Source organism: Hordeum vulgare, chromosome 3H, assembly GCF_904849725.1.
Source record: "Hordeum vulgare subsp. vulgare chromosome 3H, MorexV3_pseudomolecules_assembly, whole genome shotgun sequence".
NCBI classification, from domain to species: Eukaryota; Viridiplantae; Streptophyta; class Magnoliopsida; order Poales; family Poaceae; genus Hordeum; species Hordeum vulgare.
This window is the reverse complement of record NC_058520.1, coordinates 499,746,236-499,818,324: the sequence shown is the minus strand read 5'-3', so window position 1 is coordinate 499,818,324 and position 72,089 is coordinate 499,746,236. Positions and strand designations below refer to the sequence as shown.

General features: G+C 47.8%; 3 protein-coding genes and 1 pseudogene across 3 annotated transcripts; 3 read left to right on the top strand and 1 right to left on the bottom strand.

Annotated features, from left to right (window-relative positions):
• Positions 1 to 24,244: 24,244 nt before the first annotated feature.
• Positions 24,245 to 39,065, top strand: LOC123444494 (annotated as a pseudogene).
• A 973-nt stretch (positions 39,066 to 40,038) lies between these two features.
• Positions 40,039 to 41,183, top strand: LOC123444493. The gene has a single exon (XM_045121221.1). It carries the CDS (start codon positions 40,610 to 40,612, stop codon positions 41,048 to 41,050), a length of 441 nt encoding a protein of 146 aa, XP_044977156.1. The 5' UTR covers positions 40,039 to 40,609; the 3' UTR covers positions 41,051 to 41,183.
• A 136-nt stretch (positions 41,184 to 41,319) lies between these two features.
• Positions 41,320 to 42,581, top strand: LOC123440291 (putative nuclease HARBI1). The gene is made up of 2 exons (XM_045116869.1): positions 41,320 to 41,934; positions 42,016 to 42,581. The coding sequence occupies exons 1-2, from the start codon at positions 41,475 to 41,477 to the stop codon at positions 42,438 to 42,440; spliced, it is 885 nt and encodes a 294-aa protein (XP_044972804.1). The 5' UTR covers positions 41,320 to 41,474; the 3' UTR covers positions 42,441 to 42,581.
• Positions 42,582 to 44,419: 1,838 nt separating this feature from the next.
• Positions 44,420 to 48,319, bottom strand: LOC123444492 (probable indole-3-acetic acid-amido synthetase GH3.2). The gene is made up of 3 exons (XM_045121220.1): positions 47,836 to 48,319; positions 47,532 to 47,633; positions 44,420 to 46,192 (listed from the first exon to the last, which is right to left on the bottom strand). The coding sequence occupies exons 1-3, from the start codon at positions 48,177 to 48,179 to the stop codon at positions 44,806 to 44,808; spliced, it is 1,833 nt and encodes a 610-aa protein (XP_044977155.1). The 5' UTR covers positions 48,180 to 48,319; the 3' UTR covers positions 44,420 to 44,805.
• Between the last annotated feature and the right edge of the window lie 23,770 nt (positions 48,320 to 72,089).

Below are 72,089 nucleotides of genomic sequence, written 5' to 3'. Positions count from 1 at the left end.
AATAATAACTATTTATCATTGCCTCTAGGGCATATTTCCAACAGTCCCACACTTGCACTAGAGTCAATAATCTAGTCCTCACATCGCCATGCGATTTACATTGTAATAATTCAAACACCCATACAGTTCTGGTGTTGATCATGTTTTGCCCGTGGTAGAGGTTTAGTCAGCTGGTCTGGTACATTCAGATCCGTGTGCACTTTGCAAATATCCATGCCCTCTCCTTCGACGTAGTCGCGGATGAGGTTGAAGCGTCGTTTGATGTGTCTGGTCTTCTTGTGAAACCTTGGTTCCTTTGCTAAGGCAATAGCACCAGTGTTGTCACATAACAGAGTTATTTGATTTAGTGCACTTGGCACAACCCCAAGATCTGTCATGAACTGCTTCATCCAGACAGCCTCCTTTGCTGCCTTCGAGGCAGCCATGTACTCCACTTCACATGTAGAATCTGCTATGACGCTTTGCTTGGAACTGTACCAGCTTACCGCACCCCCATTAAGAATAAATACGTATCCGGTTTGCGACTTAGAGTCATCCGGATCGGTGTTAAAACTTGCGTCGACGTAACCTTTTACGACGAGCTCTTTGTCACCTCCATAAATTAGAAACATTTCCTTAGTCCTTTTCAAGTACTTCAGAATATTCTTGACCGCCGTCCAGTGATCCACTCGTGGGTTACTCTAAAACCTGCCTGCCATACTTATGGCCAAGCCGACGTCTGGTCTAGTGCACAACATTGCATACATGATAGAACCTACGGCTGAAGCGTAGGGGACGGAACTCATTTGTTCTCTATCTTCCACAGTTGCTGGGCACTGAGTCTTACTCAATTTTATACCTTGTAATACTGGCAAGAACCCTTTCTTGGACTGATCCATTTTGAACTTCTTCAAAACTTTATCAAGGTATGTGCTTTGTGAAAGTCCTATAAGGCGTCTCGATTTATCCCTATAGATCTTAATGCCTAGAACGTAAGCAACTTCTCCTAGGTCCTTCATAGAGAAACTTTTATTCAAGTAATCCTTTATGCTCTCCAAAAACTCCACGTTGTTTCGAATCAGCAATATGTCATCCACATATAATATTAGAAATGCCACATAGCTCCCACTCACTTTCTTGTAAATACAAGATTCTCCAACCACTTGTATAAACCCAAATGCTTTGATCACCTCATCAAAGCGCTTATTCCAACTCCGAGATGCTTGCACCAGTCCATAAATGGATCGCTGGAGCTTGCATACTTTGTTAGAATTTTTTGGATCGACAAAACCTTCGGGTTGCATCATATACAACTCTTCCTTAAGAAAACCGTTAAGGAATGCCGTTTTGACATCCATCTGCCAGATTTCATAATTGAAAAATGCAGCTATTGCTAACATGATTCGGACGCACTTAAGCATCGCTACCGGTGAGAATGTCTCATCATAGTCAACTCCTTGAACTTGTGAAAACCCCTTTGCCACAAGTCGAGCTTTATAAATGGTCACATTACCGTGTGCGTCTGTCTTCTTCTTAAAGATCCATTTGTTATGAATAGCCTTGCGGCCTTCAGGTAGTACTTCCAAAGTCCACACTTTGTTCTCGTGCATGGATCCTATCTCGGACTTCATGGCCTCCAGCCATATGTTGGAATCCGGGCCCACCATTGCTTCTTCATAATTCGTAGGTTCATTGTTGTCTAACAACATAATTGATAAGACAGGATTACCGTACCACTGAGGAGCAGTACGTGATCTTGTGGACCTGCGAGTTCCGAAAGGAACTTGATCCGAAGTTACATGATCATCATCATCAACTTCCTCCTCAACCAGCGTCGCAACGACAGGGGTTTCCCCTTGCCCTGCGCCACCATCTAGAGGGATTAGAGGTTCGACAAACTCATCAAGTTCTATCTTCCTCCCACTCAATTCTTTCGAGAGAAACTCCTTCTCAAGAAAAGCTTTGTTTTTAGCAACAAACACTTTGCCCTCGAATTTGAGATAGAAGGTATACCCAACTGTCTCTTTTGGGTAACCTATGAAGACGCACTTTTCCGCTTTGGGTTCCAGCTTTTCAAGTTGAAGCTTTTTGACATAAGCATCACATCCCCAAACTTTAAGAAACGACAACTTTGGTCGTATGGTGTCGTCTCAACGGATTTTGATGGTGCCCTTTTTAAAGTGAATGCAGCTGTCTCTAATACATAACCCCAAAACAATAACGGCAAATCGATAAGAGACATCATAGATCGCACCATCTGTCATAAAGTACGATTACGACGCTCGGACACACCATTACGCTGTGGTGTTCGAGGCGGTGTGCTACCTCTTGAGCTTGCCTTGGTTTTTCCCTTGAAGAGGAAAGGGTGATGCAGCACAGTAGCAGTAAGTATTTCCCTCAGTTTGAGAACCAAGGTATCAATCCAGTAGGAGTGTCAAGGAAAGTCTCCAAAGTACGTGTGCAAAAACAGCAAACTTGCACCCAACGCTACAAAGGAGTTGTCAATCCCTTCACGGTTAACTGCAAGGTGAGATTTGAACGCGGAAAGTGCAACAAAGTAAAAGTGTAAAGCTGAAAATATGATGTGATGTAGACCCGGGGGCCATAGTGTTCACTAGAGGCTTCTCTCATGATAGCAAATATTACGGTGGGTGAATGCTGCCTCTTGAGCTTGCGTTGGTTTTTACCTTGAAGAGGAAAGGGTGATGCAACACTGTAGCAGTAAGTATTTCCCTCAGTTTTGAGAACCAAGGTATCAATCTAGTAGGAGAATCAAGCCCAAGTGTCCAGAGTACCTACGCAAACACAAACAAGCTTGCACCCAACGCTATAAAGGGGTTGTCAATCCCTTCAAGATTGATTGCAAAGTGAGATCTGAAGGCGGAAAGTGCAACAAAGTAAAAGTGTAAGGCTGAAAATATGATGTGAAGTAGACCCCGGGGCCATAGTGTTCACTAGAGGCTTCTCTCAAAATAGCAAATATTACGGTGGGTGAAGATATTACTGTCGAGCAATTGATAGAACCGCGCAAAGTCATGACGATATCTAAGCCAATGATCATACATATAGGCATCACGTCTGAGACAAGTAGACCAATACTTTCTGCATCTACTACTATTACTCCACACATTGACCGCTATCCAGCATGCATCTAGTGTATTGAGTTCATGACGAACAGAGTAACGCCTTAACCAAGATGACATGATGTAGAGGGATAAACTCAAACCAATGATGTAAACCCCATCTTTTTACCCTTGATGGCAACAACACGATGTGTGCCTCGCTACCCCTTCTATCACCGGGTGAGCTCACCGCAGGGTATAAACCCAAAACCAAGCACTTCTCCCATTGCAAGAATCATAGATTAAGTTGGCCAAACAAAACCCACAACTCGAAGAGAATTACAAGGATATGAAATCATGCATATAAGAGATCAGAAGAAACTCAAATAAGATTCATAGATAATCTGATCATAAATCCACAATTCATCGGATCTTGACAAACACACCGCAAAAGAAGATTACATCGGATAGATCTCCATGAAGATCATGGAGAACTTTGTATTGAAGATCCAAGAGAGAGAAGAAGCCATCTAGCTACTAGATATGGACCCGAAGGTCTATGGTGAACTACTCACGCATCATCGGAGAGGCCATGTTGTTGATGAAGAAGCCCTCCGTATCTGAATCCCCACTCTGGCAGGGCACCAGAACGTGCCCCACATGGGATCTTGCGGAGACAGAAGCTTGCGGCGATGGGAAAGTATTTTCGTGGATCTCTCCGTAGTTTTGGATTTTTCGGGAATTTATAGGCGGAATAGGTAGGGTAGACGAGCCACAGGGGGCCCACAAGCCTGCTAGGCACGGGGCCCCCTGGCCGTGCCTAGGGGGCTTGTGGCCTTCCCTGGTGGCCTCTACCTTGGTTCTCACTTCCCTGCGTATCTTCTGTTCCGGAAAAAAATCTTTTCGGAAGTTTCATTCCGTTTGGACACCGTTTAAAATTCTCCTCTGAAAAGGGTCAAAAACACGGAAAAAACAGGAACTGGCACTTGGCACCGAGTTAATAAGTTAGTCCCAAAAAGATATAAAAGGCATACAAAACATCCAAAGTTTGACAAGATAATAGCATGGAACCATAAAAAATTATAGATATGTTGGAGACGTATCAAGCATCCCCAAGCTTAACTCCTATTCGTCCTCGAGTAGGGAAGTGATAAAGACTGAATTTTTGATGTGGAATGCTACCTAGCATAGTTTTCATTTGTAACTTCTTTCATGTGACATGAATGTTCAGATCCGTAAGATTCAAAACAATAGTTTGCTATTGACATGAAAACAATAATACTTCAAGCAAACTAGCAAGGTAATCATGAACTTTCGAAATAACAAGGCCAAAGAAAGTTATCCCTACAAAATCATATAGTCTGGCTATGCTCCATCATCCCCACACAACTAATTTAAATCATGCACAACCCCGGTATTGGCCAAGTAATTGTTTTCGCACTCTTACTTTCTCAAACCTTTTTCAACTCTCACGCAATACATGAGCGTGAGCCATGGATATAGCACTATGGTGGAATAGAGTGTGGTGGAGGTTGTGAGACAGAAAGGAGGAGATGGTCACATTGACTCGGCGTATCAAAGGACTATGGAGATGCCCGTTAATAGATATCAATGTGAATGAGTAGCGATTGCCATACAAAGGATGCACTAGAGCTATAAGTATGTGAAAGCTCAAAAGGAGAACTGGTGGGTGTGAATCCAACTTGCTTGCTCACAAAGACCTAGGGAAATTTTGAGGAAGCCCATCATCGGAATATACAAGTCAAGTTATATAATGAAGATTCCCAGTAGTATATGGTGGAAAGAGATAGTAGCATTGTCCCTTCTCTCTTTTTCTCTTTTATTTTATTTTTTTGTTTGGACTCTTTGGCCTCTTTCCATATCTCTCTCTCTCTCTTTTTTATTTCCTCACATGGGACAATTCTCTAATAATGATGATCATCACACTTTTATTTACTCACAACTCAAAGCTTAGAACGATGATGACTCTATAGGAAATGCCTCCGGCAGTGTACCGGGATGTGCAACGATCTAGCTTGGCGTATGACGTTGAAACATCTCGCTAGCTATCTTACGATCATGCAATGGCAATATGAGAGTGACGACACAAGTCATGAGACGGAACGGTGGGAGTTGCATGGCAATATATCTCGGAATGGCTATGAAAATGCCATGTAGGTAGGTATGGTGGATGTTTTGAGGAAGGCATATGGTGGGTTTGTGCACCGGCGAACATTGCGCGGTACTAGAGAGGCTAGCAATGGTGGAAGGTGAAAGTGCATCTATACCATGGACTCACATTAGTCATGAAGAACTCACATACTTGTTGCGAAAGTTTTTATTAGTAATCGAAACAAAGTGCTAAACGCATACTCCTAGGGGAAGGGTTGGTAGGTGTAATCCATCGCGCGATCCCGACCGCAACACAAAGGATGACAATCAATAGATCAATTATGCTCCGACTTCCTAACATAGTGGTTCACCATACGTGCATGTTACGGGAATCACTAACTTCAACACAAGTATCTCTAGATTCACAACACCCTACTAACATAACTCTCAATATTACCGAATCCACGTCTCAAAACTAATTGAGAGGAATCAAACTTCTCTTTCTAATCAATGCACATGAAGATTTAAGTTTTATTATATCCTCTTTGGATACTTCTATCCCATAGACAACAACGCTAGAAGTTGACACGTTGACAGAGGCTGGGCTTGCGTTGGTTCTTCCCTTGAAGAGGAAAGGGTGATGCAGCACAGGAGCAGTAAGTATTTCCCTCAGTTTGAGAACCAAGGTATCGATCCAGAAGGAGGGTCTCGTCAAGTCCAGAGTACCTGCGCAAACACAAACAAGCTTGCACCCAACGCTTCAAAGGGGTTGTCAATCCCTTCAAGATTGTTTGCAAAGTGAGATCTGAAGGCGAAAAGTGCAACGAAGTAAAAAGTGTAAGGCTGAAAATATGGTGTGGAGTAGACCCTGGGGGCCATAGTTTTCACTAGAGGCTTCTCTCAAAATAGCAAGTATTACGGTGGGTGAACAAATTACTGTCGAGCAATTGATAGCACCGCGCAAAGTCATGACGATATCTAAGGCAATGATCATGCATATAAGCATCATGTCCGAGACAAGTAGACCGATACTTTCTGCATCTACTACTATTACTCCACACATCGACTGCTATCCAGCATGCATCTAGTGTATTGAGTTCATGACGAACAGAGTAACGCTTTAAGCAAGATGACATGATGTAGATGGATAATCTCAAACCAATGATGAAAACCCCGTCTTTTTACCCTTGATGGCAACAACAGGATGCGTGCCCCGCTACCCCTTCTGTCACTGGGTGAGGTCACCACACGGTATGAACCCAAAACCAAGCACTTCGCCCATTGCAAGAATCATAGATCTAGTTGGCCAGACAAAACCCACAACTCGAAGAGAATTACATGGATATGAAATCATGCATAAGAGAGATCAGAAGAAATTCAAATAAGATTCATAGATAATCTGATCATAAATCCACAATTCATCGGATCTCGACAAACACACCATTAAAGAAGATTACATCGGATAGATCTCCATGAAGATCATGGAGAACTTTGTATTGAAGATCCAAGAGAGAGAAGAAGCCATCTAGTTACTAGCTATGGACCCGTAGGTCTATGGTGAACTACTCACGCATCATTGGAGAGGTCATGGTGTTGATGGACAAGCCCTCCGTGTCCGAATCCCCCCTCCGGCAGGGCACCAGGACGTGCCCCAGATGGGATCCTGCGGAGATAGAAGCTTGCGGCGGCGGAAAAGCGATTGCGATGGTCTCCTGATTTTTTCTGGAATTTATGGGAATATATAGGCGAAAGACCTAGGTGAGGGGACGTTCAGGGTGGCCACAAGCCTGGATGGCGCGCCCCCTGGCCGCGGGGTGGGGGCTTGTGGGGCCCCTGGGGCTCCCCTGACTTGGCTCCCAAGTTCCCCGATCTTCTTTCGTTCCAAAAAAATATTTTCGGGGATTTTCTTCTGTTTGGACTCCGTTTCAAAATCTCCTCTGAAAGGGTTCAAAAACATGGAAAAAACAGGAACTCGCACTTGGCACTGAGTTAATAAGTTAGTCACAAAAAATATATAAAAGGCATGGAAAACATCCAAAGTTTGACAAGATAATAGCATGAAACCATCAATAATTATAGATACGTTGGAGACGTATCAAGCATCCCCAAGCTTAACTCCTGCTCGTCCTCGAGTAGGGAAGTGATAAAGAATGAATTTTTGATGTGGAATTCTACCTAGCATAGTTGTCCGTTGCAACTTCTTTCACGTGACATGAATGTTCAGATCCGTAAGATTCAAAACAATAGTTTGCTATTGACATGAAAATAGTAATACTTCAAGCAAACTAGCAAAGTAATCATGAAGTTTCAAAATAACAAGGCCAAAGAAAGTTATCCCTACAAAATCATATAGTCTGGCTATGCTCCATTATCCTCACACAACTAATGTAAATCATGCACAACCCCGGAATTCGCCAAGTAATTGTTTTCGCACTCTTACTTTCTCAAACTTTTTATAACTATCACACAATACATGAGCGCGAGCCATGGATATATCACTATAGGTGGAATAGAGTGTGGTGGTGGTTGTGAGACAAAAAGGAGGATGTGGTCACATTGACTCGGCGTATCGATAGGCTATGGAGATGCCAATTAATAGATATCAATGTGAATGAGTAGGGATTGCCATACAAGAGATGCACTAGAGCTATAAGTATGTGAAAGCTCAAGAGGAAAACTAGTGGGTGTGCATCCAACTTGCTTGCTCACGAAGACCTAGGGCAATTTTGAGGAAGCCCATCATTGGAATATACAAGCCAAGTTATATAATGAAGATTCCCACTAGCATATGGTAGTGACAAACCAAGAAGCTCTCAATCATGAAGAACATGGTGCTAACATGAAGCACAAGTGTGGAAAAAGATAGTAGCATTGTCCCTTCTCTCTTTTGCTCCTTTTTTCATTTGGGCTCTTAGGCCTCTTTTTTTCTTTTTTCTTTTTTTTGTTTTTTTGTTTTTGGCTCTTTGGCCTTTTTTTATTTCCTCACATGGGACAATGCTCTAATAATGATGATCATCACACTTTTATTTACTCACAGCTCAAAGATCACAATGATGATGACTCCATAGGAAATGCCTCTGGCAGTGTACCGGGATGTGCAACGATCTAGCATGGCGTATGACGTTGAAACATCTCGCTAGCTATCTTACGATCATGCAATGGCAGTATGGGAGTGACGGCACAAGTCATGAGACGGAACGGTTGGAGTTGCATGACAACATATCTCGGAATGGCTATGAAAATGCCATAGTAGGTAGGTATGGTGGCTGTTTTGAGGAAGGAATTTGGTGGGTTTGTGCACCGGCGAGAATTGCGCGGCACTAGAGAGGCTAGCAATGGTGGAAGGTGAAAGTGCATCTATACCATGGGCTCACATTAGTCATGAAGAACTCACATACTTATTGCAAAAGTTTTTATTAGTAATCGAAACAAAGTGCTAAACGCATACTCCGAGGGGAAGGGTTGGTAGGTGTAAACCATCGCGCGATCCCGACCTCAACAGAAAGGATGACAATCAATAGATCAATTATGCTCCGGCTTCCTAACATAGTGGTTCACCATACGTGCATGCTACGGAATCACTAACTTCAACACAAGTATCTCTGGATTCACAACACCCTACTAACATAACTCTCAATATTACCGAATCCACGTCTCAAAACTAATTGAGAGGAATCGAAACTTCTCTTTCTACTCAATGCACATGAAGATGGAGGTTTTTGCATCCTATTTGGGTACCTAGCACATTTGAGACTACTTTCATAGCATAAGCCAACCACCAAATCACGCACCGCCGTGCTCTAAAGATATAAGTGAACCACAAGAGCAAAAGTATCTAGCTCAAAAGATATAAGTGAAGGACTAGAGCAAAAGTATCTAGCTCAAAATATATAAGTGAAGCACTAGAGCAAAAGTAGTATCTAGCTCAAAAGATATAAGTGAAGCACTATGAGCATTCTAGCAAAATCACGATGAGTGCATGTCTCTCTCTCAAAAAGGTGTGCAGAAAGGATGATTGTGACACAACAAAAAGAAAAGAATCCTAAGATACAAGACGCTCCAAGCAAAACACATATAATGTGGTGAATAAAAATATAGCTCCAAGTAATGTTACTGATGGATTGAAGAGAAAAGAGGGGATGCCTTCCCGGGGCATCCCCAAGCTTAGGCTTTTTGGTGTCCTTGAATTTGGCTTGGGATGCATTGGGCATCCCCAAGCTTGAGCTCTTTACACTCCTTATATCTTTGTCCATAAGAACATCACCCAAAACTTGAAAACTTCACAACACAAAACTTATACAGAAACTTGTGATAACATTAGTACAAGAAAACAAACCACCACTTCTTTTGGTACTGTAGAAAACTTGAATTCCATCTATATTGATGATGGGCTACTGTATTCTCACTTTTCCATGGCTAGTAACCCCCGATACTAACCATAGTTTCATCAAAACAAGCAACCAACTCAACAAAAATAGAATCTGTCAAAAACAGATCAGTCTGTAGCAATCTGTATACTTAGTATAATTCTGGTACATCAAAAACTCTGAAAAATTACGACGGCCTGGGGAAAACTCAAATCAATCAGTAGCAAAAAGAATCGACTCAAAATCTCTTTCTGAATAAAAATGAAAAATCATCTCGTGAGCAAAAAGTTTCTATCTTTTTCCAGCAGGATGAAACAACCATTACCAAGACTAGTCATAAAGGTTTTGCTTGGCTCAAACACAAAAAGAAACACAAAAAACACAATCACAACAGAATTACGAAAGTGTGGACGCAACAAAACAGAAAGAAAAAGATAAATTCATTGGGTTGCCTCCCAACAAGCGTTATTGTTTAATGCCCTTAGCTAGGCATAGAAGTGATAGAATCACGTATCTTCGTCTTTGGTGCTCAAACCGTAAGTGGCCCTCATCATGGATTCGTAAGGCAATCTTATTTTCTTTCTAGGAAAGTGTTCCATGCCCTTCCTTAAAGGAAATTGAAATCTAATATTCCCTTCCTTCATATCGATGATAGCACCGATAGTCCTTAGGAAAGGTCTACCGAGAATAATAGGGCAAGTAGGATTGCAATCAATGTCAAGCACAATGAAATCCACGGGTACATATTTCCTAGTTGCAATAATAAGAACATCATTGATCCTTCCCATGGGTTTCTTGATAGTAGAATCAGCAAGATGCAAATTAAGAGAACACTCTTCAATCTCATTAAAACCCAGAACATCACATAAAGACTTTGGAATCGCAGAAACACTAGCACCCAAATCACACAAAGCATTGCACTCATAGTTTTTTATTTTTATTTTGATGGTAGGTTCCCACTCATCATGAAGCTTTCTAGGGATAGAGACTTCCAATTCAAGTTTCTCTTCAAGAGCTTTTATCATAGCTTCGACGATATGATCGGTAAAGGCTTTGTTTTGGCTATAAGCGTGTGGAGAGTTTAACATGGATTGCATCAAAGAAATGCATTCAATCAAGTAGCAACTATCATAATTGAATTCCTTGAAATCCACGGTAGTAATTTCATTACTACTCAAAATTTTAACGTCCTCTACTCCACTTTTAATGCTTTTAGCATCAAGATAGATGGACTCCGAATCTTTGGGGCACTTTTCAACCAAAGTGGATTCATATCCAGCCCCATAATCATTAGGTTTGACACAAGAAAACAAAGATTCAATGGGAGCCACACCAAGCACTTTAAGATCTTCGTGATTCTCATCACGAGAACACGCCTTTTTAAGCCATTCATGTCTAACACGAATTTGGGCGGTTCTTTCTTGGCTCTCAATCATGGAAACACGCATAGCTTTAAAAGTTTCATCCATGTTGATTTTGGGAGGAGCACATCTAACTTACAAAGCATCAACATCACAAGAAATCCTATCCACGCTCTTAGCCAAATCGTCAATTTTGAGTAGTTTTTCCTCTATGGACGCATTGAAAATCTTTTGAGAGTTGATGAACTCTTTGATATTACTCTCTAGATCAAAGGGTAATATATTGTAATTTCCATGAGTATTGTTGTAGGAGTTGCCAAAGTTATTGGAGGAGTTACTAGGAAAAGGCCTAGGAACATAGTTTCCTCTAAAGGCATTGTTGTTGCCAAAGTTATTCCTACCAACAAAATTAACGTCCAAGCTAGCGTTGCTACTCTCAATCAAAGAATACAAGGGCATATCATTAGGATCTAAAGGAGCACTTCTACTAGCAACCAAATTCATTAACTCGTCCATCTTAGCATTCAACGAGTTAATTTCTTCTATAGCGTGTACCTTCTTACTAGTAGGTGACCTTTCAGTGTGCCACTGAGAGTAGTTTGTCATGATGTTGTCTAAGAGCTTTGTGGCTTCTCCTAACATGATTTCCATGAACGTTCCACCTGAGGCAGAGTCCAAGATATTTCTAGAAGCGAAATTCAAGCCAGCGTAAAAGTTTTGAATAATTATCCAAAGACTCAAGCTATGAGCGGGACAATTTATATTCATTAATTTCATTCTCTCCCAAGCTTGTGCAACATGTTCCTGATCAAGTTGCTTGAAATTCATGATATCGTTATGGAGAGAGATGATCTTAGCCGGCGGAAAATACTTGGATATATAAGCATCTTTGCACTTATCCCAAGAATCGATACTATTTTTGGGCAAAGAAGAAAACCAAGTTTTTGCGCGATCTCGCAACGAGAAAGGAAAAAGCTTCAATTTAATCACGTCATTATCCACATCTTTTTTATTTTGCATATCACAAATCTCAAAGAAGGTATTGAGATGGGATGCGACATCTTCACTAGGAAGGCCAGCGAATTGCTCTTTCATAACAAGATTGAAGACGAAAGAGGGGGTGCCTTCCCGGGGCATCCCCAAGCTTAGGCTTTTTTGTGTCCTTGAATTTGGCTTGGGGTGCCTTGGGCATCCCCAAGATTGAGCTCTTTCCACTCTTTATCCCTTTGTCCATGAGAACATCACCCAAAACTTGAAAACTTCATAACACAAAACTTAAACAGAAACTCGTGATAACATTAGCACAAGAAAACAAACTACCAGCTCTTGAGGTACCGTAGCAATCTTGATTTCTATTTATATTGGTGTTAGATTACTGTATTCTCACTTTTCCATGGCTAGTACCCCCTATACGATCCATAGTTTCATCAAAACAAGCAACCAACACAACAAAAACAAAATCTGTCAAAAACAGACCAGTCCGTAGCAATCTCTATACTTCGTATACTTCGGGTACCTCAAAAATTCTGAAAAATTCCGGTAGACTCGGAAAAAGGCATATCAACCAGCAGCGAAAAGAATCAACCCAAAAGATCTTTCTGAATAAACATGAAAAATAATTTCGTGAGCGAAAAGTTTCTGTCTTTTTCCAGGAGGATCAAACAACCATCACCAAAACTAGTCTTAAAGGTTTTGCTTGGCTCAAACACAAAAAGAAACACAAAAAACACAATCATAACAGAATTATGATGGTGTGGACGCAACAAAACAGAAATAAAAAGATAAATTCATTGGATGTTGCCTCCCAACAAGCGCTATTGTTTAACGCCCTTAGCTACACATAAGGCGATAGAATCACGTATCGTCGTCTTTGGTGCTCAAACCATAAGTAGCCCTCGTCATGGATTCATAAGGCAATCTTATTTTCTTTCTAGGAAAATGCTCCATGCCCTTCTTTAAAGGAAATTGAAACCTAATATTCCCTTCCTTCATATCGATGATAGCGCCAATAGTCCTTAGGAAAGGTCTACCAAGAATGATAGGGCATGTAGGATTGCAATCAATATCAAGCACAATGAAATCCACGGGTACATAGTTCCTATTTGCAATAATAAGAACATCATTGATCTTTCCCATGGGTTTCTTGACAGTAGAATCTGCAATATGCAAATTAAGAGAACACTCCTCAATCTCATTAAAGCCTAGAACATCACATAAAGACTTTGGAATCGCGGAAATACTAGCACCCAAATCACACAAAGCATTGCATTCATAGTTTTTGATTTTGATTTTGATAGTAGGTTCCCACTCATCATGAAGCTTTCTAGGAATAGAAACTTCCAACTCAAGTTTCTCTTCAAGATATTTTATCATAGCATTGACGATATGATCGGTAAAGGCCTTGTTTTGGCTATAAGTGTGTGGAGAGTTTAGCATGGATTGCATCAAGGAAATGCATTCAATTAAAGAGCAACTGTCATAATTGAATTCCTTGAAATCCAAAGTAGTAGTTTCATTACTACTCAAAGTTTTAATATCTTCTACTCCACTTTCAATGCTTTTAGCATCAAGATAGATGGACTCCGAATCATTGGGGCTTTTTTCAACCAAAGTGGATTCATATCCAGCCCCATCGTCATTAGATTTGTTACAAGAAAACAAAGATTCAATGGGAGTCACACCAAGCACTTTAAGATCTTCGTGATTCTTATGACGAGAACACACCTTTTTAAGCCATTCATGTCTAGCACGAATTTGGGCGGTTCTTTCTTTGCTCTCATTCATGGAAACACACATAGCTTTCAAAGTTTCATCCATATTGATCTTGGGAGGAGCACATCTAACTTTCAAAGCATCAATATCAATAGACATTCTATCAACGCTCCTAGCCAAATCATCAATTTTGAGTAGTTTTTCCTCTATGGACGCATTGAAATTCTTTTGCGAGTTGATAAACTCTTTGATATTACTCTCTAGATCAGAGGGTAATTTATTGTAATTTCCATGAGTATTGTTGTAGGATTTGCCAAAGTTATTAGAGGGGTTACTAGGAAAAGGCCTAGGAACATAGTTTCCTCTAAAAGCATTGTTGTTGCCAAAATTATCCGTACCAACAAAATTAACGTCCAAGCTCGCATTGCTACTCTCAATCAAGGAAGACAAGGGCATATCATTAGGATCTAAAGGAGCACTTCTACTAGTAACCAAATTCATTAACTCATCCATGTTAGCACTTAACGAGTTAATTTCTTCTATAGCATGTACCTTCTTACTAGTAGGTGACCTTTCAGTGTGCTACTGAGAGTAGTTTGTCATGATATTGTCTAGGTGTTTTGTGGCTTCTCCTAATGTGATTTCCATGAACGTTCCACCTGAGGCGGAGTCCAATATATTTCTAGAAGCGAAATTGAAACCAACGTAGAAGATTTGTATAATCATCCAAAGACTCAAGCCATGAGCGGGACAATTTCTAATCATCAATTTCATCCTCTCCCAAGATTGTGCAACATGTTCATGATCAAGTTGCTTAAAATTCATGATATCATTACGGAGGGAGATAATCTTAGATGGCGGAAAATACTTGGATATATAAGCATCTTTGCACTTGTTCCAAGAATCAATACTATTTTTTGGCAAAGATGAAAACCAAGTTTTTGCGTGATCTCGCAACGAGAACGGAAAAAGATTCAATTTAATCACATCATTATCCACATCTTTCTTCTTTTGCATATCGCAAAGCTCAATGAAGGTATTAACATGGGATGCAACATCTTCACTAGGAAGGCCGGAGAATTGCTCTTTCATAACAAGATTCAGCAAAGCAGCATTGATTTCGTATGATTCCACACTAGTGGCGGGAGCAATCGGAGTACTAATAAAATCATTATTATTAGTATTCGAGAAGTCACAAAGTTTGGTGTTTTCAGTCATGGTGACTTCAGCAAGCAAACAAGCACACAAGCGAACAAAGAGCAAGCGAGAGAAAAGGGCGAACGAAAAAGGAAAATATTTTTGTAAATTTTTGTTTTTCAGCAGTGGGGGAGAGGAAAACGAGAGGCCAAAAAGTAAATGCAAGAGATGAGTTTGCGACACTTATTTGGATGAGCTTCACCTAGAATAATACCTGGTGCCAGAAATTGAGACGTTGACGGGAGACTATTCTTGACTTGATCCTCCCCGTCAACGGCGCCAGAAATCCTTCTTCTGCCTCTTGAGCTTGCGTTGGTTTTTCCCTTGAAGAAGAAAGGGTGATGCAGCACAGTAGCAGTAAGTATTTCCCTCGGTTTGGAGAACCAAGGTATCAATCCAGTAGGAGAATCAAGCCAAGTGTCCAGAGTACCTGCGCAAACACAAACAAGCTTGCACCCAACGCTATAAAGGGGTCGTCAATCCCTTCAAGATTGATTGCAAAGTGAGATGTGAAGGCGGGAAGTGCAACAAAGTAAAAGTGTAAGGCTGAAAATATGATGTGAAGTAGACCCCGGGGCCATAGTGTTCACTAGAGGCTTCTCTCAAAATAGCAAATATTACGGTGGGTGAACAAATTACTGTCGAGCAATTGATAGAACCGCGCGAAGTCATGACGATATCTAAGGCAATGATCATACATATGGGCATCACGTCCGAGACAAGTAGACCGATACTTTTTGCATCTACTACTATTACTCCACACATCGACCGCTATCCAGCATGCATCTAGTGTATTGAGTTCATGACGAACAGAGTAACGCCTTAACCAAGATGACATGATGTAGAGGGATAAACTCAAACCAATGATGTAAACCCCATCTTTTTACCCTTTATGGCAACAACATGATGTGTGCCTCGCTACCCCTTCTGTCACTCCGTGAGGTCACCGCACGGTATGAACCCAAAACCAAGCACTTCTCCCATTGCAAGAATCATAGATTAAGTTGGCCAAACAAAACCCACAACTCGAAGATAATTACAAGGATATGAAATCATGCATAAAAGAGATCAGAAGAAACTCAAATAAGATTCATAGATAATCTGATCATAAATCCACAATTCATCGGATCTCGACAAACACACCGCAAAAGAAGATTACATCGTATAGATCTCCATGAAGATCATGGAGAACTTTGTATTGAAGATCCAAGAGAGAGAAGAAGCTATCTATCTACTAGATATGGACCCCAAGGTCTATGGTGAACTACTCACGCATCATCGGAGAGGCCATGGTGTTGATGAAGAAGCCCTCCGTATCTGAATCCCCCCTCCGGCAGGGCACGAGAACGTGCCCCAGATGGGATCTTGCGGAGACAGAAGCTTGCGGCGGCGGAAAAGTATTTTCGTGGATCTCTCGCACAATTTTGGATTTTTTGGGAATTTATAGGTGGAAGAGGTAGGGCAGACGATCCACAGGGGGCCCACAAGCCTGCTAGGTGTGGGCCCCCCTGGCCGTGCCTAGGGGGCTTGTGGCCTCCCCTGGTGGCCTCTGCCTTGCTTCTCACGTCCCCTGCGTATCTTCTGTTCCGGAAAAAATCTTTTTGGAAGTTTTATTCTGTTTGGACACCGTTTAAAATTCTCCTCTGAAAAGGATCAAAAACACGAAAAAAAACACGAACTGGCACTTGGCACTAAGTTAATAAGTTAGTCCCAAAAAGATATAAAAGGCATACAAAACATCCAAAGTTTGACAAGGTAATAGCATGGAACCATCAAAAATTATAGATACGTTGGAGACGTATCAGTGAACCAATTACTACCGAGCAATTGATAGAACCGTGCAAAGTCATGATGATATCTAAGGCAATGATCATACATATAGGCATCACGTCCGAGACAAGTAGACCGATACTGTCTGCGTCTACTACTATTACTCCACACATCGATCGCTATCCAGCATGCATCTAGTGTATTAAGTTCATAACAAACAGAGTAACGCCTTAAGCAAGATGACATGATGTAGAGGGATAAATTCATGCAATAGATATAAACCCCATCTTTTTACCCTTGATGGCAACAACACAATGCGTGCCTCGCTACCCCTTCTGTCACTGGGTGAGGACACCGCACGGTATGAACCCAAAACCAAGCACTTCTCTCATTGCAAGAATTATAGATCAAGTTGGCCAAACGAAACCCACAACTCAAAGAGAATTACAAGGATACGAAATCATGCATATAAGAGATCATAGGAAACTCAAATAACATTCATAGATAATCTGATCATAAATCCACAATTCACCGGATCTCGACAAACACACGGCAAAAGAAGATTACATCGGATAGATCTCCATGAATATCATGGAGAACTTTGTATTGAAGATCCAAGAGAGAGAAGAAGCCATCTAGCTACTAGCTATGGAACCGAAGGTCTGTGGTGAACTACTCACGCATCAACGGAGAGGCAATGGTGTTGATGAAGAAGCCCTTCGTGTCCGAATCTCCCCTCCGGCAGGGCATCAGAACATGCCCCAGATGGGATCTTGCGGAGACAGAAGCTTGCGGAGGGAGAAAAGTATTTTCGTGGCTCCCTCCCGTGGTTTCAGATTTTTAGGGAATTTATAGGCGGAAGAACTAGGGCAGGGGAGCCACACGGGGCCCACAAGCCTGCTAGGCCCGCCCCCTAGGCCGGGCCTGGGTGGCTTGAGACCTCCTCCGAGGTCCCCTGCCTTGGTTCTTAAGTTTCCTGCGTGTCTTGTGTTATGGAAAAAATCATTCCGCAGGTTTTATTCCGTTTGGACTCCGTTTAATATTCCCCTCTGAAAAGGTCAAAAATACGGGAAAAACAGGAACTGGCACTGAGTTAATAGGTTAATCCCAAAAAAGATATAAAATAGCATAATCATGTATACAAAACATCCAAAGATGACAACATAATAGCATGGAACCATAAAAAAATTATAGATACGTTGGAGACGTATCACGGTGTCAACTGTGAACAATTCCACATTGTCTTAAGTGAGCACCAAACTCAAAACCCAGATATTCACCCCCACGATCAGGCCATAGGAACTTGATCTTCTTGTTACGATGATTTTCAACTTCACTCTGAAATTGCTTGAACTTCTCAAACGTTTCAGACTTGTGCTTCATCAAGTAGACATAACCATATCTACTCAAATCGTCAGTGAAGGTGAGAAAATAATGATATCTGCCGCGCGCCTCCACACTCATCGGACCGCACACATCGGTATGTATGATTTCCAATAAGTCACTTGCACGCTCCATTATTCCGGAGAACGGAGTCTTAGTCATCTTGCCCATGCGGCATGGTTCGCACGTGTCAAGTGAATCAAAGTCAAGTGACTCCAAAAGTCCATCGGAATGGAGTTTCTTCATGCGCTTTACACCAATATGACCTAAGCGGCAGTGCCACAAAAACATGGCGCTATCATTATTAACTCTAACTCTTTTGGTCTGAGTGTTATGTATATGTGTATCATCGCTATCAAGATTCAATATTAACAATCCTCTCACATTGGGTGCATGACCATAAAAGATATTACTCATAGAAATAGAACAACCATTATTCTCTGACTTAAACGAGTAACCGTCTCGCAATAAACAAGATCCAGATATAATGTTCATGCTTAACGCAGGCACTAAATAACAACTATTTAAGTTCATAACTAATCGTGATGGTAACTCAAGTGAAACTTTGCCGACGGCGATTGCATCAACCTTGAAACCATTTCCCACGCGCATCGTCACTTCATCTTTCGCCAGCCTTCGCTTATTCTTTAGTTCCTGTTTCGAGTTGCAAATATGAGCAACAGAACCGGTATCGAGTACCCAGGTACTACTACGAGAGTTGGTTAAGTACACATCAATAACATGTATATCGAATATACCTGATTTTTCCTTGTCCGCCTTCTTATCAGCCAGATACTTGGGGCAGTTGCGCTTCAAGTGACCCAGTCCCTTGCAATAATAACACTCCTTTCAGGCTTAGGTTCATCCTTGGGTTTCTTCGTCGGATTGGCAACAGGCTTGCCGCTCTTCTTGGAATTACCCTTCTTGCCTTTGCCGTTTCTTTTGAAACTAGTGATCTTATTCACCATCAACACTTGATGCTCTTTACCGAGTTCTGACTCTGCGACTTTCAGCATCGCGAATAACTCGCCGGGTGACTTGTTCATCCCTTGCATGTTGTAGTTCGACACAAAGCTCTTGTAGCTTGGCGGCAGTGATTGAAGAATTCTGTCAGTGATAGCTTCTTGCGGGATTTCAATCCCCAGCTCAGCTAGACGGTTTGAGTACCCACACATTTTGAGCACATGTTCACTGACAGACGAATTCTCCTCCATCTTGCAAGCATAGAATTTATTGGAGGTCTCATACCTCTCGATCCGGGCATTCTTCTGAAAGATAAACTTCAACTCCTGGAACATCTCATATGCTCCATGACGCTCAAAGCAGCGTTGAAGTCCCGGCTCTAAGCCATACAAGACTGCACATTGAACTACCGAGTAGTCCTCCTTGCATGTTAACCAAGCGTTCTTAACATCTTGGTCAGCCGTAGCGGGTGGTTCATCTCCTAGCGCAGCATTAAGGACATAATCCTTCTTCCCAGCTTGTAGGAGCAACTTAAGATTACAAGCCCAGTCTACAAAGTTGCTTCCATCATCTTTCAACTTAGCTTTCTCTAGGAACGTATTAAAATTCAGGGTGACTGTCGCGTGAGCCATTGACCTACAACACAAATATTTCAAAGTGGACTTAGACTATGTTAAAGATAATTAGAGTTTAACTAATCAAATTACTTGCTAAACTCCCACTCAAAAAGTACATCTCTCTAGTCATTTGAGTGGTACATGATCCAAATTCACTAACTCAAGTCCGATCATCACGTGAGTTGAGAATAGTTTCAGTGGTAAGCATCTCTATGCTAATCATATCAACTATACGATTCATGCTCGGCCTTTCGGTCTCATGTGTTCCGAGGCCATGTCTGCACATGTTAGGCTCGTCAAGCTTAACCTGAGTGTTCCGTGTGTGCAACTTTTTTGCACCCGTTGAATGTGAACGTTGAGTCTATCACACCCGATCATCACGTAGTGTCTCGAAACGACGAACTGTAGCAACGGTGCACAGTCGGGGAGAACACAATTTCGTCTTGAAATTTTAGTGAGAGATCACCTCATAATGCTACTGTCGTTCTAAGCAAAATAAGGTGCATAAAAGGATTAACATCACATGCAATTCGTAAGTGACATGATATGGCCATCATCTTGTGCTTCTTGATCTCCATCACCAAAGCACCGACACGATCTTCTTGTCACCAGAGCCACACCATGATCTCCATCAACGTGTCGCCATCAAGGTTGTCGTGCTACTTATGCTATTACTACTAATAAAACTACGTCCTAGCAATATAGTAAACGCATCTGCAAACACAAACGTTAGTTTAAAGACAACCCTATGGCTCCTGCCGGTTGCCGTAGCATCGACGAGCAAGTCGATATTAACTATTACAACATGATCATCTCATACATCCAACATATCACATCACGTCATTGGCCATATCATATCACAAGCATACCCTGCAAAAGCAAGTTAGACATCCTCTAATTTGTTGTTGCATGTTTTACGTGGCTGCTATGGGTATCTAGTATGATCGCATCTTACTTACGCAAAAACCACAACGGGGATGTGCAAATTGCTATTTAACCTCTCCAAGGACCGCCTCGGTCAGAACCAATTCAACTAAAGTTGAAGAAACCGACACCCGCCAGTCATCTTTAGGCAACGAGGTTGCATGTCAATCGATGAAACTAGTCTCTCGTAAGCGTACGAGTTATGTCGGTCCGGGCCGCTTCAATCCAATAATAACGCCAAATCGAGAAAAGACTAAGGAGGGCAGCAAATCAAACATCATCGTCCACAAAACCTTTTGTGTTCTACTCGAGATAACATCTACGCATGAACCTAGCTCATGATGCCACTGTTGGGGAACATTGCATGGGAAACAAAAAATTTCCTACGCCCACGAAGACCTATCATGGTGATGTCCATCTACAAGAGGAGATTTGGATCTACGTACCCTTGTAGATCGCATAGCAGGAAGCATTAAGAAACGCGGTTGATGTAGTGGAATGTCTTCATGTCCCTCTAACTGTCCCACGAACCGTCCCTCGATCCGTCCCACGATCTGTTCCGATCTAGCGCCGAACGGACGACACCTCCGCGTTCAACACACATACAACTCGACGATGATCTCGACCTTCTTGATCCAGCAAGCAAGACAGAGAAGTAGATGAGTTCTCCGATAGCGTGACGGTGCTCCGGTGGTGGTGATGATCTACTCCTGCAGGGCTCTGCTCGAGCTCCGCAGAAATCCAATCTAGAGGTAAAACTATCTGGTCTAGGGTTGAGTTGCACGTGGCAAAAGTTGTATCAAATCAGCCCTAAAACACCACTATATATAGGAGGGAGGGGGAGGGCTAGCCTTGAGGGACAAGCCCTCAAGGTGCACTGGCCAAGGGGAGGAGGAGGACTCCTCCTCCAATTCAGTTTTGGAAGGAGGAGTCCTCCTCTTCCTTCCCACCTCCCTCTTTCCCCTTTTTCTTTTATTTTCCTTTGGTATTTTCTTATGTGGCGCCATGGGCCCCTTGGGCTGACTCCACCAACCCACTAAGGACTTGTGGCGCCACCCTAGTGCCTTGGGCTCACTCCCGGATGGGTGGGCCCCTCACGGTGAACTCCCAGAACCCATTCGTCACTCCCGGTACACTGCCGGAATTGCCCAAAACTTTCCGGTGACCAAATGAAACCATCCTATATATCAATCTTCGTTTCCGTACCATTACAGAAACCCTCGTGACATCTGTGATCTCATCCGGGACTCCGAACAACATTCGGTAACCACACATATAACTCAACTATACTAAAACATCATCGAACCTTAAGTGTGCAGACCCTGCGGGTTCGAGAACTATGTAGACATGCCCCGAGGCACTCCTCGGTCAATATCCAATAGCGGGACCTGGATGCCCATATTGGATCCTACATATTCTCCGAAAATCTTATCGGTTGAACCTCAGTGTGAAGGATTCATATAATCCCGTATGTCATTCCCTTTGTCCTTCGGTATGTTACTTGCCTGAGATTTGATCGTCGGTATCCGCATACCTATTTCAATCTCGTTACCGGCAAGTCTCTTTACTCATTCTGTAATACAAGATCCCGTGATTTACACTTAGTCACATTGCTTGCAAGGCTTGTGTGTGATGTTGTATTACCGAGTGGGTCCCGAGATACCTCTCCGTCACACGGAGTGACAAATCCCAGTCTTGATCCATACTAACTCAACGGACACCTTCGGAGATACCTGTAGAGCACCTTTATAGTCACCCAGTTACGTTGCGACGTTTGATGCACACAAGGTATTCCTCCAGTGCCAGCGAGTTATATGATCTCATGGTCATAGGAACAAATACTTGACACGCAGAAAACAATAGCAATAGAACGACACGATCAATATGCTACGTTCATAGTTTGGGTCTAGTCCATCACATGATTCTATGCTATTTGTAGGGTAGAATAATTATTTTTTTTAGGAAAAAATTAGTTTTACAAAAAAACTAAACTTAGAGCTTTATACGAGCCAAATTGCATGTACAAGTAGGCTCATTACTCTGTTATGATGCGACTTGTTAGTACATTCCATGTATTGACCTACACGGCTACAACCTATCATGTTGGAGGATTTTTTCTACGACGAGTAAGAGTTATGATTTAGGGTTGCGGTCTACACTCAACCTGTTGTTGGTGTTGACGGGACCCCACTTTCATTTGACTGTTTCCGTTGAGGCTCATGAGGTATATATCAGTTTTACGTTATTTTACATGTGGTTGTACTTTGATATATACATTAATGTACTGTGTGTGCCAACATACTGATCCAGGGATGACAAAGATACACACAAGCTTGACTCAATTGGAATCGGGTCGCTACAACACAACCCTAGATCTCACAAAGGTTCACTCTCATACTCCTACACCAAATCAAAGATTTATTGAAGATTCTTGAGAGACAACATTTATGTATCACAAATAAATAAGTAAATTAAAGTTCAATCCATAATTGAATAAAAAGACAAATTGTGCTGTAAATAGTACTAGTTTCTGAATTAGCCAATATTATCCATGTTCAAATTTGAATGTATCGAAAATCCTACACGTACAAAAAATAGTTACGCATCACCGCACCCGAATTTCAGGGTGGGCCCTTCTCCCCTTTAATCAAAAGCTGCCAATTAACCGCTGATGTCAATTTCCGTAACTATTTTTCGTAAGTGTAGCAAAGCTAGGATCAATATAAGCCCAAAGCAATCCAATAGCTTGAATTATATGTAACCCGACCCATTTACTATAGGGTTCCGCATGGGCCTGTCACGTGAGCACGCACGATACCATGTGTTGCACGTTTAGCCCAGGCGAGGCCGTGCTAGGGTCTCTAACACGGGATCCTAATTTGCGCGCAGGTCACCCGATAGCAACCGCGCATGTACCCTCCCCACTCCATACATGTAGGCTAGGCAAACTGCACACTTTCGATTTTGGGAAGGTTCTAGGTTCCAAAACCCTTCCCAAATTGTGTTCTCTCTTTTTTCTTGTTATTTTATTTCGTTTATTTTCTCTTTTTCTTTTTCGTTTTTCATTTTCCCTTTCTCTTTTAATTTTAGTTTTTTCTTTTCCCCTTTCTTTTTTCATATTATTTCCCACCTTCTAACTTCAGGAACATTTTCTGAAATTTGGAAACAATTTTAAAATTGGCTAACATTTTTCGAAATATGGGAATAATTTTAAAATCAGCAAACATTTTTTGAAATTTGAATATTTTTAAAATATGAGCATTTTTTGATTTTTTTGAAAATTGTGTACCATATTAAAAAATGTTTCATGATTTTATAATTTTTTTTATAGAATAAAAAGTTCTGACATCATTTTTTTCATCAAATTTGAAAAAATGTTCACTGATTTTCATATTATGAACATTTCTGAGCATTATAGAACTTTTTCAAAATTCTATTTTTTTGAAATGCCGAACTTTTTTGAATAAAATAAAAATGAAAAGGAAACGAAAGATAGAAAACAGGGGAGCCCCGCCCCGCACCTGGGCCGGCCCAAGATTGCGCGTGGCGGCTTCGTGCTGCGCTCTTTCCCAGCGCGCAGGTTGCGGCCTGACCAGGTTTGCCCCCACCGGGACTACTAGCAATTTTTTTTTTTTTTTTGAAGCTAGGTGTAGCAAAGCTCGGCACCCCGCCGTTATGACCGCCCGCCTGCCGCCGCCGCTCCGCCCGCCCTCCGCGCCGCCGCCTGCCGCCGTCACGCGCACGCTGCACGCGATCAACACCTGCACCACCTCCACCGCGCTCGCGCCCCTCCGCGGCTCCATCCTCCGCGAACCCGCCCTCTTACGCTCCACCACCGTCGTCTCCGCCTTCTTCCTCGCCTGCGGCCGCCTCCGGCACCTCGGCCCGGCGCTCTCCCTCTTCGCCTCCCTCTCCCGCCCCCACGTATTCCTGTTCAACTCCATCCTCCGCTCCCTCCACCCTGCGCCCGACTGCTCCCCGCTCCCGCTCTTCCGTCGCTTCCTTGGCCTCGGCGGCCGCCCCAACCGCTACACCTTCCCGCTTCTCCTCACCTCGCTTTCCTCCCTCCGCGACCTAAGGGCCGTGCATTCTCAGGTGGCAAAGTCCGGCTTCTTGCGCGACCTCCACGTCCGCAACGCCCTCCTCGCGCGTTACGCCGCCTGCGACCCATGCCTGGCCCACGCCGAGCAGCTGTTCGACGAAATGACCCAGCCGGATGTTGTCGCGTGGACCACCATGATCACCTCCTACAAGAATCGCGGCCGCAGCTTCAATGCCCTGGCCACATTCCGGCGGATGCTGTCTGCTTCCGTTGCCCCCAACCGTGTCACCATGGTCGCTGCGCTTGGAGCATGTGCGGCCCATGGTGCTATCGAAGCTGGCGCTTGGATCCATGAGTACATGCAGAAACAGGGATGGGAGCTGGACGTTATATTAGGCACTGCACTCGTTGATATGTATGGGAAGTGTGGACATGTCGTCAACGGGGTTCGTGTATTCTCTGAAATGGCTGAGAGGAATGTCTATACCTGGAACTCTATCATCGGAGCGCTTGCTCTTGCACAGGATGGCACAACGGCACTTCAGTGGTTCTATAGGATGGAGGCTGATGGTGTCCGGCCAGATGCAGTGACGCTCATTTCTGTTCTTTGTGCATGTGCCCATGCCGGGTTTGTTGACATTGGGAGGAAAATATTTAACCTGATCATACAAGGAGAATATGGGTTTCAACCTGGGATCAAGCACTTTGGGTGCATGGTTGATCTTCTTAGTCGCTCTGGACACCTGGATGATGCCGTTAGTGTTGTTGAGACAATGTCACAGCCCAACGCAGTCATCTGGGGCTTACTGTTGAGGGGTTGTAAGGCTCATGGTGACTCCCGATTGAGTGAGCATGTGATGACAAGGTTGGTGGAGTTGGAGCCTGAGAATGCTTCACATTATGTGCTGTTATCAAATTTATATGCTGAGACAGGGAGGTGGCAGGAGGCTGAGGAGATCTTGCAGTGGATGAAGAAGAAAGGATTGAGGAAGGATGCAGGCTGGAGCCTAAGGATGCTAGGAGACAGGCTGTTGTCACCGAAATTCGGCAGCACAAAGCCAATGTTTCCGATCCAAGGATCTTTTGTGCGGTAACACAGGCCGAGTAAACGTATTACCGATGAATTACATGTGTTTCAGGAGGAACATTGGAGGGTGGATCGATGTGCATGTAGAGAAGCAAGAACTTGCTTATCACTCCAAGTTGTGTGGCTGAGAACTTGAGACCATGGACATCGATTTGGGAGCAGGAATTTGAGAAACTTGCGGCTGGGATTCCTAAATCATTGTTGAATTGGTGCCAAAGAGACTGGAATTGCTTTGGGCACACATGCTTGGTTTGATATAAAAAGGTTTGTTAAGGCTACAATATTGTTAGTTACTGCTGATAGTGTGAATACAGTCATCCATAATAAATATTAATATTTGGGGAAAGAAATAAGCCTTTAACTCTTTTTTCACAAGTCCTTTAGTTCTTAGTTTTTTTGGAAACACACCTCCTGCAGGTTATGGTCCTTACATGAAAAAAGAAGCAGCACGAACTTTGAACTATCGATCTGAATTGTGCAATTGACTTTTGTAGCTCATTTGTACAAACAATGCATTTGCATCCTTGGCTCTATTGTAATATTTTGAACTTGTAATGTTGAGGTTTACAAGGCTGTTCGCCGCTCTAACAAAAAAGAGCATTGTTCTAAATTACGGCCCTTATTAGTTATGGAGTTTCGCTTCTTTGAACAAAGAAATTTCTAATTCACTATTTCTAAAGTCAAACTAATAAAACTTTGACTGGCAACACCGTTATAATTATTTGGACTGAAAACCTGAAAAATCATATCAACATATTTCTCTTAAAAAAGATTTCCAAATTGTCATCATTTTCTTGGTTCTACACATATTGTGTAAGTTAGTGGTCAAAGTAACATCTTGAAGTCCATGTGAATTTCCGGAATGTCACTAATTCTGAATTGAAGGGAGTTCTAGTAAATTAGATTTGGTGCAGAACGAGACACAATTAATACATTCCTAATTAAGGGCTGCTCCAATTTGTGATGGGATGCATCTTGAGATAAATATTTTAATACTGCCATAAAAGCTAACTATGTGCATCCTTAGCAGCATAGGTCATCCATGACGCATCCTGTGAAAAATACAAATGATATGACAACACAAGTTGGTTGGTACCGCTTTGGACAAGGAAATATCTCATTTTCTTAGCTCTGAGTGGCCTATAGAATTTGGGGGACCAGCAGGAAAACTCTTACTTGATGGTGACCCAGTTATGGTAAAGATGTGTCTAATCCTTGGAAACACCACAATTCATGTTTCAGTGTGCTTTCAAAGTGGATGCATATCTAAAATTTTGTCTTCCTTGGACTTTTCTGTCTTTGCTCGTTTGGCTCCAGTGTGACTCATAAAAGTAGATATGTTGCCATTACAAAGCTGCCCAGAGCTTACAAAAGGATGAAGCTCTGAAGGTACATAGCAAAACATGGCTCCTCTGACTCCCAGACTTGTGGTGCCCATAGATGTGAAGAAGAAGCCATGGGAGCAGAAGGTTCGTCTCCATAACCGCTGGCATCCGGATATTCCTCCTGTTGCTGATGTAACCGAAGGGGAATTATTCCGTGTTGAGATGGTCGATTGGACTGGAGGACGAGTTAGAGATGATGACTCTGCAGATGATATCAAATTTCTGGACCTCACAATTGTAAGTATGCAGTTTTTTATGGAAGAGATGTTGTTTGATGTGCTCTTCATTGTAGTATTTCTCATCAAAGGCAAGTCTTGTGCCAAACTAAATATGGGTTTTCTACAGACTCATTATCTCAGTGGCCCCCTTAGAATAGTTGATGCTGAAGGGGTTCCAGCTTCACCTGGTGATCTTCTCGCGGTAGAGATCTGCAACCTCGGTCCGCTCCCTGGTGACGAGTGGGGTTATACTGGAATATTCGAAAGGGAGAATGGAGGCGGGTTCTTAACCGACCACTTCCCAAGTGCAAGAAAAGCCATTTGGTATTTTGAAGGAATTTATGCATACTCGCCTCAGATACCAGGTAAAAGTTCTTGTGTGAATAAAGCGTTTCAGCTTTAGACCATTCAGTAGTTCCATTTTTGCATACCAGGTGTTCGGTTTCCGGGATTAACTCATCCTGGTATAGTGGGAACTGCACCATCAGCTGAGCTTCTTAATATATGGAACGAAAGGGAAAGAAAATTGGCCGAGACAGGTCACGAGTCTCTGAAATTGTGCGAAGTTCTACATCAGAGACCCCTTGCTAACTTACCAACCTCTGACAACTGCTTACTTGGAAAGGTACAACGTGCTGCCTCATGAATGGTTCACTTTAACTGTAGCGCTTATAATTAGTAGTTAGTCTTCTTATGTTGCTCAGAATTCTAGCACAACCGTTTTACACACAGGTATTAATCTAGGAGATATAAGGTCTTTGTGTTAAAAAACAGGGGTGATCCCCCCCCCCCCTCTGCCTTGCATTAATGGAATTGGCATGAATTTTACAATGTTAGAGACATCCGGATTTATCTGCGCTTCATTGAAGTTTAAGGTGTCCAGACACCACTGGAAAATAACATAATGTTTTTGTACTGCTAAATGTTTTAGTCGGACAGTGAACAGAGATGACCACATCGCATAGTTCAAAAATAGTCAACTTTATCATCTGGCATCTGAATCATCATTAACACGCCATTCGATCCCTCCAGGTGATCCTCAATTGTTCACCTCACTTCACCAGCAAAATGCAGCGATCTATCAGCTGAGATTGTGTATTGTTGCATAGAAGTTTCCAACACTGCATCGAGTTTGTCCATGCAGCATGCTCCTTAGAGCATCTCCAACAGGCGCCCAACGCGCGGCGCACAAAATTCGGGGTAGACCGAACTTGACATGGGAAGAGTCTGTAAAGAGAGATCTGAAGGATTGGAGCATCACCAAAGAACTAGCCATGGACAGGGGTGCGTGGAAGCTTGCTATCCATGTGCAAGAACCATGAGTTGGTCGCGAGATCTTATGAGTTTCACCTCTAGTCTACCCCAACTTGTTTGGGACTAAAGGCTTTGTTGTTGTTGTCGAGCTGGCTCTAGCGGAAGCCCAAAAAGTAGGCGCGCGCGGGGCACTCCAGCAGACGCGCAAAATTCAGCGCATGCAACATGCATTTTTGATCACATCGAAGGATAAAAACGATACATAGCATAGTTGCATATATAGTCTAGATAGTTAAAAAAACTACATAGCATAGCATAGCTAGAAAAACCGATAAAAAAACTACTCATCGTCTGATCGATAAGTCTATGTACTATGGTCTTTGTGGGGCTGCAGCACATAGTCCTTTGTGGGGCTGCAGCACATGGTCCTTGTGGCTGTTAGGATAGAATCCTTGACCATCAAGGACTCGCAGTTAGGATAGCATCTTAGACTAGCATCTTAGCAGCATCTTAGACTAGCATCTTAGCATATGCTTGGCTGGCTAGCAGCCTATAAATATGTATCCCCAACCCCTCAGGTTGGCATGGCATTGTGTGAGAAATAAACCAACGAAAATTGCCCCAACTCTCCTAGTGTCATCCACAACTATCAATGCTCAGGCTGAAAGGTCTAACAAGTGGTATCAGAGCCTCGTTATCTTGTACCCTGAGCATTTCCTGCTCACCTCTCTCACCGGGAGCTGAGCAGCCTAAGCCGGTAGCAGCAGCTGCTCCGACTGCCCTTGGTTACCTCCCTCCCTCCCTCCGGACTGTCGAGCAACAGCTCGTCAGCAACAGCCTCCTCTTCACGCAACAGCCCCCTGCAGCGAGCCATGTCTGCAGGTCGCTCTCAGCACACGGCTACCTCGAGCATACGGCGCCGGCAGGAGGCCGAGCGCGCCGTGGCAGAGGAGCGTGAGCGAGCAGCTGTAGCAGCAGCAGCAAGGGTGTCGAGGCTGGCTGTAGCGGAGCTGGCAGCAGCCAGAGCGGAGGTAGAAGCAGCCAGGGCGGAGGTAGAAGCAGCAGCAGCAGCGGAGGCAGCACGTGAGGCTACGGCGGATGCCAAGGCACTCCGCGTCGGCTCCGGCAGCTCCAACGACTTCGCGCCTGCGGACGACGGCGCCGACGCAGACCGCGCCAAAGTGGCGCAAGAGCGGACGGCGCAGTGGGCAGCCGAGCACGCCCGCGCTCCAGGTGGAGCTGCGCACGGCGACGGCGGCTGCAACGACCAGGACCGCGGCCTCTACGAGGTCCGGACTGTGGTCAGGGATGTTGGTCCCAGTGTTGGGTGGCCTACCCTCACTAAAACCAACTACGTCGAGTGGGCCGCGATCATGAAGATCAGGCTCCAGGTGCGGCGGCTGTGGGAGGCGGTCCAGAGCAACGTCGACCACCAAGAGGATCGACGGGCGCTGGACGCCCTCATCGCCGCAGTCCCGCCCGAGATGCAGTTCTCGCTTTCCAACAAGCGGACTGCCAAGGAGGCTTGGGACGCCATTGCCGCGGCACGCATCGGCAGCGACCGTGCTCGCAAGTCCACACTGCAGGCACTTCGTAAGGAGTGGGAGAGCCTGGCCTTCAAGCTAGGTGAGGACGTTGATGACTTTGCTCTCCGTCTCAACACTCTGTTGCAGAAGATGGTGAAGTTCGGCGATGCCACTTACACCGAGGAGAGAGCTGTCGAGAAGCTTTTCCGGTGCATTCCCGAGAAGTACAAGCAGATGGCTCGCTCGATCGAGTCTTTGCTGGACCTCTCCACGATGACGATCGAGGAGGCGATAGGTCACCTCAAGGTCGTCGACACCGACGAACCACAGCCTCCCTCGGGGCCCATCACCACCGGCGGGAAGCTGCTCCTAACTCGGGAGCAGTGGGATGCCAGCCTTGGTGACAAGAAGAAGGGGGAGCCTTCTTCCACGACGGGCGGCCGCAAGCGCGGCAAGCAGCGCAAGGCGCGAAGGGGCGGCAAGGCACAAGGACGTGCCGAAGGTGACGCCCGCGGAGGCGCCAAGGACGGCGTCGCTGGCAAGCCCAAGCCGGCACAGGATAACAGCTGCCACAACTGTGGCCGGCTTGGCCATTGGGCCAATGAGTGTCGACAACCACGACAAGGCCAGGCTCACGTCACACAGGCGGAGGAGGAGGAGACGGCTCTGTTCATGGCGCATGCAAGCATCGAGCTACCTTCAGCGACACCAGTCGAAAAGGCTCTCCTCCACCTCGACGAGCCAAAAGCACACGCTCTTCTCGGCGATGGCTCCGGGAAGGACAAGACTGCGGGGTGGTGCCTCGATACCGGCGCCACCCACCACATGACCGGTCGAAGGGAATTCTTCGCCGAGCTCGACTCCGACGCGCGAGGCTCCGTCAAGTTTGGGGATGCCTCAGCGGTGGAAATTAAGGGCGTCGGCTCCGTCATCTTCACCACCAAGACGGGAGAGCACCGGCTGCTCACCGGGGTCTACTACATCCCCGCGCCAAGGAACTCCATCATCAGCTTGGGACAACTGGATGAGAACGGCTCACGCGTGCTGATTGAGCATGGGGTCCTACGCATCTGGGATCGCCAGCGTCGCCTTCTCGCCAAGGTACCCAGAGGTGAAAATCGACTCTACGTCCTTGATGTGCAGGTGGCACAACCGGTCTGTCTCGCTGTCCGTCGGGACGACGAGGCGTGGCAATGGCATGAGCGCTTTGGGCACCTTCATTTTGAGGCCCTGAAGCGTCTAAGTGCCAAGGAGATGGTGCGAGGCCTGCCATGCCTCGACCATGTGGAGCAGTTCTGCGACATCTGTGTGCTGACGAAGCAGAGACGACTCCCCTTTCCCCAACAGGCGAGTTTTCGGGCCAAGGAGAGGCTGGAGCTCGTGCACGGAGATCTGTGCGGCCCGGTGACGCCAGCCACACCAGGAGGTCGACGCTACTTCCTGCTGCTCGTCGACGACCTCTCTCGCTACATGTGGGTGATGGTCCTCGGCAGTAAGGGAGAGGCGGCGGACGCCATCAGGCGCGCGCAGGTTGCTGTGGAGGCAGAGAGCGGCCGCAAACTGCGCGTGTTGCGCACTGACAACGGCGGCGAATTCACGGCGGCTGAATTCGCGTCGTATTGCGCTGATGAGGGCATCCAGCGCCACTACTCCGCGCCGTACAGCCCGCAGCAAAACGGCGTCGTCGAACGGCGCAACCAGACGGTTGTGGGGATGGCTCGGGCTCTCCTCAAGCAGAGAGGGATGCCGGCTGTTTTCTGGGGAGAGGCGGTGCTAACGGCCGTCTACATCCTCAACCGCTCGCCTACTAAGGCACTCGACGGCAGAACGCCGTACGAGGCCTGGCATGGGCGGAAGCCGGCGGTCTCCCACTTGCGGGTCTTTGGCTGCCTTGCGTTCGCCAAAGAGCTCGGCCACATCGGCAAGCTCGACGACAGGAGTACTCCGGGAGTCTTCATCGGCTATGCGTAGGGCTCAAAGGCCTACCGCATCCTCGACCCAGAGACACAGCGTGTGCGCACGGCGCGAGACGTCGTGTTCAACGAAGGGCGAGGGTGGAAATGGGACAAGGCGGTGGATGATGGCTCGACGCCGACGTATGACGACTTCATTGTCGAGTGCGTCCACTTCAAGGAAGCTGGGGGAGCAAGCAGCTCCTCTTCGTCGAGCACGTCTACCCCAGCCCCCAAAACTACGTCGACTCCGGTGCCTGCTACGCCGACGGCACCACAACCCAGATAGTTGTGGATGACACTAGGAGCATATGCGACTTCTCCTTGCACTAGCTGCCCACGAGGGCTGGCGTGTCCATCACATGGATGTCAAGTCGGCATTCCTCAACGGCGACTTGAAGGAGGAAGTCTATGTGCATCAGCCACCGGGATTTGCGATCCCCGGCCAGGAGGGCAAGGTACTCCGCCTGCGTAAGGCTCTCTACGGCCTACGGCAAGCACCTAGGGCGTGGAACGCCAAGCTGGACTCCACGCTAAAGAAGATGGGCTTCGAGCAAAGCCCGCATGAGGCGGCCGTCTACCGACGGGGCAGTGGAGGAAATGCCCTGCTGGTGGGCGTCTATGTTGACGACTTGGTGATCACCGGCATCAAAGATGCAGAAGTGGCGGCGTTCAAGGAAGACATGAAGGCCACCTTTCAGATGAGTGATCTGGGGCTCCTCTCCTTCTATCTAGGGATCGAGGTGCACCAGGATCACTCCGGGATCGCACTTTGACAGTCCGCCTACGCCGAGCGCATCGTTGAGCTAGCTGGGCTCACCGACTGCCACCCAGCTCTCACTCCGATGGAGGAGAGGCTGAAACTGAGCCGCAACAACACGACGGAGGAAGTGGACGCTACGCAGTACCGACGCCTTGTGGGGAGCCTTCGCTACCTCGCCCACACGCGGCCGGACTTGGCATTCTCCGTGGGCTATGTTAGTCGGTTCATGGAGCGACCGACGTCGGAGCACCAGCAGGCAGTGAAGAGGATCGTCCGCTACGTGGCAGGGACACTCGACCACGGCCTCCACTACCCTAGGTGTCCGGGGGCGGCTCACTTCGTCGGGTACAGCGACAGCGACCACGCCGGCGACATCGACACCAGCAAGAGCACGAGCGGGATCCTCTTCTTCCTCGGCAAGTGTCTCGTGAGCTGGCAATCGGTCAAGCAGCAGGTGGTGGCCCTGTCCAGCTGTGAGGCCGAGTACATAGCGGCCTCCACCGCCTGCACTCAGGCGCTCTGGCTCGCTCGACTGCTTGGTGATCTCCTCGTCCGAGACACCAGAACGGCAGCTCCTGGTGGACAGCAAGTCCGCCCTGGCCCTGGCAAAGAACCCCGTTTTCCACGAACGGAGCAAGCACATCCGACTGAGGTATCACTTCATCCGCAGCTGTTTGGAAGAAGGGAGCATCGAGGCAGCTACATCAACACCACGGACCAGCTCGCAGACCTGCTCACCAAGCCTCTTGGGAGGATCAAGTTCCTCGAACTCTGCTCCAGGATTGGGATGATTCGACTCTCCCACAAGACGACATACAAGACTTAGGGGGAGAATGATGGATAAGTCTATGTACTATGGTCTTTGTGGGGCTGCAGCACATAGTCCTTTGTGGGGCTGCAGCACATGGTCCTTGTGGCTGTTAGGATAGAATCCTTGACCATCAAGGACTGGCACTTAGGATAGCATCTTAGACTAGCATCTTAGCAGCATCTTAGACTAGCATCTTAGCATATGCTTGGCTGGCTAGCAGCCTATAAATATGTATCCCCAACCCCTCAGGTTGGCATGGCATTGTGTGAGAAATAAACCAACGAAAATTGCCCCAACTCTCCTAGTGTCATCCACAACTATCAATGCTCAGGCTGAAAGGTCTAACATCGTCGTCGTCGGACTCCGACACGACGGTGTTGGATTGCTTCGTCGTGATGAAGGCGTCAGCCCAGCGTTCATCGTCGGAGTACCAAGTCGACGATTCCTTCAGTTCCATCTGGAAGAGTGCAACTTGCTTCCGCGTACGCCTATCTTCACGATAGGCTACTTGCTCCGCCCTCCTCTCCGCCCTCTCCGCCCTCCTTTGCGTGAAGAATTGGCGCTCGTCGAGGACGTCCAGCGGAAACTGTCGGCGCCACTCCGCCATGGCATGCTCGTCCATCTCAGCAATGCTGAGGCGGCGCTCCCGCCTCCGGTTTCGGCGACGGTCCTTGACGGTGACTACCCGTGGACGAGGCGCGACGTTCTGCGCCCACTCCATCGTCATCACCTCGGGGAAGTTCATCTCCCTTTGAGGCCTGTTCAGGCGCCACACCGCCGCGTCGTACGCGCGGGCGGCCTCCTCGGCGGTGTCGAACGTGCCGAGGCCGAGGCGCATCTCGTCGGATCGGATCTCGACGTAGAGCGTGCCGGAGGGGCGCGCGCGGACGCCGCGGTAGCCAGAAGTTCCCCGGCGGCGAGGTGAGAAAAGAAGCAGAGGGGCGCGTGGCGAGACGAGGGGGCGACTAATTTGGTGGAAGGGCGCTGCATTTTATAGGCGCGCTGGACGCCGCGCGCCAAATCTAGCGCGCACCCGCCCGCTTTTTCCCCACACGCGCATCCATTTTCCGCGCGCGTAACTTTCCCGCTTCCGCTGGAGCACGCGAAACCGTCCCGCGCGCGCTAAAATGGCGTTTTAACACGCGCGGCTGTTGGAGATGCTCTTAACATCCCGGGAAACATATATCATTCCTTAGTTTCCATTAACTCCATAATACAGCTGAGTTACATGAGACCATCTCTAATAATCATTAAATAGGTGGCAGATCAGGTCTGGCTAACCACCATGCAGTCAAAGAACAAGTGGGAAAAGTTAATGAGGAAATGTTGATTCATGGAGGTACTGTAAGCTTCCATGCAGCAGGAGTCTGATAGGAACGATCTTGCCAAGATATTTTTTTTGAAACGGAGGCAAAGATTGCCTCATCTATTAAATAACCAGAAGAGAATTGCCCAATTAATTACGGAAAACCGGGCAAAAACCGGTACAGCAAGGGTCAAGCCCACTCTTAGACTGAAACACATAGGGCAAAGCCCCCCCTTATCGACGACACGTCGATCTACGGCCAGACAACGCATCTCCGACTCTGATGAAGAACTCTGAAAGACAAAACCAGGCACGGCTGGCGCCACGCGAGATCGCCGAACGGGCTACCTGCAGCCAGTCATTGTATACCGCAGGGCCTCGTCGCCGCAGCTTCGACTCCTAGCAACAAATAAACCGAGGCAAAACCCTGGACATGCCGAAGAAAAGCCGACTACCGCACCATTGCCGCGTCGCCGACATTGCTCCCACCATCATCGTTGCCACAGAAGTCTGGACACCACACCCGCCACCAACCGCCATCCACTGGTCCCGTTCACTGACGCCAAGCTCCCAAGACAAAGCCCCCAAGAGGGAATACGACACCAAGGCGCCACCATCGTCCGATCTCAGATCAAGGTTTCCCCCGAAGAGGCCGAAATGGCCAGATTCGTGCAGGAGGGGTGGGAGAACAAGCAACTTTGCCTCTAAGAAGGTCAATGACGGCCATAGGCGCCGCCATCGCTGGTCATGACGCGAGGCCAAGACATGGTTTTCACCAAGCTCCACACCACCTAGGCGCACAACATCACACATTGTCGTCGGCGAGCCCACCAAACATCACCACCATTGCCGCTGCTCATTGACGAAGAGGCACCAAGACACGCCGCAGCCAACCGCAGCTTGAGGAGACCACCGACGGCTGGAGACCAGATCCACATCACACACCGTCGGAACACACTTCCTCGTCGCCATGGGCCTCCGATCCGCACACCCTGAGGGGCGTCCACGCGATGCCAGACCGCGCAGACACCCACCGGCCATGCCCCTCGCGGCAGAAGCCGCTGAACCTCGGGCGTGCACCTGCCGAGCCTCTCTGCTCGGCCTCGCCTGAGCCGTCGCTCCCTATGCACCACACGCCTCGCCAGATCGGCGACAACTCCTCCACCCCTCGCACGCCCCTTCCGGGCCCCTTGATCCTCAACATCGCTGACATCCGTAGATCACAACCCCACCAAGGAGCCGCCATGGATGCGGCACACAGCAGCCCGCCCAGGCGAAGCCACGCCACATCCGACCCAAAACGGCCAGATCTGGCCGCCCCGCAACTCCCGCCGCCCTCCCAGCCATGTCCGCCCACCCGCGTCGGAGCAGGGGACCAGTACCGTCGCCTGCCGCAGCAGGCAGCTCCGAGCAGCCTCCTGTAGCGCCCGCCGGAGAAGTCGCCGCCGAATCTCCCCCCGAGCGGGCAGAGGAACCGCACGCCACACCACCCAGCGAGGTGCCCCACCGCCACCCTCCCTGGAGCCTGCCTGGACTTTGCCGGCGGGCTCCTCAGGCGGCGGCGAGACTATGGGAAGGGGGGAGGGGAGAGGTGCCCGGCGCCGGTGAAGGATCCCCCATGTCGCCAGTGCGGGGGCGACGCAGGGGTGGGGGTCCTTATCCGGCTTTGGGTGTGTGTGCTTCAATCGACGTCATCTCGCCAAGAATATCACCACCACATAGGTAGACTGAACATATTATACTCCCGAAGATGCAAATTGCCTGCCAGGAAAGAAATCAGATTCACCGGTCAGGTTCATAAAACTAGCAATCTGAACAATCAAGTCCTGTGTTCATCGATACTTTGTAAATCTAGATGGTTAAATAGCTCTGTTGACAATGCATGCAATGTTTGCAGATTCAAGAAGGGACTGCTGAATGGCAAAAAATTGCAAATGAAGCAGCAAGAACTATTCCTGGAAGAGAGAATGGGGGGAACTGTGACATAAAGAATCTAAGCAGAGGTTCCAAAGTTTATCTACCAGTATTTGTTGATGGAGCAAATCTGAGTACTGGTGATATGCACTTCTCCCAAGGTGATGGTGAAGTCTCATTTTGCGGAGCAATAGAAATGAGTGGATTCCTTGAGCTAAAGTAATTGCCTTTGTCCTCGTCTGCACTTTTCAATACTTGTTACACCTAGTAGCTTTTGGATGCATCTGTTATGTCATGGTTGTTTACTGGATCTCTTACTCCAAGAGTCGACCAAAACAGCCAGTCACAACAGCTTAGGTCCATTATGTAAGAGAACTTCCCATCATTAGGTTTCACCATTCATTATCAAGAAACTATGATGGCACATTAGCAGGAAGCATCTCCAAAGCTGCTTGCTTGAAACTTGTCAGATTCAGATGGGCAGAGAGAAACAGATGGAGATAGAAGCATAGAAGATGTATTCATTGGATCAAGCTGTATTACGCTACGCCACAAGGCCTACAATAGCTCACACTGGTTTAATGTGTCGCATGTTCATGACATTTTTAGGCTGATGCTTCTGTGGCATAGTGCATTACTCGTGGGATCAGACTCCTCCGCTAGTGCATAGCTCATTTCTAACCACACTGGCAACTCATATTGTACCTAATAAATTGCAACTCTCAGTTCAACAATTTTGCAGGAGTTGCTGAATTTGCTGGTTAGATAACAAAATCTGTCCATGAGATTTACTTCTCGTGCCGTGCTTCTGAAATTCCACTAATTTCACCATCACATTTTGTGCAGGTGTGAGATCATAAGAGGTGGGATGAAGGAATACTTGACTCCTGTTGGTCCAACAGCACTTCATGTGAATCCTATCTTTGAGATAGGTCCTGTGGAGCCACGTTTCTCAGAATGGTTAGTCTTTGAGGGCATCAGTGTAGATGAGTCGGGGAAACAGCATTTCCTTGATGCATCAGTTGCATACAAGCGTGCAGTTCTCAATGCCATTGAGTATCTTTCCAGATTTGGGTACTCCAAGGAGCAGGTAAGCAGTAGGTTTACTGTCATCCTGCAAGTATCATGTTAGAAGAACATTATCTCAAAAAGTTACAGTATTAACTTTGGGTTATATGCAGGTCTATCTTTTACTGTCATGCTGTCCATGTGAGGGTAGGATATCTGGAATAGTAGACGCCCCTAATGCAGTGGCGACGCTTGCGATTCCTACAGCAATATTCGACCAGGTATCCTACAGTAGCCCCAACAAACTGTTTTCTAGACATTTTTAATGATGTACATTTTATTTATTGCTGTGCATTTTTTCATGTTCTTAATAAGAACAGAGCGACAATGTTGTGATTGATGCCTTTGGTCTTGATCTTGTATCTAGCTTACGGCATTTGCTTGGAGAAAACAAAAAGTGGTTCCCATTGACAACTAGCAGAGATATTTATGTACATTTTATGTATCACATCAGATCAATATAGATACCGCTAGGTTTAAACCAAAAGCATTGTAAATATGTGCCCAGTTACTCCCTGAAAATGCGAGTCTATTCAGTAATAGGCAGATGTAGTGGTAGTATATAGGTATATAGACTATCCATGTTTCTTTCTCCACTTGCTTAAATTGTCTGAGTTAGCTTGGTTGCACTTGTTTGGTGGTTTGCATCATAAAGTTATTTCTTATAAACCAATCTGGATTAGATCAGACAGTCACAGTTACGGTCAAGTAGAAGTAGACCATTATATCTGTATGTAAATTCTACTTCCAGACAAATTGAATTTTCATCATGGACATATCGAATTTGTCTACTTGTGATTAATCCTGGCCAGTTTCTGATTGTTTTCTTGGTAAATTGTAGCTAATCCTTCTATAGTTTGCACACAATCTGGTCCACCCTTATCCAGTTTATTTTTAAAGGGGCTTCTAGTTATAATGGGCAGATTATGACTTATGAGAGTATCCCCTTTCATTCTTAGGCATTTCGAATATTATGAGTATTTTAATTCTGAACTCCAGTGCATGACATTTCAATTATTTAACATATATAGGATATAAAGCCAAAACGCCTGGGGCATGGACCAAAATTGAGAAGACTTCCGGATGTTCTGCGATGAAGTTGCAGTGGACACCTTCCTGTAACACAAGACCAAATATCATGTTTAGAATATCTAATAATAAATCTAAATAATCATCTTTAGTATTCCCACAACCATCTATGTATGTGCAACATGGAATGTGGACCCGTAGTTGTAATATGGGCTTTCCTGTTTCTCCATACTTGATAATTTATATATCAGACAATCGACATATATGAGGACACCTATATGCATATTTTCTACTTTCTCTGTATCACAATACTTATTGTTGGAGAGAACTAATCTAGTTCTCCTAACAAGTATTTAGGAACAGAGGAAGTATATTTCTGCAAAGTTTTGTTATGCAAGTCATGGAGGCATTTTGCTTGTTATTACTATTGAAGTTATGCCACTCCCCCAATAAATTGCTGCTCTTCTAGCCCTTAGGAAATGGATTCTGCACCTCGGATGTGCAAAATGGAAAGAGAAATTGATTAAAATCAGCCCACTGATTTCGACGCGGCGTAAGCCTCCTCTAACATGCAACACGCGTCCCGGTGGGGACCTGTAGACCGCTTCTCCACCCCATCCTTAGGGCCAGTTCTTTTGGAGCTTTTTTCAGCTTTTTGTCAAATTAAGCCAGAAGCCCAAAAGAACTGGTCTAGAAAAAGTTACCTCAACTTATTTTCACCTCCCAGTCAAGTGCAATGAGAAAAAGCTCGTCCCTGGTGGCTTCCCGCAAGTGAAACGAACAGGTATGACGAAGGGTCATATTGTTTGGTGTTATTTACGGCCGAATTGCCACCGAGAGAAAAAAACCCGCCTCGCCCCGTACCCAGCACCGCGTGAGGGTTCCCTTGCTCGTTTCCCACCTCTCGGTCTCTCTGCTCCAGGTTCCGTTGCGCCGCTGCCCCGCCCTGCCGCCGCCGCCCCTCCCCGCCGCCCCGCCCCATCACCCCTTCCTGCCGCCCCTCCCCGTCCCCCTCCCCGCTGCTCCATTCCCACTCCGCGAACGCCCCAGATCCATCCTCGCGGGCGGCACCCCTCCCTCCCGTCGACCCGGTCCGGCGCAACACTCCGGCGACCCACTTCTCCGGCACCCCACCACCGTTCCCTCTCCCCTCCTGTGAGGCAGCAAGGTGAGCAGCTCATATGTGTTATTTTTTGGGCTTTTGTTTACAGCAACTCATATGAAAGAAATTTGATATCGATTGTGTGGTTGATTTCTGTTGCTGTGAGCAGCTCATATATATTAATTATTCCAATTCTTTTGTATTGGCATGATGAAAAATAGATGAAAGCACATTGGGATAATATTGGTCTTAGAACTTTCATTGATATATGTGTGGAAGAAGTGAATGCCAATAACCGTGGCAAAGAAGGAACATTGACACCACTTGGATATGACAATGTGGTAAGAAAGTTTTTTGAGCGCACGAGGAGAGAATATAGCAAAAAACAATTCAAGAATAAGTGGGATGTGCTGAAAAAAGATTATATTGTTTGGAAGACATTAACCCAAAAGGCAACAAGCATTGGGTTTGATCCTATTACCAAGACTATTGCAGCTAGTGATGAATGGTGGGCAAATGAGATACATGTATACATTAACACGACCATTGTTTGGAATTTGTTGCTCTTGCAATTGTTGCACTAATTTGTGATATGTTTGTTTTCAGAGAAATGAACTTGCCGCCAAGTTTCGATTTGCTGCATTAGAGGATGAGATCAAACTGAGTACTATATTTGATGATGTTAGTGTGACAAATGAGTATGCGATGGCGGCACCTCCCAGCTCTCAAGTTGGTTGCTCTCAAATTCTCATTGATGATGATGATGATGTGGGAGGCTCAGGATGTGATATAGATGTTACTCACGTGACACCTAAAGCTAAAGGTCGTAAGAAGAGATCATGTCCTTATTCACCTAGTCCCGTGATGGTGCAAAAGATTGCAAAAGATAGTGAGGAAAGAATGCAATTTAAGCGTATTGCAGACCTTTGGGAAAAGAGGGAGACAAGCCGCAATTCGGCGACATCTGAAATGAAGGTGGATCTCGTGAGAGATGAGATAAAGGAGATGAAGGACATGGTGGTGAATGATGGAGGTATACCTGGAAGTGAAGTGTATTTCCATGCTCTAGAACTCTTTACGAAGAAGGAACATCGTGATGTCTTTAGTGCATTGAAGGATGAACTTCCAAGTGTGAGGCTTGAGTGAATCAACAGGGCCTGGGAAACATTTACGAAAAAGAATTAGAGCAAAGCTGTAGTGTTGTGAACCTATTTGTTTTGTTGTGAACTCATTTGTATTGTTCTGAACCTATTTGTTTTGTTGTGAACTCATTTGTACTGTTGTGAACCTATTTGTTTTGTTGTGAACTCATTTGTTTTGTTGTGAACTCATTTGCTATTAATCTTTGTATTGTTGTGAACTGATTTGTAGTCATATTTCTGTTGTGTTGTTTTTATATGACAGATGGACATCTCTGTTGAGGAGGAACAAGAGGACGAACTTGATTTTGTTGTTGTTGCAATGGCATATTATGTTCTAAACAAAGAGAGGCTGCCATATGGACCTAGAAGAGCACCAATAATGACATGACATTTTAGTTGAGAGGTATGGTCTAAGGTCAACTTGCAACATGTCAAGCAAAGAAGCATTAGCACAGTTCTTGTGGACTTTGGGGTCACGCCAAACCACCGACGATGTTGCAGATCGATTTGAACACATTCGGTCTATCATCAACAAAAAATTTAAGGAGGTACTGTTGTGTGTGTACCGTATGGGCGGTGATTACATTCAACCCAAAGATCGTTCTTTTACCCAAGTTCATGACTCACTTACAAACACAAGATTTTGGCCTCACTTCAAGGATGCCATTGGGGCAATCGATGGAACACACATTGAATGTGTTGTGCCTGCTAGTGAGCAACCCAAGTATCGCAATAGGAAAGGTTGGACAACTCAGAATGTCATGGCAATTTGCGATTTTGATATGAGATTTACGTTTGTTGTTGCTGGATGGCCTGGATCTGTTCATGACACGCGTGTACTCAATGATGCACAAGTTGAATATTCCTACTTTCCACACCCTTCAGACGGTAATAACTTGTACATGCATTCTTGTTCTCTAATGTTTTGCGTGAACTAAATGATTTTGGTTATTTGTATTGTCAATGCAGGAAAATATTATCTTGTTGACTCTGGATATCCAAACAGAGTTGGATATCTAGCACCATACAAAGGACAACGTTATCATGTACCCGATTTCCAACAAGTACCACCAAGAGGGAGATATGAAACATTCAATCATCTACATTCATCACTAAGAAACGTCATCGAACGATCGTTCGGTGTTCTAAAGATGAAATGGAGAATCCTCCTCGGCATCACACGGTACAAACCTGCTACGCAAACAATGATCATTACTGCATGCGCGTGTCTTCATAACTTCATACGTGAGAGCAAACTAAGTGATCAACACTTTGACATGGTTGAGAGTGGATCTTATGCTCACGAGGAGAGCCTTTCTCATCACTATGCACCCATTGATGATGGTACTATGGGTTCCATCCGTGATGCTATTGCGACAAGTGTTTTCCCTTGATGCTTAGAGGTGTATGCTTTTGTTGGGAGTATCATGTAATAATTTAAAGATATTTTTTATTCAGTACTTCTTCTCAAGTACTCCTACTCGTACATGAGACAATGATTCATGTATGATATTCGTATGCGAGATAATGATCCTCCTTTATGTTCGATTATGACATGTTGTTGTTGTGTTTCAAAGTCGATTTTATATTCACATGGAAACGAAATAATAAATAATACCGCAGTATCAATTAATCCGAACAAACAATATAACCGAAGGACATTACAGACTTTTCCCTGATCATACCACAAATAAGCTGAGAAAACACGCACTCAAAAGAACTGGCTAGCTTATTATCTGGAGCTTATATTCACAGCAGCTTATTTTCACAGCTATGCTCAAAAGAACTGGCCCTATCCTCATGTGAGACGTCTCAGCCACAAAAGAAGCATCTGGTCGTTGACCCACCTCTCCCGTGGCTCTACAATGCATCTCTCCCCTCGGTCGATGCCCTTCTACCTTCTGCTCCATCTTTTTTTCCACCAGTGAAATCGAAAGCCTGCTGCAAGCTGCCCGCGTGTTGTCGTGGCCAGCTCGGGAGGCGACGCTGCTGCAATCTGCCCATAGACGCTGGTGCAAGGGGGGTTACCGACGCTGCGATGGGGGTCATGCGGTGGTGCCGCAACGGGCGAGGGGCGTGCGAGGGCAACATCCGCGGCCACCGACACTGCATCTCAGCTTCCACCGTCGTCATCATGCGTTGCGTCGCAGCTTTCGTCGTGGCCGTTGGTGTTGGGATGAAGCTCCGTCGAGTCTGACCAGTGCTGCAATGGAGTGCTGCAATGGAGCTCCGCTGGGGCTGCAATCAAGCCTGCCGAAGCTGCAATGAAGCACACCAGAGCTGCAATGAAGCGCGTCGGAGCTGTAGTGAAGCACTGCGGGGTCGTTGAAGCTTCATCGAAGCTACAATGGAGCGCCATCGGGCGTCACCGGTGCTTCGCGCGGCACGCGGTGCTGCCATGGAAGCTGTTGTGTTGAAGTTTATTTTTTGCTGCGGACAGTGGCTAGCTAGACCACTGTGCCAGGGTGGTCCAATAATAAAAATATTTACATAAATTTATTTATTTTTAGGGAAATAACTTTTCTACTACAGTACTACACTATATACATGCTATGAAGAAATTTCAGGGTGGTCCATGGACCACCCTGTCCATCCCCTAGCTACGCCACTGGCTGCGCTGGATGCAGGATGGAAGAACAGAGAGGAAGACCGCGGCTTCGTTTGTTGCCATCGAAGGGCCATCATCTGTCACATCGGACGTATGATTTCCGGCTGATCCGTAGCATCCGTCAATGGAAAGTGTACATGGGATTTTTTATTTATCTCGGTGAGTATGTGAGAAATTACATTACATGATCACAATCACGGTTGCCCACTCTCTTATTTGTCTTCTGTATGCAATTTATAGTAGGTTGAGATAAGTTTAAAATTTATTTAGTCAGAATTCAGAGCAACCACAAGGAGTTAGAAGTTCTGTCTGAAGTTGGAAGCGGGGTGTACTAGTATGTAGAGCCCCTCAATGCTAGATTAGTGACCCTATGCTTATTTCTTTAACCAAAGGAATCATATTGTAAAAATATAGTAAAAAGGAGTGATGTAACATTAACATAGTATGCAATTAAAGTCTACCATACCAGAATGGGTTACATTAACATAGTGCTATTAATTAAGTCAACAACAGGCAGACATGCATGTAATGTAATCATTGTGATGCCTGAAAGAAGAGGAGCAACTGAATATTGTTGAGGGGTACTAGTACTATGTAGTAGTATGACGATGCTCCAAGATGAACAGTGTCGCTCCCTCTAACAGAAGCAGAGAGAAGAAAATATATATAGAGCATGTAAATGTACGCAGTACGTCAAAGAAAGAAAGGTTTCACGCAAAAAAAAAACAAAAAAAGAAAGAAAGAAAGAAAGGTGAGATGGATAGATACCCGACAAGGCCGGTGTATTATGCATTCGGCCAAGAATGACGTTTCCAACTTAGCATTACAAACACACGCCACTTGACTTGACTCCACATAAGAAATGACACGACATGGAAACGCATCATGTAATGTAACTAGTAGCTGCATAGTCTAATACCAGGGGCAGCAGCAATTAAAAGTAGCTAGGCATTGTCACACAGGACACCACAAACAAACAGGTACAGGTACGTACGTACAAGACATTATTTTAGTTGACAGAAGATGGACTAGTAGTAGCAGCAGCAGCATCACTAGCGTATGTGTATGTATGCTAGCTGCTGAATGCCATGGACGGACGGACGGACGGATGCAGTTGGCCGTCAGGTAGTGTTGTGTTGCAGGTGGTGGTGTCACTTGTTGGGTTTGGGCGGGCCGTAGTTGGGGCAGGCGGGGCTGAAGTGCTTGGAGAGCACCCTGGAGTTGAGCAGCTCGATGATGGGGCCGAAGGAGACGCAGCGTGGCGCCTTGTACTGGTTGATGGAGGCGCCCCGCGAGATGGCGTAGTCCATCACCTCCTCGAAGGTGCCCCCCCGCACCACCCTGATCTCCAGCGGCCCGATGGCGTCGCCCTTCCTCCCCTGCCGGTACACCGAGTTGAGCGCCTCCTCCATCTCCAGGCAGCAGCGCTCGAACACCGCCGCCTCCGGCCACAGCCCCTCCTCCCGATCCCGGCACCCCTTGAGCATCAGCTCCCAGTACACCACGTAGTGTCCCGGGATGGTGGTCGCGTCCGCCTCGCTCGTGTACTCCACGATGCTCGCGCCGTAGGGCGCCAGCAGCCTCGCCGCCCGCTCCACCGCCGCCTGCAGCTCCGCCTCGTCCGTCTTGTCCGAGTCGATGCTGAGGAGCACGTTCTTGCGCCGCACGAACCTGAACTGCGGCGCCGCGTTGTGGAACCCCGTCACCTGGAGGATGTCCCCCACGCGGTACCGGCACAGCCCCGCGTACGTCGTGATCACCAGCTCGTACTCCTTCCCCACCTCCGCCTCCGCAAGCTCCACCAGATCGCCGTCCCGGGCCGCCTCCGCCGCCGCCGCCGGGTCGTGCGGCATCAGCTCGAAGTAGCCCATGTTTGGCATGATGGTGTAGGAGACCTCCGACGGGTCGCACATGGGCCGGAGGTTGAGCCCGAAGTAGCACTCGGAGGAGGCGTACATTGTGCAGGCCATGGGGAGCCCGCCGCTGTAGAACTTGAGCGTGGGGATGTACTGCGCCATGGCCCCCGTCACGATCACGTCCAGGTACCTGGTGTTGGGCCACATCCTGGTGATGATCCCCTCCCAGTTGTCCTTGCCGCACTCCGCCGCCACGAACGCCGCCAGCTCCGGGTCGGGCTTGAGGACCTCGGCGACGGCGTCGCGGATGGACGGCTCCACCACCCTGCCGCTCAGCGTGCCCGTCTCGATGTCCCCGGCCAGCTCCTTCCAGTGGAGCTGCAGGAAGCGGATGGCACGGAGCAGGCCGGACGCGAACACGGCGCCCACGCGGAGCACCTCGGTGCGCACCAGCAGCCCGCACAGCATCTGCGAGTACATGGACTGGAAGGAGTCGGTGCACAGGATGGCCGCCGTGGGGCTGGTGTACACCTGGTACGGGTCGAAGGGCCGGTACTTGAAGTGGTCGCTCTTGTAGTAGCTGGTCAGCACCGGCCTCGCCGGCAGCCCGCCGGGCGTCTCCGTCTCCGACTTGATGAAGAGGAAGTAGAGCCCCTTGCCCTTGTCCAGCCCCGGGACGAACCTGCATGCATGCATGCATGCCACGTTCTCATCCAATCAGTCAATCAATCATGCTCATAGTCATGCATGCGTGCTTCCTCCATTAATTACAAGTAGTGTACTAGTATTTTTTTCATTATTAGTTTCGCCCCCAATTTTTTAATCTGGAAAGTAATTGATGTTAACACGATCATATTAGCTAGCTAGTACAGTAGCTAGTGCGCTAATCATTGGTCCGGAAATTAATGATCATACAAACATCAGCGTAACGTAACGATCGCCGATCGATCGACGTTAACATGACCCCCCGTATATATGTATGTATGAAACCGAGCATGCATTTGACCAACTGATCGATCGTTACATATTACATATATATACAGTGCGTAGTTGTTGCACCGTTGTTTTCGCCGTGGATATATATACACAAGTACACAACAGGTGTTGGAGCGGTGCACACGGAAGCGAACGGATTTGTTTTTGCGCATGCAGTCGGCGCGCATACATCCCAATCCGTGTGTGTTTATATACTATGTATATGTGCAAGTTGGTTGGGCGCTCTCCTCCTCACTGAATGTGCCGTGGTGGCTTATTCAGGCGGGACATCCAAGGCATTGCACTTGTCGCCTTGTCACTCCAACGTCCCGGCCGGGGCCGGTTACGTGCGCGCGCGGCGCAGCGCAGGCATGCGATGATAGACTTTGAAACGCCACAATGTTTTTCTGGGAAGCTAGCAGGCAGGGCCCGGCCGTTGGAGGTTTATACAAATGGGGGAATCTTGGCGCCTAAAAAGTAGTAGAGAGAGGGATCGCCCAAGGCATCACTGGCGTCTAAGATACAAACACGTTATTTTTTTTAGTCACGGTGTGAATGGATGATTATAATTAGTTAGCGACGTCGATCGATCGAGCCAGCAGGCAGGCAGTTGCCGCATTTCCTAGCCGGCTGAGGTCAGGACGGAAGCAGGACACAAACGCATGACCGCTCCATCATCTCTGTTCTGTTATTTTTGGCATGTGTAACAGACCGTTTCATGATTGATTGCCAAGCTAGCCTAGCCTAGCAAGAGACGTATCTATGTACGTAGCTGGGACTAGGGACGACTCGACTATATCTAGCTAGCTGGGAACTTAACCACAGACTTATTAGGTGATGTAATAACATAGCATTTGGTTAGCATCTCTCTCTGCCTTAATTTGGATGGAGAGCAGTCGACCGATCGGGCATGAAATTTAGTCGTCGTCAGTCCAATCAACCAAAGGTGAGGAAGAAAACAAAGCAGATATAAGTAACTATTCTTCGTCCGGAAATACTTGTCGGGGAAAAGAGGGAATAGGTGAGAGTAAGAAGGGATCACGCACAGGTTCATGACGGGCATGAGAAGGCTGTAGAGCATCTGCCTCCTGTCCAGCTCATCCTCGATCGTCGGCATTAGCTTCCTCTCCCCGGCTGACGTCCCCGAGCTGCATTAATTAACCAAAACGTCAATTTAGCCCACTCGTTCACCCGGCAAGGGAAGAAAATTAAAATGAAGAGTAATTAATCGGCCGTGGCTGGCCAGAGCACGCAAAGGGCAGGGGGGGGGGGGGGGGGGGGGGGGAGGAAGAAGAAGAAGAAGAAGAAGAAGGCATGCGGGTGAGGTGCATGGTATGGTATGGTACTGGCCTGGTCAAGAACTCGGAGATGGGGTGGGAGGAGATGATGTTGGAGCGGTCGCCGTTGGCGATCCGCTCGATCTCCGGGCGTAGGTCCTCGTATGTCACCACGGGGACGCGGGCCTTGAAGGAGCCGCGGTCGGTGCGGCCCTCCATGCCGTGCCGGCGGAGGTACTCGGCGCTGTTGTTCCGCTCCAGGATCGCCGCCAGCACCCTCTGCTGCTCCGCGTCGAACCCCTTGGTCAGCTGCTCGATCAGCTCCAGCTTCTCCGCGTCCCGCTCGCACGCCGCCACCCCCAGCGCCGTCTTCACCCTCCCCGTCACCGCCACCGCGTCCGCCGTCGCCGGAGCCATGCCGCGCAAAGCTGGCGAGCAAGGGAGAGGGAGAGAGACTCGCCCCGAGCTAGCTGAACGATCTCTGTGGGTGTTTCTTGCCGGCTTGTTGCTCTGGCTGGAAGGTTTGCTTCGAGGAGTGTGTGTGTGTGAGTGTGAGGAGGCGGTTGGTTACGGAGGCCGGAGGGGTATATATAGGGCAGCCAGCCAGCCGGAGGTCCGTGACCGAGCCATGCAAACATGGCGGGAGGCAGGCGTGGCCCACGCGCAGGTCCCTTGCCCAGCCCGGCGGAGGCAGGTGGGGCCGCGCGGTCGGGCACGTCGGACGGCGGCGGGGCCCTCGACGCGACTGGTGGCCGGCGAGACCGGCAGGGGCCATTGCCACTGACGACCCGGCGCTGGAAGACACCCAAGCCTGGCTAAAACTTTGGCTTGGATGGTTCCGCTTGTCGCCTTTGGATCACCTTTGGATTACTGGCTGGATCGCTCATTTTACCCGACCGTTCCGATTAAACTAGCGCGGCGATAGGATAGAAAAATGCGGCAGGGGTTTCGCTGCCCGGGCATAGGTGTCGACGCGCCATGGATTTGCCCATCCCGGTGAGAACGAGATGAGCGAGTTGGGCAGAGGCCGAAAGGAGAGACGGGCGCTTTCTTGTCTTTGGGGTGGGCTGGTCGAGACATTTGGGGATGCAACGGACGATGTTTACGAGTTTCTTCCCACGAGAACATTGACGTTTTCCAGCGTCTTGATCTATCTCTCGCGTTCCGCGTATTCCCTTCCTTTCTTTCTTTGCTAGAGAGGGAATTTGTTCGTGGACTTTTGAGTCCTGATGAGGACGGGGCGCCACGGTTCTTAGATTGAGTCCGTACGCGGATCGTATCCATGCATATGCTTCCAATGCATGCATGCCCGCCGTGCAGATATCTTTATGAACTATCTCCTTCGTCTGATATAAGACGGTTTTGGAGATTACTCCATCTGTTCCTAAATATAAGACCTTTTGAATATTTTATAATGAACTATATACAAAGCAAAATGAATGAATCTACATTATGGAATATGTCTATATATATCTGTATGTAGTTTGTAGTGGATTCTCTAGAAGGTCTTACATTTAAGAACGGAGGAAGTAGGTGGTATTAAAAGGGGTCAAGAAAGATGGTGAGCGAGGTAGGTTTTGAAAACTAGGTGATATTAAAGGGGGTCAAGGAAGAAGATGGATGAGGTAGTTTTTTAAAACCCTTTTCATATTTTCAATATAATTATCTCAATCATTGAATTTTCATTCAACATGTCCAGCCGCCTACCTCGCATGGCTTCATTGTGTTGTCCAAGCGATGGTCGGAGCTACCCCCTTCACTAAAACAGTCGTGCATTAACCTATTTTTTATACGCACGTCACAATTACCTTGTGTCGCCCCCGTCCCAGCCTCGACGTTGTTCTTCCTTTCTCGTTATTCTATCAAAGTTGGCTTACAACAAAATTGTTTCCAGACAACTGAAGATAGGCCACGCGATAAATACACTTCTATCCACGTGTAGAATTAACAACCTTTTGAGAGACATAAATAAATAAATTTACTTTACTCATATATGGAACATAATTAAAAAAGTACATTGCTATTTTAATGTGTGACAAACACCCTTATACAATCTACAAATACCAAAGCCGGTATGAGCTATTGATGCCGACACTCTTAATTGTAATTATAACGCGACGATAAAAAATGTCTTCCCACTCAATCTGACCTTACACAGTTAACTTATTAATGCCTATATCCTCTTATGTTTCAAAGTTCAAAATGTTATCTCACTTTAGTTGTTGCAAATGACCTACTATGGTCACTTAAGATTATCCAACGTCTACCGTATGATCTCTCGTTGTATATATGCTCACTCTTTTCAAAAGTCATGTACTTTTTTCTTTGTTGCAATTCAAAAAGCTTTATTAATCAAATCAGGGTGTTACAATCCTTGTACAAGCAAACATCCAAAAATCTAGGAATATAATCTATCTGTAAATATCTATACCAGAAGAGGTCCTTTCATAATTAGCAAGAAATCAAAATTAGGTGTCTCCGTTCCGTGTACAACTGTGGTTGGGGTAGGCAGTACGTATTTGGACGCATGAACACTGGACGATGTCGATCGATCGATCGATCTCTTTGTGTGATCAGAAATGGCAAAACGTGTTCGGCCGATCTCTGTTTGTGATCGTAAATGGCAAAACGTGTTCGATCGTCGTGTTCATTACAGCCGTACGTGAGGTCTACGTGGAACTGGCCTTGGCCTTGGCTGACTCCATTATGCACATCCAGTTCAGCACGTAGACACATATATATGAGGCAATATCAGCTGGAAACTACGTCTTCAGTGGAATCTTGGAAAACCTGAGCACTGGCTGTTGGATTCAATATGTATGGACTAGATCCATCCATAACTACTTCACACAATTTGCAAGGAAAAAAACTCAGTTTTTTTTGAGGGAAGGAAAAAAACTCAGTTGGCCCACTAGATCCCCTTCTTCTTCTGCTGGGCCTCGCGTTTCGAGAAGAACTCACGCTCGGCCTGGACATACTCCGGATGCTCGCGTGCAAACCTTGCCATTGTCGCCTCGTCGCTATCGCCGGAAGCAACACAAATGGACGACTTCTTCGTCTTCTTCTTCTTCGTCATCTGAATACCCTCCGGCACGAGGAACTCTACATTCACCTCGCTCTCAATCTTCGGAAAGTAGAGGTATGTCCTCGGCCTCCCGGCATGCCACACTGCCACATCGTAGGCACGCGCGACCTCGTCGATGGTGGGGTATGTGCCGATCCTGAAGCGGCGCCCCTCGTTAGAGAACTCGTCATCGAAGTTCTCTCCCTTTAGAAGGAGGCACATCTTCATTGAAGCGGTGTGTTACCGAACTAGTGAAGTCGATGGAGACGAGGATGTGTTACCGAAGTTTCCTCCATTTAGGAGGAGGTACGTCTCCGTTTGAGCGGCGTGGAGACACAATGCTTCCCAAGAACCCATTAGGGCCATCAAATTCTCCTCTCATCCTAGCACAATGCAAGATGTCATGATTTAACTAGTGATTCCTTTGAAGGTGACTACCAAACCTTTACAAACAAGGTTAGGACTCTCTCCACAACTTAATTGAAGGCTCCCAACACCATCATGAAGCTTCACCACAATGAAATGTGGCTTCGAGGTGACCTATTCCGTCTAGGGTACCAAACACCCAAGAATAACAAGATCCACAAAGGATTAGTGGGGGGGAATCGAATTTCTCTCGATGGAAGTGTAAATCGAGCCCTCTCCTCCAAATCCTAGAGAATCAACAAGCTTTGATGGCTACGGAGAGAAATTGGGTGAAAACAAGCTTTCAGATAACATTGGAGTAAAGGGGATAGGAGGAGAGCCTTCTTAGGGAAGAAGACCCCCTTTATATAGTAGGGCATTAAATCCAACCGCTATGCACTCATATCACACTCAAGCGGTAATACTGCATAGAGCGACGATTCCTGCCGTATCATGTGAATACAACTAGTACTGAAGCGGTAGTGCCGTCGGAGCGGTACAACCATCCACCAGAGCGGTACAACTGCTTAAGATCGCAGGCACATAGGAACAACGGTAATAGAGCGGTGACAGAGCGGATGCACTGCATAGAGCGGTATTACCGTGTCACTACTGTACTACTACCGCGAGGACAAATTTAGGCAAAATAAACTTGCACACCCTACGAAAACAAGCGGTACTAGCAACTGCAGTTATAACCAAAAGTACTGTCGTGGGTATAAGTCTGACAGTAGATGTGTAGGGTACGAAAGGATGGGCAGAGCCTTAGCTACGGCGAGGTTGTATGAGTTCAGGCCCCTCTACGGTGGAGGTAAAAGCCCTACATCTCAGTGCTCTTGGGAGCTTAATGTCGAGTGAAATATGGATTACAGTGAAAATGCTAACCCCTGCACTAGTGAGGAGGGGCGGCTTATATAGAGTACGCTGCCCTTCACAACGGTCCGATGCGCAGGGGTGGAGTAGTGGCAAATAAATGCCTACGTTACAGGTAACGTATGCCTTAAATGCTAATAATGGTGTATGAAAATGTATGACCGTTGCCCTCAAGGGAGGTTACGATATACAGAGTGGAATCCAGTCGGCAGTTTAATACGCTCCGAATGCTCATCTCCGACTGGATGATGGGGGGAATCATTACCGACTGGATGATGGAAAGTCCTTAATTCAGTCGGAACTGACTAAGGGCCTTGTCCCTTAAGAAGGGTAGTCCTTGGGTAGGACCTATAGGGCAGGCCTATGACCCTACCCTGGGACTAAGATCCCATCATTAGTCCCCGAATGGATCGGGGTTGGAACGACGAAGTGATGCCTGGAATGCGGATCCGACTGGTATGGATGCGACTTTGGCGTGGTTTGCCTCGATCCATTTTATCCTCTTAACCAGTGATCCGAGTGGATATATCTGTGAAACGAACCGTCAGAGACCGAGTGCTTCCGCGGAATCTTTCGACGTGACCGGTCAACTGATAGCGGCGGATTTGCCGGGATCCTCAAATTTTGGTTGTCGCGCGCTCAGCGGGGATGACGGCATCGTCATCGAGTAGTTTCTGCTGCCTCGATTACCGCGCCTTCATCTCCTCCACTAATATCACAGCAGCCGGTCGGGGGATAAGATTTCGGGGCCACCTCTTAGTGACCCAGTCGGAAGCTTATTTAAACCTCCCCAGCGAGGGTTTCTCGTTGTGCTCTCCTAATTACTCGCACTCGCCCCGCTTCTCCCGTAGCTCCCTGCGCACTCCAAGCCTCCTCCTTCCTCTCCTCCCCTGCGGATCTGCAGCCTCCACCATGACGAAGGGGCAGACGAGCAAGCTCGAGTCACAGAAGAAGAAGAAGAAGGCGGCGGCTCTTGCTCAGCGGCGACAGCGGGCATTGCCGGCGGGTTGGATCCAGGCGGATTTCCTCACCTCCACTGTGACAACGGACGACCTGCTGGAGCTGGTGGAGCAAGGTATGATCGCCAACAAGTCGTGGAGGCTGCCGGCGGAGGGCGAGACGGAGCCGGCGCCCCAGGAGGGGGAGCGCGTCTTGCTGCTCAGTCACGTGTACTGGGGCTTCTCTCTGCCTCCTCATCCCTTCTTCAGAGGTATCATGAACCACTTCGGGGCGCAGCTCCATCACTTTCCTCCCAACGCGATAGCTCATCTTTCTGCATTCGTCGTGCTTTGCGAGTGCTTTATCGGTTGTCCTCCCCATTGGGGGCTCTTTAAGTACATCTTCTCCGCTAGATCCCAAACCGTCAAAAAACTTAGCCAGTCGGACGACAAAACTCATATCCTCCAGCTTTGCGGGGGCTTAGGCCTCCAGAAGAAAAGCAGAAGTAGCTACCCCGCTCTTCAGTTGTCCGAGTCCGTTAAGAGCTGGCAGTCGACTTGGTTCTATTGCCAGGACGTCGCCTGTCCGAATGCCGCAACTGGGCTGCCACCTTTTAGTCTAGACTGACCGGCTCCGCCCAGGCAGCTTGCGCTCACGAAGATGGAAAAGATCCAGATCCAACCTCTGGTCGAAGCGCTGATAGATGTCGTCCGCAAGGGAGTCACTAGCACGGATCTGCTGGAGACTTTTCTGGGTCGGCGCATCCAACCTCTGCAAGCTCGACACCATGCCATGTGGCACTACGCGGGGCCTGGGGACTCTACTCGGACTCATCCCGAATGCGTGACCGGGGAGGTTGTGACGGCGTGGGTCCGCGACATCACAGGCGCCTGCGATAACCCCAGCGGAACCCGGCGAGTGAATCCCTTCCGCGCTGACAACCCTCCTCCGAATGAGGTGAGCATATCTTGTCGAGTGCTTACAATTCCCTTAGATTTGCCGCTTTTTCTTGCATCACCGTCCAACGTCTGATGTTGTCAACTGTATCTTGTGCAGGCATGGACCAACTGGTATTCTCCCGTCTCGAACGGGAATCCGGCTGAGGAAGAGGAAGGCAGCCAGGAGGGCAGCGTGGACAGCGTCGAGTACGTCTCCAACAGTGGGGAGACGGAGGAGGAGACCGAAGAGGAGGGGGGGGGGGGAAGTTGGGGAGCAGAGCTCGCCACCCCCACCACCAGAGCCTAGAACTAAGCGCCGTCACGAACCCGTGACTCCGTCGGCTCCTCCAGCGGCCCCGAGTGCCTCGCCAGCTCCTCCCGTGGTTCCGAGTGCCTTGCCAGCTACTCCCGTGGCTCCGAGTGCTCGGAGCACAAAGAGGACCAGGGACGCTGCTGCCGAGCCCACGGACCAACCTTCCAAGGTGGCCAAACCGAGTGGATCCAAGCCTCGGAAAGCTTTGCCTCGGATGAGGATCGTTGTTCCCGTTGCCTCAGCGTAAGTGTCTTGATCTCCTATCTTCTTTCAGTATTTGTCTGAACTCATGCTTATCGGCCGAGTGGATTTTACTCGACAGAGCTGCTACCTCCGCCACCTCTCTGCCACGCCAGGAAGACGATCCCATGGATATAGATAACGTTGCCACATCCCAGCAAGGTACGTCGTGACTACTCCGAGAGTTTGCATTATTGTTTCGCGAATTCTGTCTTTAATCTTGCCCTTTTTCTGTGGTCTCACGTCATTCAGTCGGGCTTCCTTCAGAGGTGATTCATCTAGAGGAGGATGACCAAAAGAGGTCCGGGCAAGCTTCGGTGCTTGTCCTTGAGGTTGTTCCATCTGCTACCGCCCCCGCCATGGACGCGCTGCCGACCGAGACGATGCCGTCGACTGAGACGGTGCTCATCGCGGCTGAACCGACTGGAGCAGGACTTGGGATGCCCAAGGAGTCTCTTGTCGTGCCGGGTCCGTCGACCGTCCAGTACAACGCCCAACACCTCCCGGAAGATCAAGTGGGAGCCGCCAAGGCGGCCATGGTGCAGGTGGAGTTGATGGCGGGTGATGCCAAGGGGGCGTACGACTCCATCGCATCTTTGTACAAGAGAAGCTTGGAGCTCCGGGATGATATCCGAGTAAGTTCGCTAGTAAGTATTTGCTTTCCTCTTGTAACCCACTGGGGGTTTAAGCGATATACTCGGATACAGCAGGATTATTTTGCAGTGGATTCACTCCGAGTGAACCCAGTGGGCGTAGTCCCCAAGACTTCTGTCGAGTGCTTGCACCGGCAGTTGTCTTTATATATATTTTCCTTGACTTAATCGGATCAGAACTAATCTGTCCGAATGATACCAGTGGGGGCACGCCTAGTGCACCCACTAGAAGTAGTCCCCGAGAGTAATTTTACTCAGGTCGGGTAGTAGTAGCCTCATAGGCTTGTTTTTGTTATGTAGCTCAATAGGGCAGACCTGTTCGAGCTTCATGCCAGTGGGGTCACTCTTAGTGAACCCACTGGGTGTAGTCCCCGAGACCGCAGTCGACTGCTTGCGTCGGCAGGGGTCTGAAGAATTTTGAACTTTTATTGTTTTCCTTGTTGAATGTGTCTGATCTCTTCTTCACGCTGATTTGCAGAAGACTTGCGAAATGGGATCAGCGTACAATGCTCTGAAGGCTGAAAAGATTCAGCTTGCTGCGGAATTTGAGGCAGCTGTGAATGACTTAGCTGGTGTGAAGGTGGCACTTGCTGACCGAGAGAAGTCTTTGGAGGAGTCCCGGGAGACCAACAAGGCATTGGTGGCCGAAATTGAGAAAATGGGCAAGCAAAGAAGTGAACTGATGGGTCAAATGCAGGTGATGAACCGTCGATGCATTTCGCAGGAGAAGTATGTCAACGACTGGGCGAGGAAGATGATTGCACCGCTCGGTGGTAAGCTTCTTGCCGAGTGCTTCTTGACTTTGTAATTCATTCTGCGCTTACTTTCTGCTCTTCTTTTCTTTGCACATTTTTGTCTGGACGCTCAGGCTGAAGCAGCTGACATTGAACGGTCGGTTGTTCCGAACGTTCCACTCGGCGACGAAGCGAATCGGGACATGCTCCGACCACATATTTGCCTTGGCAGAGTGGGGCCTTTCATTGGCCGTCTGAGAGAAGTCATCGGCCGGATCGACAAGGAGCTGTGGCCCGAAGACGATTCCCGACAGGAAATAGAAGGGCTGATGAATCGGCTGGAGGACGCCCCGAACCGAGTGCAGGCGTGGAAGAAATCTGCCGCTCGCTGTGGTGCGGACGTGGCGCTATCGCTGGTCCGAGTGCACTGCAAGGAAGCTCGCGAAGAGAAGCTGAAGGCGTTGCAGGTCGCCAACACCAAGAAGCTTCGATTCGAAGATTTCATGGAGACCTTCCTTGAGACCGCCACTCGCATCGCAGACGGGATCGACCTTGACACTTTTGTGGAGCCTGCCAGTCCCGGTGCCAGTCCTGACGATGCTTGAAAAACTTTACCTCGGTATGCCGAGTGGTATATGTATCAAACTTTGGCCACTGCTGTTGGCCGTCACATTCGTGGTTCGGTGTGGATAAGCTTGATCTACACCGAGCCGCCTATCATTGAACCTACTTTGAATTCAAATCTAATATTTTGCTCTTCTTTCGCTCTTTTTTTTGACACGATTTTGGCTCGTGGTTTCTGTTTGGCGTTTCTTGGTGAAGCCAATGGCAAACATGCGGAGCATGTAATTGTTAATTGTCTTCACATCCACATGAGCCTCAATGAGGGTCTGCTAAGCCTCCGAGTGGATGTCGAGGATACACTCGAAGGAAGCTTTTTTACTTAGGCGATTCTGGATCGCAGCTAAGTCCTCGAGTGCGGCATGTCGTGCACACTCGGAGCGAGTTGATACTCATGTAGTTGTCAGTTGTCTCGACATCCACATGAGCCTCAATGAGGGTCTGCTAAGCCTCCGAGTGGATCTCGAGGATACACTCAAAGGAAGCTTTTTTACTTAGGCGATTCTGGATCGCACCTAAGTTCCCGAGTGCGGCATCTCGTGCGCACTCGGAGTGAGTTGATACTCATGTAGTTGTCAGTTGTCTCGACATCCACATGAGCCTCAATGAGGGTCTGCTAAGCCTCCGAGTGGATCTAGAGGATACACTCGAAGGAAGCTTTTTACTTAGGTGATTCTGGATCGCAGCTAAGTCCCCGAGTGCGGCATCTCGTGCGCACTCGGAGCGAGTTGATACTCATGTAGTTGTCAGTTGTCTCGACATCCACATGAGCCTCAATGAGGGTCTGCTAAGCCTCTGAGTGGATATCTAGGATACACTCGAAGGAAGCTTTTTTACTTAGGCGATTCTTGACCGCAGCTAAGCCCTCGAGTGTGACGTTTAGTGCGCACTCGGAGACAATTTTTGTACTTAGGCAATTCTGGATCGCAGCTAAGTCCCCGGGTGTGACGTTTAGTGCACACTCGGAGAAAGTTTGTACTTAGGCGATTCTGGATCGCAGCTAAGTCCCCGAGTGGGACGTTTAGTGCACACTCAGAGAAATTTCGTACTTAGGCGATTCTGGATCACAGCTAAGTCCCCGAGTCTGACGTTTAGTGCACACTCGGAGAAAGTCTGTACTTAGGCGATTCTGGATCGCAGCTAAGTCCCCGAGTGTGACATATAGTGCACACTCGGAGAAAGTCTGTACTTAGGCGATTCTGGATCGCAGCTAAGTCCCCGAGTGTGACGTTTAGTGCACACTCGGAGAAAGTTTGTACTTAGGCGATTCTGGATCGCAGCTAAGTCCCCGAGTGTGACGTTTAGTGCACACTCGGAGAAAGTCTGTACTTAGGCGATTCTGGATCGCAGCTAAGTCCCCGAGTGTGACGTTTAGTGCACACTCGGAGAAAGTCTGTACTTAGGCGATTCTGGATCGCAGCTAAGTCCCCGAGTGTGACGTTTAGTGCACACTCGGAGAAAGTCTGTACTTAGGCGATTCTGGATGGCAGCTAGGTCCCCGAGTGTGACGTTTAGTGCACACTCGGAGAAAGTCTGTACTTAGGCGATTCTGGATCGCAGCTAAGTCCCCGAGTGTGACGTTTAGTGCACACTCGGAGAAAGTGTGTACTTAGGCGATTCTGGATTGCAGCTAAGTCCCCGAGTGTGACGTTTAGTGCACACTCGGAGAAAGTCTGTACTTAGGCGATTCTGGATCGCAGCTAAGTCCCCGAGTGTGACGTTTAGTGCACACTCGGAGAAAGTCTGTACTTAGGCGATTCTGGATCGCAGCTAAGTCCCCGAGTGTGACGTTTAGTGCACACTCGGAGAAAGTTTGTACTTAGGCGATTCTGGATTGCAGCTAAGTCCCCGAGTGTGACGTTGAGTGCACACTCGGAGAAAGTTTGTACTTAGGCGATTCTGGATCGCAGCTAAGTCCCCGAGTGTGACGTTTAGTGCACACTCGGAGAAAGTCTGTACTTAGGCGATTCTGGATTGCAGCTAAGTCCCCGAGTGTGACGTTTAGTGCACACTCGGAGAAAGTTTGTACTTAGGCGATTCTGGATCGCAGCTAAGTTTTTTTTGAGACCGGAGTCTGCCAACGCGGAAGAATTTTGTCTATGCAAAAAATCAATCTGCTTTGTATTACTTCAATGATACTTGTTCTTTACATTGCCCCATTCGGCGGTCACGTGTAGAAGCGCTTCAGGAGATCTCCGTTCCATGCTCGCAGCTCATCCGTTTCCCTGTCGAGGTTGTAGAGTCGATATGCTCCATTGTTCAGCACCTTGGAGATGATGAATGGTCCTTCCCAAGGGGGAGCCAACTTGTGAGGTCTCTGCTGATCCACTCGGAGCACCAGGTCGCCTGCTTGGAATGTACGACTCCTGACGTGCCGCGCGTGAAATCGCCGCAGATCTTGTTGATAAATGGTTGAGTGAGTCAGTGCCATCTCGCGCTCCTCTTCTAGAAGATCCACTCCGTCTTGCCTGGCTTGCTCTGCTTCGGCTTCGGAGAAGAGTTCGACTCGTGGAGCATTGTGAAGCAAGTCACTCGGAAGGACTGCCTCTGCTCCGTAAACGAGGAAGAACGGGGATCGCCCTGTAGATCTATTTGGAGTTGTGCGGAGGCCCCACAACACCGAAGGCAGCTCGATGACCCATGCGCCGGCAGCATGTCCAACTTCCCGCAGGAGTCGAGGCTTCAACCCTTGAAGAATAAGTCCGTTCGCCCGCTCTGCTTGCCTGTTTGTTTGGGGATGCGCCACAGATGCAAAATCCACTCGGATACCTTGGCCTGTATAGAAACCTTTGAATCTGTCTGAGTCAAAGTTTGTGCCATTGTCAGTGATTATGTTGTGCGGTACCCCGAATCTGGAGATGATGTCCCTGACAAACTTGATGGCCGTAAGGGCATCGAGTTTCTTGATGGGCTTGGCTTCAATCCACTTGGTGAACTTGTCGACTGCCACCAACAGATGTGTGAATCCACCTTGGCCTGTCCTGAATGGACCGACTGTATCTAATCCCCACACTGCAAACGGCCAAACAAGGGGGACTGTCTTCAGCGCAGACGTTGGCTTGTGAGACTTGTTCGAGTAGAACTGACAGCCTTCGCATCGGTCGACCATATCCTTCGCCATTTCATTCGCCTGCAACCAGAAGAAACCAGCTCTGAATGCTTTGGCGACGATTGCTCTTGAGGAGGCATGATGACCGCAAGTTCCTAAGTGAATTTCTTCCAGGATTAAATGCCCCTCCTCAGGGGAGATGCATCGTTGAAGGACGCCTGAAACACTTTCTTTGTACAACTCGCCATCAATGACGGTGAACGACTTCGACCTGCGGACGATCTGTCTGGCTTGGACCTCATCTTCTGGTAATTCTCGCCTTAGGATGTACGCAATGAACGGCACAGTCCAATCGGGGATGATAGCGAGAATCTCCATGATCAGATCAACCACAGCGGGGACCTCGACTTCAGTCGGATCTGTCGAGCTCTTTGGTTGTACCGGTTCCTCTGTGAAGGGATCTTCTTTAACTGAGGGAAGGTGTAGGTGCTCGAGGCGGACATCACTCGGGACTGGTCTCCGAGTGGATCCAAGTTTCGCCAACTCATCAGCTGCTTGGTTTTTCAGTTGCGGAACATGGTGGAGTTCCAGACCTTCAAACTTTTTCTCGAGCTTCCTCACTGCGTTGCAGTATGTAGTCATGGTGGGGTTCCTTACGTCCCACTCCTTCATCACTTGATTAACCACCAAATCTGAATCGCCATAGACCATCAGGCGACGGAGGCCGAGTGTGATGGCCATGCGCAATCCATAAAGGAGAGCTTCATACTCTGCCTTGTTGTTGGAGGAATCGAAATGTATCTGCAACACATACTTGAGTTTGTCACCTTTTGGCGATATGATCACAACGCCAGCGCCGGAGCCATTCAACATCTTGGACCCATCGAAGAACATTGTCCAATGAGCCGAGTAGATGTGGGTCGGTTGCTGTTGTTCTACCCATTCTGCTATGAAGTCAGCCAGGGCTTGAGACTTTATAGCTTTCTTGGCCTCGAACTTGATGTCGCAGTATAACATCTCCATTGCCCACTTCGCCACTCGGCCTGATGCGTCCCGATTGTGGAGGCTTTCCGACAACGGAGCATCAGAAACGACGGTCACCGAGTGGTCTTGGAAATAATGAGCCACCTTCTTCGCAGTCATGTAAATCCCGTAAATAAGCTTTTGATAATGGGGATACCTCTGCTTGGAAGGAGTCAGGACTTCGGAGACATAATACACTGGCCGCTGAACCTTGTATGCCTTGCCTTCTTCTTCGCGTTCGACTGTGAGAACAGTGCTGACGACTTGATTTGTAGCCGCGATGTATAGAAGAAGGGGTTCTTTACTGAGCGGAGCAGTAAGAACCGGCTGAGTGGAAAGCAGGGCTTTGAGGTCATCGAATGCAATTTGGGCTTCGTCCGTCCACTCGAAAGTATCTGATTTCTTCATGAGTCGGTACAGAGGTAGCGCTTTCTCGCCGAGTCGACTGATAAACCTGCTCAAAGCCGCTAGGCAACCTGTGAGCCTTTGAACATCGTGTATTCTGACCGGCCACTCCATTCGAACGATGGTCCCGATCTTTTCGGGGTTGACATCGATCCCTCGTTCGGAAACGAAGAAACCGAGTAACTTTCCGTTGGGAACACCGAATGAACACTTGGCAGGGTTGAGCTTGATATCGTACCTACCTAGGTTGGCGAATGTTTCTGCCAAGTCAGTCAGCAGGTCGGAACCTTTGCCTGACTTGACTACGATATCATCCATATACACTTCCACATTTCGACCGATCTGGTCAAGTAGGCATTTTTGGATCATGCGCATAAAAGTTGCTCCTGCATTCTTCAAACCGAACGGCATAGTGATGTAGCAGAAGCACCCGAATGGGGTGATGAAGGCTGTTTTTAATTCATCGGGCCCATACAGATGGATCTGATGATTGCCCGAGTAGGCATCAAGGAATGACAAACGCTCGCAACCCGCAGTCGAATCGACAATTTGATCAATGCGGGGGAGCGGGAAATGGTCTTTCGGGCAGACCTTATTGAGATGCTTGAAGTCGATGCACATTCGGAGAGACTTGTCCTTCTTGGGCACCATAACAACATTGGCGAGCCACTTGGAGTGGTGTACCTCGCAAATGAAGTTGGCTGCCAAAAGTTTAGCCACCTCCTCTCCGATTGCCTTCCTCTTGTGCGCGGCGGACCGACGCAGGCGTTCTTGGACAGGTCGAGCAGCAGGATCCACATGCAGTCGGTGCTCAGCTAACTCCCTGGGTACACCTGGCATGTCACTGGGCTTCCATGCGAAGACGTCCCAGTTATCATGGAGGAATTGGATGAGCTCGGCTTCCTATTTTGGATCAAGGGTGGTGGAGATGTTCGTCGGGGCAACGGTGTCGTCCGTCGGGTCGATGCTGACCTTCTTCGTGTCTCCCGCCGACTGGAATGCGGACTCCGAAGCTGGCTTCTTCAAATGCATCAAGGCAGCGGGGTCGGCTGTCTTCTTGTACTCGTCGAGCTCGAGGATAGCCATCTGCTGATCGGCGATCCTCGACCCCTGCTGCAGACACTCCTCGGCCCACTGCCGATTGCCTGTGACAGTGATCACACCTTTGGGACCTGGCATCTTCAGCTTCAGGTACACGTAACATGGACGGGCCATGAAACGCGCATACGCCGGACGGCCCAGAATCGCGTGGTATGCACTCTGGAAGTCCACCACCTCGAATGTCAGCTTTTCCTTGCGGAAGTTCTTGTCGGAGCCGAAAACGACGTCCAACGAGATCTGGCCGAGTGACTTGGCCTTTCGTCCAGGGATGACTCCATGGAACTGCATGCTGCTCTCGCTAAGTTTGGACATCGGAATGCCCATCCCCTTGAGAGTGTCGGCGTACATGATGTTCAAGCCGCTGCCGCCGTCCATGAGGACTTTGCGCAGTCGAACTCCTTCCACCACCGGGTCAACGACCAGAGCCTGCCTCCCTGGGGTGGGCACGTGTGCTGGATGATCCGACTGGTCAAAGGTGATCGCAGTCTGAGACCATTTGAGGAACGTGGGGTTGGTTGGGGTGGCCATGTTCACCTCCCTGTTCACCAGCTTCAGACGACTCTTGCTTTCCACGTCAGCAAAAATCATCAGTGTTGCATGGACTTGGGGGAACGGATCCTCCTTGTCCTCATCATCCTGTTCGTTGTCCTTTTCACTCGGCTGCCCTTCGCCGAACCCTTGGATCAGGAGGCGACATTGCCGAGCGGTATGCTTCGGGAATATGGCGTTGCCTTCTTCGTCCATCTTCGTGTGGATTGGACATGGCTGATCCAGGATGTGGTTTCCGAACTGTTTCTTCTTGGGGGTGAACTGAGCCTTCCCCTTGCCCTTGAACTTGGCATTGGTAACGGCTGCGGCCTCTGCCTGTGGAGTGGACGGAGCTTTCTGCTTCTGCTTCCGAGTGCTGTTCCCATCTCCATCGACGACTGCTTTATGCTTGCCACTACGAATGCGGTCCTCTTCTTCGCCATTTGCATAGCGTGCCGCTATCTCCATCATCTTGCTCATGGAGATGTCGCCTATCCGACCGAACTTCAGGTACAGATCTTTGTACCGCACGCCTGCCTTGAAGGCGCAGACTGCTTGGTGCTCTGTGACGTTCTCCACCGTGTGGTAGAGGGTTGTCCAACGCTGGATGAAATCACGCAGGGGCTCATTCTGCTTCGGGACACAGTGCCGGAGCTCCACGAGACCAGCAGGGTGTTTGCACGTCCCCTCGAACGTCCTGATGAAGACTCGGGCCAGATCTGCCCAGCTGTAGATGCTTGAAGGAGCTAACTGGTTCAGCCACGCTCGTGCCGAGCCGTCGAGCATCAGGGGGAGATGTTTCATGGCGACCTGGTCATCACCACCACCGATCTGGACCGCCACCCGGTAGTCGTCCAGCCATGTTTCTGGCTTGGATTCTCCTGTAAACTTGCTGATCCCCGTCGCCAATCGGAAGTTGGGAGGGATGTCAGCCGAACGGATGGCCCGACTGAAACACTCGGGGCCAGAGACGATGGTCCTGCTTCCACTCGGACGGTCTCTATCGTGACCATCGCGGTGGGCTCGACTCCTGTCGACCTTCCTCTGGGCGATGTACCCTCTTGCGTCGGGCCTTGGATCATAAGTGTCACCGACCGAACGCCGATCATCATGATGTCGGGGCCCGTAGGGCCCACCCCGCGGAGGGGTGCGTGAACGGCGAAGATCTTCGGGGTTCATGGAACGGCTGCCTCCTCTGCGTCGCTGATGAGAATCGGGGCTGAAAACTGACCGATGCGTGTTCGCGTGAACAGAACTATTGTGGATCCTGTTGTGTGACTGGGAGACCGCTGAATTCTGTTGCTGCGCCGTGTGCAACAGGGCACGGATCTGGTCAATCCCTCTGCCAACCTCTGAATCAGTCGGCTGGAGGGAATCGGCTATCTTGGCGGCGGCAGCCATGTTGAGAACGGGTGTGCGGAACACCTCCACGTTGCTCTGACGAGTGCGTCGACTCGCAGAACGACGGGGCTGACGGCGAGCGCCGGATGACTCGCCGACCTCGTGCTCGTTCCGACCAGTTTGGTGGGTACTTTCATGGGAATTGGCCATGTGAACTTCGGCTGCAGGCTCGTGACCCAAGTACTCGGAAGGCAACTCAGTCGGAACTGAGTCGGAGCGCTGGGACGGCGGCGCAACCACAACTGACTCAAGGACCGCCACTTGAGAGGACGCGTTTTGGCACGCCTGGGCATGTCACACCCAACGCTGGAGCCGCGGACGGCGAGACCGCTTGTTGCGGCGCGTGACGGGGGCGAAGATCGACACCGGAGCCGACTGCTGGAGAAGAAGGATGCCGCGGGCGCCGGCACGGAAGTGCGTAGCCCCGCGACTGGGGAGCGCCTCGACGTCGAGAGGCGCATCCCGAAGCCATGCCGAATCGTCGATGATGAAGGAGAGTGCGCCGAAGAGGATCTCATGACCCATGCACCAATCTCCACCGGACGACATGATGAAAAGATGTAGTCGCAAACTCGCCGGAAGTCGCTTAGACGCCCGCCCCAAGGTGGGTGCCAACTGTCGTGGGTATTAGTCTGACAGTAGATGTGTAGGGTACGAAAGGATGGGCAGAGCCTTAGCTACGGCGAGGTTGTATGAGTTCATGCCCCTCTACGGTGGAGGTAAAAGCCCTACGTCTCAGTGCTATTGGGAGCTTAATGTCGAGTGAAATATGGATTACAGTGAAAATGCTAACCCCTGCACCAGTGGGGAGGGGCGGCTTATATAGAGTACGTTGCCCTTCACAACGGTCCGGTGCGCAGGGGTGGAGTAGTGGCGAATAAATACCTACGTTACAGGTAACGTATGCCTTAAATGCTAATAATGGTGTATGAAAACGTACGACCGTTGCCCTCCAGGGAGGTTACGATATACAGAGTGGAATCCAGTCGGCAGTTTAATACGCTCCGAATGCTCATCTCCGACTGGATGATGGGGGGAATCATTACCGACTGGATGATGGGAAGTCCTTAATTCAGTCATAACTGACTAAGGGCCTTGTCTCTTAAGAAGGGTAGTCCTTGGGTAGGACCTATAGGGCAGGCCTATGACCCTACCCTAGGACTATGACCCCATCAAGTACCGTACAAGCGGCTCTACCGCACTCCTACCGTCCTACTATCGCTAGCGATTTGACGGCCACAAAAACTTGCACATAACCTAAAACATAGGCGGTAGTGGCTACGGTAGTAAGAAGCGGAAGTACCGTGTAAGAGATACTATCATGATACTACCGTGCAATTGGCGCTAATGTGGTAGGAGAATAACATAAACGTGCATGAAGTCTCAACGCATGTAGTAGTACCCTACTCATACTCTGTGTTGATATTTCAAAGGTTATGTGTGACAATGTAACTGTTTTTGCCCCCCTCAAGAGGTTGCAACCTCTCCTCTATTTATACTACTCTCCGGGGATCTTGCTCGAGTTCTAATCCAAGATTCAAAAAAAGAGCCATAAAATAGGAAAGCGAGAGAAATACTTGCATCCATGGAAAGAGGAGAGGGTGGGGATTGATCCCACCTGTGGAAACACGGAATCGGAGGGTTGGGGTCGGCCTCCGGGGCAGTTCTTGGTCGCCTAAGAGATATGACTCGAGAGGGGAGAAGTGAATGGGTATGGGGGATTAGAACTCCCCGCACCCACCACTTAACCCTTCCAAGAGGCATTAAAGTCGACAGTACCATGGGTGGTAGTAGTAGTACCACTTGCGCGGTAGTACCGGCCAACACCAACGGTGTACTGCCCTAGTGCAATGGCTGAAGGCAAGAGACACTCCTTTCAACGATGGTACTAAGGGTAGGCATGATAGTATCGCTTGCGCGGTAGTACCGGACACCACCAATGATGGTATCGCTTGCATCCGAGAAAACTGCCAAGATCAAATTTGAGACAAGGGGCTTATGGAATTCTAAGAGGTTTGAGAGGGAGAAAAGACTTGGGTTGGATACAAAAAATAGCAAATGGGAAGAAATACTCCAAGGTTAAAAGAAAACTAAAACAAGAGCACACATGGAGTAGTCCAACACCCGATAGCCTACAAAGGAGAAAGCACAACTCAAACCAAATGAAACAAAACCTACTCAAAGATTGGGCGGTGACCGAAGTCACCTATGTTTGAGTCAATTGGTATGGCATCACGAAGATTTTAACCTTGGGTCCATGTCCAAAACTCGTCTTTGAACTCAAGTACCATAAAAAATGGCTAATGTGAAATATTTGATTTATTTCCGCATAATAAGGGGAGGGAGGGTTCATTGAGAGTACAACACTCCCTATGTCCATGCCTACACCTAAACAAGATATAATAATGAGTGCAGTGGGATGCGCAATACTTCAAGCCACATTGCTTGAATCAATGATATTTACCTCATGCCTTGACTCGCGAAATCTTGCTTCATCCAGTGGCTTCGTGAAAATATCTGCAAGTTGCTCACGAGTGTTAACATAAATAAGATCAATCTCTCCATGCTTGATATGCTCCCAGATGAAATGATGGCGAATCTCAATATGTTTCGTCTTGCAATGTTGAACCGGGTTGTGGGAGATCTTGATGGCACTTCCATTTTCATAGAAAAGAGGCACTTTGTCACAAGTGACATCGTAATCTTTTAAAGTTTGCTTCATCCATAGCAACTGAGCATAATAACTTGCGACAACTACATACTCGGCCTAGGTGGTAGGGAGAGAAACACAATTTTGTTTCTTTGAATACCAACTCACCAACGAGCGACCAACGAATTGGCACCCTCTGTAGGTTGACTTCCTATCCACATGGTCTCCCACCCAATCTGAGCCTGAGTATCCCACGAGATGAAAAGATGCACCTTGGGGGTACCATAAGCCAAAGTTTTGTGTATGGGCCAAATATCGAAAGATTCACTTGACAACCATATAGTGGCTTTCCTTCAGTGCAGCTTGAAACCGTGCACAAATTCGCACACTCAACATAATATCCGACCTAGATGCATAAATATAAAGCAAGGATCCAATCATGGCGTAATATACCTTTTGATCCCCAACTTTACCATTGGGATCAATGTCAAGTTGGCACTTGAGTTGCATAGGAGTCTTGGCTGGCTTGACATCATCCAAGAGTGTGTTTTGCTTGGTTGATGAATGTTCTTTATCTACGTTGCTTGACTTCGAACCCAAGGAAGAACTTCAACGCTCCCATCATAGACATCTCAAACTCTTTGGTCATGGGTGTGGCAAACTCATCATTGAAGGATTTGTTAGGAGAACCAAACATAATATTATCAACATATAGTTGACCTATGAACCAATCCCCTTTAACCCTCTTAGTAAAAAGATTGGGATCGATTTTCCCAATTTCAAACCCATGATCTTGTAACAAATCGGTAATGTGCTCATACCACACACGTGGGGCTTGTTTAAGTCCATAGAGTGCCTTATCGAGCTTGTACACATGATTGGGTATCTTGGGATCCTTGAACCCTGGGGGTTGTTTGACATATACCAACTCTTTAAGAGGACCATTTAAAAATCCACTCTTCACGTCTATTTGTTGTAACTTGAAATTATGATGAGAAGCATATGCAAGCAACATGTGAATAGATTCAAGGTTAGCAACGGGGGAAAAGGTTTCACCATAGTCGACACTCTCGACTTGGAGTAGTCTTGAGTGACCAATCTTTCCATGTTTCGAATGACAAATCCTTTCACATCTTGCTTGTTCTTGAAGATCCGGTTGGTCCTAATGACATTGTGGTTCTCCTTTGGCCCTGGAACTAATTGTCACACCTTGTTGCGCTCGAAGTTGTTGAGTTCATCATGCATGGATTCAAGGTAATTTGTGTCCTTGAGCGCCTCTTGTACCTTTAGGGGCTCAATACAAGAAACAAACGCGCGATGCTCACAAAAATTTGTTAATTGTCTACGAGCGGTTACCCCTTTTCTCAAGCTTCCATAGACATTTTCCAAGACATGTTCTTGGCGTTTTCGAGTGGGAGCGGTCTTGGTGGTGCAACGCTCCAAAAGCTCTTCCACAGAAAGTTGAGGAGCATCCTTTTCGTTACCATTAGCGTCCTCTTGAGCTTGCTCAAAGTCAGGAACATGATCTTGGGCATCACTTTGTGAATCACCATCATCACAAGGTCTATCTTGCCCTTGATATTGTTTGTTTGGTTGAGGGTCATCACTTTGTTGTTCAAAAGCGTGTGGGTCAAGTGTTGGTGAGGGTTACACTTGAGTAGAACATTGTACTTCTCCTTCGGCCACAAGGGGTTCTTGAACGGGTAGGAAGTGTTGTAACAACTCGGAACCGATGCTCCAGAAGATTTCCTTTTTATTCTATTGTTGCCGTGTGATTTATTTGTCTATCGCTTTCATCATCGCGTCGTGCGCATCATCTGCATTGCACCGGCACTCCGTTGCCGTCATATTTGAAAACTTGCATCCGTTATTAGTTGTCGCTTCTTCCCGTTCTTGTCATCGACCGTTTCGTGACCAACCACACACGCACGAGCCTGCGACATTGCTAAAATATTGTTTTCAAACTTGTGTATAAAACTTTCTTCGAATGGGTTGGCGCGTGGTCTAGTTTTAATGTAGGTAGACCACCTGCCAAATTTTGTCGCATTCGGAGTCCGCTTGATACCTGAACCGTTAAATATATAGGTGCTATCGCTGGTTATAGTTGTCACATGTTTCGGTTTTGAAATCTGTTGTCGGGCTGCACATCTCTCTCTTCCCTCAACCAAGGCCTTGTGCACAACCAACTAAAGCCTACCCCTCCGACCGGACCATTCAATCGCGATCAGACGGCCAGAGAACGCCCCAAACCCCCTAACCTAGCCTCCCCTTCTATATATAGCAAAACTACCATGCCTAATAGGAAACCCTAGCTCCCCTCGAAATCCATGCCCCTAGCCGCCACTTGTGCTTCTCCCAGCCGCCCAGTCTACCTCGTCTCGTGTGGGCCCGTCGAAGCCTATACGGAACCTTCCCAGTCCTGGATCCACCGTTGCAAGAGCCCGCGGCCACGGGAGCTCCGATCCGCCCGCGCCTCCACCCCGCGACCGCGCTCGTCCCCGATCTCATGGCGGTTGAGCCCCCGTGCCGACTGAGCCCGTCGTGCCCGCCGGCCTGCCTCTGCCCCGAGCGCCCCTCGCGGCCAAGCCGCGGGAGGCCAAGCTCGCGTCTCCTTGCATCGCCTGCGCCCGGCGGCCCTCCTCCTAGCGTCGCTCCACACTAGCTCTACCGTGGCTGTGGAAAGATTCTCCGTGCACCGCCCCGACCGTCCATCACCGGGAACGGGTCTCTCCGCCCTGGATCCGTCAAATCCGCTCGTCAGCCCCTCATCGGAGCTTGTCCCGTCGCTGGTGCTTAGCAACCGCCGCCGTTGTGTTGGAATTATGCCCTAGAGGCAATGATAAATAAGTTATTATTATAATTCATGTATCAAGATAATCGTTTATTATCCATGCTATAATTGTGTTGAATGAAAGACTTAGATACTTGTGTGGATACATAGACAAAACACTATCCCTAGCAAGCCTCTAGTTGGCTAGCCAGTTGATTAAGGATAGTCAAGGTCTTCTGACTATGTGCAAGGTGTTGTTGCTTGATAACTAGATCACATCATTGGGTGAATCATGTGATGGACTAGACCCAAACTAATAAACGTAGCATGTTGATCGTGTCATTTTGTTGCTACTGTTTTCTGCATGTCAAGTATTTATTCCTATGACCATGAGATCATATAACTCACTGGCACCGGAGGAATGCCTTCTGTGTATCAAACGTCACAACGTAACTGGGTGACTATAAAGATGCTCTACAGGTATCTCCGAAGGTGCCTGTTGAGTTAGTATGGATCAAGACTGGGATTTGTCACTCCGTGTGATGGAGAGGTATCTCGGGGCCCACTCGGTAATACAACATCACACACAAGCCTTGCAAGCAATGTGACTTAGTGTAAGCCACGGGATCTTGTATTACGGAACGAGTAAACAGACTTGCCGGTAAACGAGATTGAAATAGGTATGCGGATATTGACGATCGAATCTCGGGCAAGTAACATACCAAAGGACAAAGGGAATGACATACGGGATTATATGAATCCTTGGCACTGATGTTCAAACGATAAGATCTTCGTAGAATATGTAGGATCCAATATGGGCATCCAGGTCCCGCTATTGTATATAGACCAAGGAGTCCCTCGGGTCATGTCTACATAGTTCTCGAACCCGCAGGGTCTGCACACTTAAGGTTCGGCATTGTTTTATGCGTATTAGAGTTATATGGTTGGTTACCGAATGTTGTTCGGAGTCCCGGATGATATCACGGACGTCACAAGGGTTTCTGGAATGGTCCGGAGACGAAGATTGATATATAGGATGACCTCATTTGATTACCAGAAGGTTTTCGGCATTACCGGGATTGACGAATGGGTTCCGGATGTTCACCAGGGGGGGGGGGGGTGGCAGCCCGCCCCGGGGAAGCCCATAGGCCTTGGGGGTGCCGCACCAGCCCTTAGTGGGCTGGTGGGAAAGCCCAAGAAGGCCCTTGCGCAGGAGAGAAAGAAAATCAAAGAGAAAAGGGAAAAAAAGAGGAAGTGGGAAAATAGAGAAGGACTCCACCTTCCAATCCTAGTTGGACTAGGGTTGGAGGAGGAATCCTCCTCCCCCCACTTCGGCCGACCCATTGGGGCTCCTTGAGCCTCATGGCAAGGTCCCTCCCCTCCCTCCTATATATACTGAGGTATTAGGGCTGATTTGAGACAACTTTGCCAGGGCAGCCTGACCACATACCTCCATGGTTTTTCCTCTAGATCGCGTTTCTGCGGAGCTCGGGCGGAGCCGTGCCGAGATAAGATCACCACCAACCTCCGGAGCGCCGTCACACTGCCGGAGAACTCATCTACCTCTCCGTCTCTCTTGCTGGATCAAGAAGGCCGAGATCATCGTCGAGCTGTACGTGTGCTGAACGCGGAGGTGCCGTCCGTTCGGCACTAGATTGGAGCGGATCGTGGGACGGATCGCGGGACGGTTCATGGGACGGTTCGCGGGGCGGATCGAGGGACGTGAGGATGTTCCACTACATCAACCGCGTTTCTTAACGCTTCCTGCTGTGCGATCTACAAGGGTACGTAGATCTGAAATCCCCCTCGTAGATGGACATCACCATGATTGGTCTTCGTGCGCGTAGGAATTTTTTTGTTTCCCATGCGACGTTCCCCAACACGTTGACCTTGCGGGAGGACGACCACGACTACGCCTCGCTGCCCTCGCCCACATGGGACTTGCCCACCTCGCACTGGTCTGACGTCGGCCGTCCTGCGAGCCCAAATGCGCTCAAGGTCTAGCTCGCCCCGCCCGGCCCAGCACCACGTTCCCCTCGGCGTGCTTCGCACCTTGCCCACGGCCCGCTCTCGTGAGCACACCCAGCCCCGCCCCTATTTCGTGCCCAGGGCGCAATATAGATATGTTGCGCTCGCTCAATTTGGCGGATGTACTATTTGTTTGTAGAACGAATTTCTCCAATTATCGAGTGAATTACTGTTTTACAGTAAAACCCCCAATGTTCATGCATTTAATAACTTCACAACCGTGCATCGAATTAAAATGATTTATATATGTAAAATGTGTAGAATTTCATGTAGATTCATAATATCCCACTTTTACACATGTTAAAAATGTTTAAACTTGTTGTTTGCATTGTTTTGCGTGATACCATATTAAAATGATTTAATTCATAACAAATTAACCGTGCATCGGATTTAAAAACTTAATACATAAAAAATGCTTAGAATTCTATGTAGATTCACAATATTCAACTTTCAACCATGTTTAAAATGTTTACCTTGCTGTTTTCATTTAATTTGCATTAATACCATGTTAAAATGATTCATTTCATAACTAATTAACCGTAGGTCCGATTAAAATGTTTCATATATGTAACTTGACTAGAAAAATCTGTAG

Bases quoted from the DNA above. Each gene is read 5' to 3' on its own strand.
- LOC123444493 (XM_045121221.1), top strand. From the start codon at position 40,610: ATGGCGGCACCTCCCAGCTCTCAAGTTGGTTGCTCTCAAATTCTCATT.
- LOC123440291 (XM_045116869.1), top strand. From the start codon at position 41,475: ATGTCAAGCAAAGAAGCATTAGCACAGTTCTTGTGGACTTTGGGGTCA. The intron at 41,935-42,015 runs GTAATAACTTGT...TTGTCAATGCAG, and splicing joins CTTTCCACACCCTTCAGACG to GAAAATATTATCTTGTTGAC.
- LOC123444492 (XM_045121220.1), bottom strand. From the start codon at position 48,179: ATGGCTCCGGCGACGGCGGACGCGGTGGCGGTGACGGGGAGGGTGAAG. The intron at 47,634-47,835 runs GCCAGTACCATA...TAATTAATGCAG, and splicing joins ATCTCCGAGTTCTTGACCAG to CTCGGGGACGTCAGCCGGGG. The intron at 46,193-47,531 runs GTGCGTGATCCC...GCATGCATGCAG, and splicing joins CTCATGCCCGTCATGAACCT to GTTCGTCCCGGGGCTGGACA.